The sequence below is a fragment of the Phalacrocorax aristotelis genome, chromosome 2, assembly GCF_949628215.1.
Source record: "Phalacrocorax aristotelis chromosome 2, bGulAri2.1, whole genome shotgun sequence".
NCBI lineage: Eukaryota > Metazoa > Chordata > Aves > Suliformes > Phalacrocoracidae > Phalacrocorax > Phalacrocorax aristotelis.
This window is the reverse complement of record NC_134277.1, coordinates 46,472,998-46,533,945: the sequence shown is the minus strand read 5'-3', so window position 1 is coordinate 46,533,945 and position 60,948 is coordinate 46,472,998. Positions and strand designations below refer to the sequence as shown.

Genomic DNA, 60,948 nt, shown 5'->3' with positions numbered 1-60,948 from the left:
TAGAACTTATGCGAACATAATGCCTTTTATGTTACTCAGTACTGGGGTGGGTGGAGGCTCTACACAAAGATGACAGATGAAGGCTTCTCTCTTCTGTGTAGGGCCATGCACTGGAGGTGCACAGCCTGGCCATATCGGGCTAGGGGGCAAGAACATGCTGCCCCAGGAGTCATGTAAGGTAGGCAGGGCCCCTGGGCAGGGACACACAATGGAGTGGACCAGCCGTGCAGGCAGAGACATACCTTTCTTGGCTCTTAGACACAGCCACCACTTTTTCCCAGGCATGTGGGACTGAAGGCTCCGAGAGAAGCCACAGTGCTATTACTAATAGCACCAGTTCCCTGTATGTCCTGGTTTCGGCTGGGATAGAGTTCATTTTCTTCCTGGTAGCTGGTGTGGTGCTGTGTTTTGGGTTTAGTATGAGAGTAATGTTAATAACACACTGATGTTTTAGTTGTTGCTAAGTAGTGCTTACACTAGTCAAGGACTTTTTCAGCTTCCCGTGCTCTGCCGACTGAGAAGGCTGGAGGTGCGCAAGAAGCTGGGAGGAGGCACCGCCAGGACAGCTGACCCCAACTGGCCAAGGGGATATTCCATATGATGTCATGCTCAGTATATAAACTAGGGGAAAACTGGGGGGGGGGGCTGCTGCTCAAGAACTGGCTGGGCATCGGTCAGCAGGTGGAGAGCAATTGCACTGTGCATCATGTGTCTTGTATATTCTTTTATCATCATCATTATCATGACTATGATTATTCTTTTCCCTTCCTTTTCTGTCCTATTAAACCATCTTTACCTCAACCCATGAATCTTACTTTTTTCCCCCCCCAAGTCTCTGCCGCAGCCCACTGAGGCAGAGAGCAAGTGAACGGCTGTGTGGTGTTTAGCTGCTTGCCAGGTTAAATCATGACACTGTACTGCAGCAGGGAACTAGGTGGTGAAGGCTAATGTCGAGGTGTAGGAGGATTAAACCCTCTATTGCTTTATTAAATCCACACCTGCAACAGCAACTATGATTCGTTCTCACTTAACCGTGTGAAGAACTTGTCTGCTCTTCTGGACACTCTGGATATGCCGGGAAATACTGGGTGACTGACAACACTTATGCATGTTGTCACTCTAAAGCTGGCAGCTTACTAACAAAAGTGAGAGTAAGAATCAGGGCTGGTCCTGTGTCCCAGCTGAGCCAGCTTGTCTGAATTGAAATCCCACCTCCAGACTAAGCAAGATGATTTCAGGTGTACACAAATAGTCACCACGCCCGTGTAAGTAACAACACACACGGTCAAGACACTCCCTCAGGCACTTACTCACAGAAGTCTGGTGGTAAGGGCTGAAAGGCTGCCCTCAGTGGTATGTGGCAACCGTGTTTAGAGAGATGGTTCTCCACGTGCCAGATAGGTAGGACCTGCTGGAAATCAGGATCTTTGTGTGTCTGGAAATAGGGATCTATGCAACAACTGGTAGAACAGGCTGTTCTGGGCCTGTTCCTGCTTAATATGGTTGTGTACTCTGAAACCATCGAGAACGTGTGCAGCTACAGAGCTTTATCAATTCAGAGAAGTTTGAAACTCACACTGAGGTTTGAAACACTCCAATCTAAAACGTTCTGGGCATTTAACATTCTTAAAAGCAGGGAGATTTGTAAATGGCACAATTAGGATAAGTGCTGGCAATATTAGATGATGCAATTACAGTACCTGACACTGAAGGTAATGATCCGCTTGGCAACACTGGCATAGCATGCTGTAAGACTATAGACAGGAGCATCGTCTAGCCAGAAGAAAGACGTGTTGTGAATATACTTACGTTTTCTATATCCCTTGCTCAGGCAATTCTTAATATGAAGCAATATTGAGTTATCAGATACATTGGATTTTTCCCTTAATCATTAGAAAAGTAATCAAATACTCATCCCTTTCTGATATTTTTAAAGAGGACTTTAGGATTCAAGGGTGAAAGGCATTTTGCCTTCAACAGACAACATTTCTGCCTCATTTAGTTAAATGGTCTTTTAGGAGGTCTCGGTATACTCTTGGGATTTTGCTGTATGACCAAAGTAATGTTGTGTGATAAGTACTACGATAAACAACATGGTAAGTTTGCCAAAAATGTTAACATTGATTTAAAAAATGCAAAGCTCTTATGTTAAGATGTAATATTATTTGTGTGAAATTATTTTAAAGATTTTTTGATTGATGGATATTTTACAGATTATTCTAGATATGAATATCTTCCTGGATTTTGTTATCTAAATCTGTAATGGTTGTTTTGTTAATTTTTTTTTATTTGCTTGTCATGGGGTAGTTACATTCAATTGTTGGTTTTTTCACTATGTGTCATTATTCAACTCTCCGAGGGATGCAGCAGATAATAAAGCTAGTGCACCAATTTGGTTTTTTAATTTCAAAAGCCATATGCATTTATTTGCCATTTTAAGTGTACATGTTTGGTACAGGACAATTTCAACAGCATCTGAACATGTTTGAATAAGGAGGAAAATGGTAAAGAAATTACAGTTCCTTAAACCACCAGAAGAAAAAATACCTTAACATTTAACTGACCTTTATTAAAGTTTCTTCCACACTAGATACCAAAATCAAGTAAAAATTTAATCAAAATAATGTACCCAGTACTGTATACAGTGTGGAATCTGCTCTTGCATAACTCACAGATAAATGATTTTTTAACGTGATTTATTTGTATTGACTCCACCAAGTTCAGCCCATGTAACTGAAGTATAAACTTTTCTATTTTGGGGGCCGTATGTCAGTGCTCTGACACATCTAGGTGAGGAATTGGTTCCCCAGATAGATTCCTCCACACTTCTGTTACCTGAAGGATTGTCAGCGTGGGCCCCCTGGGTGACCTTTCAGCTGCCACTCACAGAGATCATCTGCATTATCTAGTGCCACTTGACAGACCCTTGGGTATCACAGATATCTGCAGAGGGCTGGCAGATACACCACAAGACTGATGATAGATCCGCAGCTTTCTGAAGCAACAGCTGGAGGAGAGACATACCACATAGCAACTTAAATGGTACTAGACAGCTATGTTTAAGCAGCTTGCTTAGCTTTTTGCTTCTTTAGTTAGGTGGCCACTTTATTCTTTTTCTTGAAAGAGCAGTGTTCTGCATCAGCCTCAAAAGCCAACAGTTCTTTACACAAGAAGTTACCCATCAAGAACATGATTATATATGTTATTTGCTGTCAGGGCATGAGAAGCCAAGAAGTCCTTGACTAGTATTAAGCACTACTTAGCAACACCTAAAACATCGGTGTGCATTATTCTCATACTAAATCCAACACACAGCACCATACCAGCTACTAGGAAGAAAATGAACTCTATCCCAGCCAAAACCAGGACAGATTTTTACCAAGCATATGCATTAATTTTCTTTCATACAGCTTACAGTAACATCTTCATACCAATAACCTTTGGTAATACAGCTAATAAATGGAATGTCCAAGTACTTAACGCATTTCAGGCATGTGCTTCCACAACACATCACCATCAACTACTGCTCTCCTCACAGAATTCTAGATCCTTGATTTCTATTATTTCTCCAGCAGTACAAACCATAATGAAACTTTGGGTGCGCCTACAAAGAAAATACACAGTATTACACGCTCACGTCAGTGTGATTACTTAGCCACGTATCAGTACGCATATGGAATGTTTTGACAAGAATAAGCTTTAAAAGTTTCCCCTTTCTTCTCAGAATTGCAATACATGTCCAAAACACCCCACACGGCAAAACCAAGATGTGCCTGTAGCATAGGGAGGTATATGTGTGCTATCTTTAATCCCGTTAGCATAGTTACAAGTAGCAGTGAAGATGCAGCAGCATAAGCCAGACAGCACATTATTATATAAATCAGAATACAACCCATACAAAAATCTAGCAACACACTCTGAACCTTCTTGTTGTACATTTTTTCAGCTTCCAGCAATCAGTGACCAAAGGATTGAGACAGGGTTTGTATTTGGCCGCTATCTTCAACGGCAACCAACAGATACCTTCCATTACCCTACCAACTCCTTCTTTTATAGTACTGGCTCCTCAGTCTCCAACGGCATCACATTCCACTATTTCTGTCACATGAAAAGGTACTTCCTTCTGGTTTTTTTTCATGTTATATGATCCACAGGATGCTCCTAATTCTTGTAAGATTATGTGAATGCTTGCTTCTTCTTTACCTTTCCACACCATCCATTGCTTTAAGGATTTTTCTTGTGCTGCTTTCCATCGTCACACTTCTAGGCCAAGAATTCTAACCTGTTTAACTTCTCCACACATGGTAGCTATTCTCTGCCTCTGAAAGTCTCTGCCACCCTTCCTTCAACTTTTTCTTGTTCTAATCTACTAGAACTTTTTTGAAATGGTATAAGCAAAACTCCATACAGGAGTAAGAATACTTAAGTCCAAATTAAAATGCTTCAGTTTATTCCTGTTGGATACTTCTACTAGCCCAGGACTAAAGCAAAAAGATTAATTCATGTAAGGTGCTCCAGGAATTACCTTGCAGCTACAGTACACATACAAAAAGGAAATTGAATGTCTCCCTGTTTATCTCTAAATATTAATATTCACATAAGTTATGTAGTGATTGGCCTTTACTCAGCATAATGGTACCACTTTTTAACCGACTGTAAAGAAAAGCAAGAATTGCAAGCTATGCAATGTTACACAGGATATACTACACATAAACCATGGATCTGCAAAGACAAAAGTTCTGCTGAAACCAAGGTGCCAGACAAACCAAAGACATTTAAAAACCTGAAAAAATATTCAATAACAATCCATTTGTAACCCCCAAAGCACAGAAAAAAGCAAGATGAAACCAAGTACCTCACTTAGAAGAGAGAAGCGTATCCAAGCAACAGCATTAAGACTCAAAAGAAATAGGTCATGTGAAGAGAAGCACTAAATTTAGTAATCAAATGTATATTCGGCAGCAAAAATAAAGAAGGGTTAGTGAAATAACTTCAGCATCAAGAAAAATTAAAGAACTTAAAAAGATTCCCGATTGGACCATCTTCTGAAGCTGGGAGACATTTGAGGCAAAAGCTCTGCACTTGGTTGCAACAGTGGAACTGAAAAGAAATTCTAGGACAATTAATGGAGTTAAATTTGTATGAAACGTAAAATAACTCAAAGCAGATTTTCGTCCAGTATTTTATTTTTGGTCAGCTTTATCCCAGAAGCTTGATAAGCGCTCTGGTTGGTTGGGTCTCTGTGCACATGCAGATGGAAGTCATGATGTGTTAAGAAGTTGGTACAAAAGCACAACCACAAAACCATTACTGACATCACAGGGTCTTGCACGCAGCCATTAGGATTTGCTTTTGATCCTAATAAGGTCAATGACAAAACTCCCCTACATCACACAGAATCATATGCTTGATTTAATGAAAAGGTGTGACCACAGCTGCTCTTGCCATCCCATCTGGATCTAGCCAGTTCAGCTGAAGAACTTGTTCACCAAGGAGCTTACCTGGAGGTGAGTGACAGCTAGCTGTCTTGAGGCACAGGTGTGGTAACACTGAAAGAATAACTCTGTTCCACGACCAGTTAGGAAAAAAATTACACTCTCTTCCTCCTGTCATGCACTGTTCCCAGATCGTTATCCGCAGCAAGACAGATTCTGTCTGTTAACACGCTCCACTGACAAGATGCCAGGTGGTTAACTTATACCACAATTTTATTAAGTTTTCCACTGTCCTTAAGCAAGTTATTTTAACCTATTATAGTAAGCCCAATACATAATAAGACAGAATTTGTAAAGCAAGATACATTAAATCAGGGGAGGGGGGATATAACTGGTGTTCCAGTAGTCCACAGCACGGTCAAAGGTGGTGGGGGTCTCAGACCAGCTGAGATGGAGCTCCACCGAGTTACTCCCATCTCCAATTTTATAGCTGGTGTGAAGCCCCTAGTCCTCACATATCTTTGTACCCAGAGTCTTAATCGCCGCAGCACACCCTGCTACAACTCTTGGAGCTGAACAAGGGCTGTTCGGGTAACTAAATGAGGGGTGAGGAGGGAGGAAGGCCTCATGGTTCAGCAAAAATGTTCACACTTCTATAATTTAAAGGAGCCACACAACTAAACCCTCAACCACAAGTTGTGCTTTTGATTAGTGTTTAACTGAGAGTGGGCGACAGCTTCTTGATTTGGTTTAAATACTTCCCCCAGGGTGTTCTGTTAGAAACTGTCTAGGCTCTTGGCATAAGTTTAGGCCTGACTTTCTGGCAGCTGATAAGCAATGTAGGGAGCGGCAGAGGCGTGTTATCGGAGGCTGCACAGTTGGGGCTGTGGGCTAAGCAAGGGGTGACCACCAAGCCTTCACCTAATTCCACCCCTCTCCTTGGTCTCATCATGGCGTCCCCCTCTTCAGCAGACCTCTGACATTAGTCCTGTCCCAGGGTCGGGACCCCACACCTCCCAAAAAGATTTTCAGTCCATTTCAGGGACTGTCTTGTTAAATCCTTGAATGCTCACGGATGGCATTTGTTGTAATAGCAGTTTCTGCCACTTCAGATGCACCAACTCTGCCATTCACAGGAGCCGTTTCTTCCACTGCTGAACTGCAGGTTTTCCCACCTTTGGACAAGCTCTGAACTCCGTGAGCACTCCCTGCCCAACACAGAGGCAAGATCACGCAGCCATTACAGATAGCAGCTGCGGGATAGCAGGATTAGGATCTCAGCTGGAACTAGGAGACTCACAGCACCCGGGAAAGGAAAGGTCTGCCTCCATGAGCAGTGGGGTCTCTCGTCCTTTCCTCCTAGTTAACTCAAGACTCAGCAGGAGCTGTGCTCTGGGGGTCCCTGCCTCTCACAGCAACAGTTCAGCACCATACTGTTGGTGTGGGAAGCAGCAGTTGCAAAGCCAGCCCTCTCCTGAAGTCCTGTGGGAAATAGCACTGGGAGAAAGAGCCCTTTTCCCTCAGGAGTGATAGCATATTTTCATCCAGAAGGAAAAGACACAAGTGCAGCATACATGCTGCTGTATACTGCAGCACCTTGAACACTAAGATTACATAAATACATATTTAATTTTTAATATAAGCTCATTCCATAGATTTGCTGTCTCTGGGAGTAGCCATTGACTTTGCTCTGTGGGTAGTGCTGAAAATAGTGGGCAGAACAGAATTATCTGATCATGCTATTTGCCTTTATTTATCAATAACCGACCAGTAAAAAATACTGACTGAATTCTGCACAAGCATGACAAGGCTGGGGTAGAAACTAAGATATGTGGTATAACGGGTACCACTGTGGTTTGAATGTGAATGCAAAGGTTGAGTATTGTTTGGAATGACAGTGTGTACCCGTGTGTCATCAGCACCCAGAAAGCAGACAGAAAAAAAAGCCACAGAGAGCAAGAGAAGCAACAGTTGGATATCACGAAGAGGAAATCAAAGGAACAAACTGTAAGCAGACAATCTGTCTCATGTTGTTTGATACTTCTTCCTCTTTTCAGGGCAATAGGACTTTGTGTACATTTCTTGTAAATAAAAATAGTGCATCGAGACATAACTCGGTTCTCTGTCACTGTGTTCCCTAATTTAAAAAAAAGCTTGCAAGGCTGAATCCAGGCAGTGACAGAGGCTACAACGTAGGGGGGAAACAGTATTTGTAAACTGAGTTTAAGCAGTTATTTATCTTGACATTGCCTTACAAAAGTGATCTTGATGCTGAAAGGGCCAAACTCCAAGGAGAAAAGTACTTTCCACCATACTACTACTTCCTGCTATTTTCTACTAGCTAGAATCAGTACAGTACAAATATTTCTTTTTGCCTTATCAAGCCCTAAAGATTTATTATCAAAAGCACAACGAAAAATTTCTCTCAAAAGAAACAATTAAAAAATTGTAACCAGACATGTTTACTGACTTTAAATATTGCTTTCTATTTTTTATTCACACATATAAAGCAAAATATTTTACCTAGTAAAGGTAATTACTCTTTACTCATGTTGTATACATAAATAACAGGGACGGGAAAACTATCAGTTATTTTTATGAATCTGGTTGAAAGCATTAAGTATTATTTCGAGTATAGAGAAGTATTTAAAAACTAATATTATTTTTTAACAAAAAAAGCCTGCAGTATGAAATTATTTCTCAAGAGTAATGACTGGAAATTCTCAGGTTTGGAGTTTACCAGATATGAGGTACAATACCCACAAGACACTTCCTATATTTACCCATGGGAGATGTTTGAAGATTGTTGACCAGCTGTATATTACAACATAAATTTTAAGGTTAAAAAAAAAGAGATGTAGTTTTATGTAAAAAGAAAACTCCAAACCATTGCACAAGTTTTTATTTACAACCAACAGGGTTAGGATGAGATTAGGATTACACCAGAGAAGTTGTGCTGTGTTTCACAGGTAAATTAACTTAACTAGGAGCAGGATTATAAGGAAGACTTTTTTGGGTGGAAACCTCCAACTAGTATCAAGTGGAGAGGCATGGATTCCAGGACATGAGATGGGACCGTGTGTGTACTGACAGACAGGATCCACTTTTTACCAAGGCCTGTAGTGATAGGACAAGGGGCAATGATTTAAAACTGAAAAGGTGGTAAATCTACTGAAGGTAGATTTATATTGGATATAAGAATTTTTTTTATGATGAAGGTGGTGAGACACTGGAACAGGCTGCCCAGAGAAGTTGTGGATGCCCCATCATTGGAAGTGTGCAAGGTCAGGTTGGACGGGGCTTTGAGCAACCTATCTAGTGAAAGATGTCTCTGCCCATGGCAGAGGGGGTGGAACTGGATGATCTCTGAAGGTCCTTTCCAACCCAAACCATTCTATGATTCTATGATCCCTGCCAATCCTGGTCATTCTGCAGCCACAGCTGGCCTTGATGACATTAGCAACAATAGAAACACAAAGCTTAAGTGTCCTCAGGAGGTCATATTCACAGTCTCCCTTCCTCCAGGCAGTTTCCCTACACCTACTAAATTTCTATTTATGTAGGACAAGATATGCACATAGCCTTTTCTTAAAGACCCCAATGACAGACCCTGACCATACCATTGGCAACCTTTTTTTAACGTTACCTCTACCCTTGAAGCACATTTGTCCTAATGCTTAACCTAAAATACCCTGGTTGCAATTTCTGCCCACCGTGGACATAGAAAACAGGTTGTTTCCAACTCATCAGTAACTTCTCACAAATTTGTGGACTGCTGTCATTCTTCTCATCATCTTATTCTTCCCTAACTAACCAATCTGAAATAATTCAGTATTTTGTCTAGGCCCCTTGACATTCTGGTTGCTCTCCTGGTGGTCCACAGCCTTCTTCACGTACAACTTCCAAAACTAGCTTTACAACCACTGAGCAAAGCAGAATTCCTTGCCAAGTCTTGCAAACTCTAATCCTCATAATAAATCCCAGCAGGATGCTTATCTTTTTTTGCAATAACAAGACATGGTTGACTCACACCCAGTCTGTGACCACTCAAAGCCTGAATTACTATTGTACAGAACTGCCACCTAACCAGTTTTTCGTACCAGCTGATTATTCCTGCCTAGGTCTGCAGCTGTTTTTGTTGACTAGCTTCCCATTTTTTTTTCATATTTCTAATAGAAGATCATTTTTCATTCTGTCCCTGTCCTCCAGCATACTTACTCCTTCCCAGTCTGATATATACATAAATTCAATAAGCATTTTCTCTTTTATAAGATTTCCTCAGGTCACCAGATTCTGCATGTGTGCAATTCAACTTGATACACATTTCCATTTTTGATACTCGGGGTTTCCAACAAGCTTTGCACGCACCCAGCTGTAGATCATTGTAGAACACACTTTATTAATTTGCTTATGAGAATCACAGGAAGTTACCTGAAAAATCAAGACATATCACATCTATAGCTCTTCTCTATATGCAAGATATGTCATCCTGTTGTAAAGGCAATCAGTTTTTTGAGACATGATGTCTTGCTGATGGTTACTCATCCCTATGTTATTTTTCAGGAATGTACAAATATATTTATTTGTTTCACTGTTTTTCTAGAAATTTTAATTAATTTGCTTAATCCATAATTTCATTCCTCCTCTTTTTCTCCCCCTCCCCTGCACCATGCTTGTCACTTCACAGCCTCCCTCTATCCTACCTCACATCCATAACTTCTCAAAGACATTGATTATTGACACTGAGATGCTGTTAGCAAGATCTTTAAAAATGCTAGGATGAAGTTAAAGAGAGATCTGAGGTCAGTGTGAAAATACCTGACTTAAGTACTCTACCCTTTTCTTAACTGAGGCTAAAGCATTAGTTTCCTTATTTTACTGATCTTTTTTAGTGAAGTCTAGAAGATATTGCCTTCCTGACACTTTTTAGTTTTCTCAGTTCACCATTAGAGAACCCTTTCTACCTCATACAATTAGTGGGCTTCTAGCATGATGTGTGTGGTTTGTTTTTTTTTTATTTTGCTTGCTAGTTGCCTTTCATTTCATGCCTGTGTCTTTTCGATGTTGTTTCTACATGCCTCTGTTATACTGTTATTCTCAGTCCTAATAGTCCAACCTGTTTTCTCCTTCCCTATAGGTTTGTTTCTTGAGTTCGAGTGATTTAGCCAAGCTGGTTTCCTAACTACAGTTGCTGACTTCACTTCACAATGAAAACCTGTGTTTGTGCTCTTAATAGTAGCAACTGCTGTGAATTCACTCTTTCTTTTCCATTTACCTGTTATACAAGCTTCCCAGGTGACCCCTGCCTTCCTCTTCCTCTTGAAGGCTGCCTTCCTGAATTTCATAGAGTTCATGTTGACCCTAGTCCTCGTTCCAGTCCTGCAGATCACTATCTAATTCTGATATTTCATGGGCAGTCTCATCTAATGTTTACCCTGACCTTTTCAGCTAGTTGTTTCTTATTGGTTGTAATCAAAACTAGAATAGCCTCATTGCTCTGCGTGGGCTTCTCCAGGAAGCCTGGAAGGCTCATCTGTCTCCAGCTTGTGAGTTCATGAAGTATTCACATTCACAGCTGAGAAAGGGAGAACAGAAGGTTGTGGCACAGGGACACCGCATAGATGACGAGCCCTGTCTCATGCAGCTGAGCATCTCATCGACGTGGGTTCTCACAGCTGGTACGTATGACCCAGGCAGACAGACTCACAGTACCCTTGGTGGGAGCAACCTTCCACCCACCTGAAAACAGGAGACCTTGTCTCTCCCCAGCTACTCCTGTACCCAGGAGGGAATTTCAGGTTAATCACGTGTGAGTCATGTACTCTGGAACATCCAAGTATGACGAGATGGAAGTTCTGGCTAACAACACAGCCTGTCATGGCCTCAGCTGTTGCTGATATTGTTATATCAATAAAGACGTATGCAGGCAGCCCGCTTTGCAGTTCACTCGCTTCCTGGAGCACTTAAACTTCTCTTGGCCTCCCTATAGCCAACTCTTGCACAGAGTTACACAACTTCCTACCACAACTGCTGTGGGCACGGTTTCCAAATGGTGCTACAGGGGCTCTGAATGCAAACCCACTCTGAGATGTTGTAAACAGCAACTCAGTCAAGACTTCTATTTATTTTGCTTAGGTGACATGACCCTGGTGAAGTAACCAGCAAAACTTTTCTTGCAACTCTCCTCAGCTGCACCTCTTTTGCTCACGTGCCAGACTCAGACTCATTTGCCTCACCCATTCATTTGAAGACCATTCCCTCACAGTCATAGCCACAGTCTCGGAAGTTTCCCAGTCCACAGACAGCCTGCTCCCAGAGCAGGATCAGACATGAGTCTTGGAAGGGGCACAAGAAAGCTTGCCCTCCTGCCCAGCAAGAATGTGAAAGGACAAGAGGCTGAGACAGATTGTTTCCCTATGCAGGGCAGGCCTCAGGCACAAGGACCACAGCAGAACACTAGCCTTGGTTCAAGAAGTGTCTCCTGTATCACCAACATCCCTCACAGCTTCCAGGACTTTGGGTATCTGTAGAAATAGCCTCCCTATGCTCACCAGAGGCAAAAACATGTTTGTTGGAAGATGTTGGCAAAATTCACATGAAGGAGAACCTCCAAGTAGTCGAATGCTTCCTAGTCAACCTATACGGATTTTAAACATCTTTCCCACACCCAGATATGTCCAGGAAACAGGATGACATGGAAGAGTCACACTAGAAACAAAGTGAGCTGCCATTGGTCTCAAACTTCCACTCCAGTCTGTGACAGAGTCTACAAAGCAGTAAGACAGGTAAAGCGTTGAACAAGCTGCTTGTGGGCTGCAGTGTCCCTGTAGACCACTGAGGTCGAAGAGTGCCCAGCAACATGAATCTCCAGACTCTACCAAAGACTGACATGGTTATTATTTTCCTTTTTTCACTGACTTGTCCAGGGCTGAATCATCTGGCTGCCAGTCTGCCACCATACTGAGGTCCAAAACCAGGCAGCAGAGGCTCGGCTGATGTGAGAATGCCTCTCCCACCTCAGCAACGCCAAGAGCTCTTCCCAGATAAACACAGACGACAGGACTCTGGACAGAATTCCTCAATTACACATCCTGATTGCTGTGTAAATCTTCAGTCCTCCAGCCCTATTTGGGCTTCTACTCAGGCTTAGCCAGAGCTAGCTCCAACACCTGCATCATTAGCCCCTGGGGGCAGCTGACAAACATAAGGCTTCTACCCTGAAGAAGCATGGCAGATAAGCTAAGTCCTCCAGGAACAGCAAGGCACAGACAGGAGCTCCCAGGGACATCCTGTGATAGCTTCAAGGTTCTCTTACCATCATGAACAGGTTAATTTGCAGAAACCACTCAGTTTTATTCTGCTTTTCCCTTGTTATCCTGAATCCCTGCAAAATGTCAAAATAAGGTGGTTCTCCTTTTCAACCTGGGCTACAAGGCTCCAATTTTCAGCTGGAAGTTATGCCTGAACTATAACAAGAACACGTAGAACAGACACTCAGAGTTAAAAGGATCTGTGGGAGCAAGAACCAAAGGGCCTTCAGAGGCTATATGGTAGTCAGCTACATGCTTGCTGAAGCACCACAAGGATGCAACTGATGTGAGCCCCTTAATTCCTGAGCTGGGGCGCCATCTTAGCTTTTGCTACCAAATCAGGATAGGCATAGTATAGAATGTTCTTTTCATCAAGCTGTGGTTTTATCACTTTCATATAAATAGCAAGCATAAACAACCTTTTCCCCTCAGTCTGTATGTACTTGGACTGATCAGTCTTCTCCATGGTTTTTGCTCAGACTGATTTTAGCAAGCTATTTGTGATGCAGTTTGGAGAAGCAGCTAAGATGGTTGTTATAAAAAATGCTGGTGATAAACACTATTGCTCTCCAAACTGCATCACAAGCTCTAGCTGACAAGTAGCTACTTCTGTTGGATCGAAAGTAGGGTCACAAGCGTAACACATATAATAGAGAGATTCTGCGTATTTGAAGAACACTGACACAGACAATAGTACAACCCCAAATCTTAAACAGTTAAGAACAATGATACTTACTGTGAACTGACCTCTAACACAGTCTCAAAGTTATTATGTGAAATTCAGAGTAAGCAAGATGGCTTGGACACTCAGACTTCTGTAATGTCATCTGGAATCTTTTCTCTAGCATGGAGATTGATTTAATTTTTTTAATCTCAGTGCAGGACAAGAAGGATTTGTGAGGTCAGCTGGATTGCTTTCTTTCTCACAGCAAAGGGAACTTGTTTTTATTTCTGATGCTAGCAGGAAAAGATGTTTGCCCTGAAAAAAACAGCATAACAAAGGAAGCCATAAGGATAACAACAAAGTGAGAAGGTATCTGATTTTTTTTTTTTAATTTTTATTTTATCAACATAGATAAGCGAGAGACTAAACAGCAGCAGGGGCCATATCCTTAGAGTCAGAGACATTTTCAGTGTCCAGAAAGTTCTCTGAAATAGAAAAATGATAGAACGCATCTGAACTATTTGCTTCTCATTATGACACAGCTGTCCTTCATTCATTTACACTGCAACATCAGCCAACTGATGCATGACCCTCTTTTTTCTGACTACCAGTATTACTGCAGTAATTTCTTCATGCACAGAAATACAGCCGATTTATCCACATAATAAAATCAGCTCTAAAGAAATGGAATAATTTCTATCAAAGGCTGAGAAAGTAAGAAAACGAAGGGCTGCTAAGTAGGAGTGAGCTACTTGTACACATACATTCTTAAACAAGTGTAACCAGCTAGCGCTTGTGTGAGCACCACTGAATTAAAATCACAGAGATAATTGTGTCTGAACACTTGCATGTTCCAGGAGTAGGGTGTAAATCTTGCTTATGATGTTCTAAACTTACCATTCAACTGAAATTCAGAAGAAAAAAAGATCCCAGTGTTCAGAGCTATTGTTTCAGGCTGTTCTCAAATTCTAGAGAGCATCATTGCAAGTGTGTGCCAGTGATTGTATACTTCTGCACTCACAGTCGTATTTTTGGTAAATAAAAACTTTCAGAGAAATAATAAAAAATAAATGTGCTCTCCAGAGAAAAATTACAGTTTGCCAAACCATTTGAGACACAGCCAAACAAACTTTAGCTGAGATTAGGTAACCTCAATCACTGTTGTTAAAATTGAAGAATGGTTTTAGCTGAGAATATTTTCAGCTATTACAAAGGTACCCGTATGCCTTTTATCAAAGGATTTCAGAAACCAAAAGAAACAGTAATCATACTTGCATCTGTTTTTTCTAAAGTGCTTTACCTCAGCAGCAAAATTCAGAAGAAAAGCAAGACTTAAAAACCTCTTGGCACTCCTTCCACTCACTGCACTTTGCAGCTTTATTTCAATTAGGGTTTGTTGATTGTTCAGTATGAATGCAGCTCCTGAGCAGCTGAGGAATAACACAACCTGTATCGTTAGGCTAAATGCTGCGTGACACGAGCACATCTCTTTCCCCGGCATTCTCCTCCCCATAGGCAAGGCTGCACTTCAACCTTTCAGAGCACTTGAAAATTAAAATTGCAATAGGTGTTGCACTCTTAATCGCCTTAGGGACGGATCATATTTAAGTTACACCCAGAGCTCCTAATTTGCTTCTTACATGTAAAAACAAACTATCCACCCAAAAACCTCGCGCTGACCGCCGCGGCTGCTACCGCCCCTGTGGGCCCTGCTAAGCGAGCCGGCAGATGCTCTCCCTTTGCAGAGGGGCTAAGACTTTAAGCTTGACTCCTGCCTCGCTCATTAGCCGGTGCGCCGGCCCGGCGGCTTTGCTGCCGCTCCCCTGCAGCTGCCTGAGGCTCAGCCCCCCCCCGCCCCGTTACGCTGGGAGGCGCCCGGGACCCCCTTCCCCTGTCAGTGGACAGGACCCCGACCCGCGCCCACACGGCGTCGTGGCAGGCGGCCACCCTCCCCCCACCTTCTTTCCCGCCCATCCCCAGCCGCCCCGCGGCCGGCCGCTAGCACTGGGGCGGCGCTCTACCCGCCCCGCTCTGTGACGTGATGGCCGCCCCGGGAATGACGCAGCCGACGGGCGGGCGCGAGGGAGGGAGAAGGAGGAGCCCGCGATGGCTGGTGCCGCCGCCGTCGCGCTCTCCGTCGCCGCACTGCCCGCCGCCGCCGCTCCGCCGCTGCCAGCTCCCGGCCGCCCCGCCGCCGTCGCCATGGCCGAGGAGGAGACCTCCAGCGAAGGGTGAGTGGAGCGGGCCCGGGGCCGCCCTCCCCCCCCGCCATGGGTGTCCTCGGTGCCGGGAGGAAGCCCCGGGGCGCCCCGGCCGTACCTTGCCGCTGCAGGCTTTGCTCGCCTGCCTGCCTGCCTGCCTGCCGCCGCCGGGCTGTCCTGCCGCAGCCCCGACGAGCAGGCGTGCTGCCGGGAGGAGGCTCCCGCCTCCCCGGGCGGCCCCGGCCCCGCAGCGCCCTGCCGTGCGGCTGCCCGCCGCCCCTGCGCGCCCCTGCACCGCCCCGCCGCGCCCCCCGGCGCCCTGTCGGCCGTCTTCCCCGCCGCACAGGCCGCCTTCCAGCTATGGCTTCCTCCGGCGCCTGTAGGCGCGTCCTCTCAGGGGCGGGCGCCCGGGAGGTGTTGCCACCAGCTCCCGCGTCGCTGCTGCTTCACCTTGCGCACGCTTCGTGGTTCCCGGCCCAGCTGTTGTTATTGCCCACCCGCCCGGACGTGTACGTACGCGTTTCGCTGTCGTCTTTGTTTTGGCGTACGTACGCGCTCTTACTGTTATCTGCCCTTTGCACCACGGAGCCCAGTATGCACACGCCTGTATACGCTGCTGCCCTGTGCTTTTGTGTGCCTCTGCACCTTCACCTGTACGTACACATATCGGGTCTTCTCATTCCACCTGTTTATACGCTCACTTAGATGTAGAGCGGGCAGTAAGGCTTGTCAGCCTCTCTGCAACTCTGTCATCGTTATTCTGTGTAATCCTTGATGCAAAGCAGATGACAGCACATCTTTAAATTGTAAACCTGTACGCTGTTGCTCTACCTTCTCCCTTTTCTAGTACTGTATGCCTACCTCATTTCCAGCTATCTTTACTAACCTTTTCTTTCCTTTTGCTATCACAAGGAATTCACATCCACCAAAATAACTCCTCAGGCATAAATTATCCTGCCCCTGTTCTTAATATATATCCCTAATACTTGTTTGTAACAACTCACACCCTCAATATATGACTTCATTATAGCTATCAATCATTATTCTACCTGAAATTACATAGTTCCACACTATGTCTTTTGCCTATGTACACTCAAATGGTTCCATAATAACCAAGTTACTAACCAGTGGTATGCTTTTCTTCCATTTGCATGTTCTTTACCTGGGTATGCCTTCTCATACCTTCTCTTTCAGTGTATGTTTTATTTCTTGTACACTTCAGCTTCCAGTACAGACCCTTCCATTGCCCCCAAATATATTGTCTGCACTCCTTTATTCCACTATAGAATAATACAGTCATCTTGTCTCTGAGTCTGTTCACCAAACATACTTCATAGGTTTGCTGGTCACTTACCTCCTAGTTTTTTCCATCATATTTTCTGGTTCTAGTCCCAAAAAATACTCTATCAGAAAATATCTAGCTGTGCTGTAGTCACACCAGTGCTCTATCCCTTCTGCCGTGTGTAAATGTGCATTGTATGCATTGTTTACGTGAATTTTTCTTATTTCTCCATCCTTTAAATATCAGGTGGTGTTTCTCATTGCTGATTGCTTTGGCCCTCAAAAGCTAATTTCATGCATTCTCTTCATCTCACTTCACTCATATTTAAATCTTGTGTTATTTTGAGAAATTTCACTTAAAATTCTTTAGCTACATGCATGAAAATCAAGCTGTGCATTCATAACTTCATATCAAGGATGCTGCTGTTTGCATGTTGTCATGTGTCTGTTCTGTTATCTTTCAAAACTATCTGCATTCTTAGTCTTTTTCTCTTTTTAGTCCTTTTTCTGACTTCTGGCATTGGTATTTCTTCTTGCATATTTTGCGACTCTGCCAGCTCAATCTGACCAGAACTGGACTATCCATCTTTTCCAAACTTTCCAAACTTCCTGTTATACCTTATATATACACACACACACAGAGGTGTGTGTATATGTATACCATATATACGCAGCGTTCTCTTACCAAGCCATATAAACTTCAAAGGCTTCCCTTTCAAAGCACTATGCAGTTTTGTCTATTCTGTAACCCTGTGCTCTCCTACTTTCCTCAAACATAAAATAGCTTTTAAAAATAATCTTCCCCCTCACCCCACCTTCTGCAACATTACCTGTTTGTAACTACAGTCCCCTCCTTGGTTCTGTGTTCTTGCTGACCCATTCGCATACCTAACATATGCATCATTTGTAAAGCCTCTTGTTGATGGTTTATGGGTTTTCTAAGAGTCTTAAAATAGCTCTGCCTCAGCCTGATTTTTTTTTTTTTTGTATGTTCATTCAGCGCATTAGCCTGAACTGTATTAACTGGCTGGTTTGGTCACATGGAGTGCTGAGTGCTGCCCAGACAGTGCCAAGTGCCCTCAGCTTCAGTAGCCTGTTAGGGTTGCAGGGTTGTAACTCTAGGTGATCTGGACATAGGGTTGGTAATCGCAGGCGGAATTTTCAAAAGGATTATGAGAAGTTCCTCATCGTGGTTTACTCAGCTGGATAGCTTTTAGTGGGGTTTGATTTTTCAGGATGTTGGCAGTGAGTGTCCTCCTTCTGAACCTCAGGCCATTTGATGTGAAGTCTTTCAGAGTAAGTCCTCCCAGTTCACTCAAGACTTCTAAGAACAAAATCTCGTTGTTCTTTTCCATGAATTCAGAAAGTGCATTAGCTTTGGTGAAATCTTAGTGCTGCAGGTTCTTAGTGCTTTTATTGGTCTAACGCTAGTCAAAATTAGCATTTCTTCATCTTTTCAAGTCGAGCCAAGGTAGGTACCCAGGAGAAGTTTTTAAATGAGTGAAATATGTTAAAAGTATTTTTGGATTTCAAACTCCATGGCAGTGAGAGGAAGAGTTATGAAATACCATCAAAACCCTGGATTAAATTGTTAGTGACAGGTGTATATACAAAGAATAAATATGAAGTTTACTTGATATTGAAAAAAAAAGTGTGACTCAACTTGTTATGCAACGTGCTCAGTTTGTTGAAATCTGGTAACTCTAAGCGTGGTGAAAACAATAGCAGTGGCTCAGTTACTTTCTAGAAGATCTCAGCTGAAAGATACTCGTGACATTGTCCTAACTTTGAATGAGAAGATGAAGACCAAAACATTTGTTTAGTTAATCATGGAAGAGATTGCTTGGTTAACGTGTCACCTGCTAATGATATCCAAACCTCTCCACAGCCTTGGACCTTCTCCGTATGAGTTTTAGATGTAGACTTCTGCCTGTGAGGCAGACAGCCTAGCCTTTTGCCAGTATTGAATTCACTTATACTTATTCTGGACTCAGTAGGACTGCTTATGGCTTGTAATATAACTAGTAAGAGCAGCTACTAAATGTATGTGTGTATATATATGGGAAGAAAACCCCAAAACAGAATTCTGGGTTTTTTCCCCTCTGAGATAAGTGGAATAGCTTTCTTTAAAACAAAAATTTTAAGAGATATGCATTTATGAGCCCACATCAAATTGCTTGTAAGTGTCCTGTAGTCTCACAGAATAATGGGTTGGAGTAATAGGTAAGAAATTACACTGCAACAACAGCAATCACAATTACTTTTGTATTGTCCTTCAAGCTTGTTTGTATTACAGAATTCTTAGTATAATCAAACAGCTAACTTCAAAATTAATGAAAGAGGAATAGTTTATTAGGCTTAATAGAGTCTATGCCTGCCTGTTAGTAGGATAGTTCACAGGTGTGTCATAGTGGTATGTTAAAGTGTAATATTACAGCATGAAGGGACACTTTCAGCTCAGAATTTTTGCTTCATTTTTGCTCATTACATCATCTGGGTTTTACAGCAAGCTGAGTGGGTAGGCTGCTGAAAGCAGGGATCTGCTTGGTTTTCTTTATGAAACGAGGCTATTTCTAAGTGCCTTTCCTATAGCACAAGTGACTGACAGCGGGTCTGGGACGTACAACTTGCATTTTTTACAGAGCAAGAGAGACAAAGTACAGTGTGGTAAGCATGTGTGGGAAAATATTAAATGACATTTCCTTCCTCTTTTCTGATTTTGTCTTTTTCACTGGCAGAGTTGTGTCAGTCATAGCTTCAGTGCTTAATGCCTTTTGCATTGCATTTGTGCACTCGTCTAAAAGTATACGTATGAGCGGGTTTTCAGGCATTTATAGGATTGCTTCAAACAATTTTCCTGTCCTTGTATAAATTGCAGAAGGGAAAGTCAGTGGTGATCAGGAAGATCTCTCTTCTCTCCCCCAACATATAGTCAAGGGAGAGAAGAGGGCAAAATATAATAGGGCTATCTTCTCGTTCCAGTGGCAGAAGATAGATGGTCATGGCGGTGTGGTCGTGGCCTTGTGCCTGGACTGGGAAGAATCTTGTCTAAATGTTCCCGTGAGAAGCTTGATTAAACACTATAAGAGATAGGACAGTAATGTTCAGCTTCTCCCAGCTGGCAACCATAGGCAAACATTATGGAAAAAGGTTAAAAAAATGCAGTGTGTGTATAGAAGTAGATGATCTGTTCATCTCTTTTTACTTGGTTTTGACTACTCTTTGGATTCTCTTGCTTGTGGGTATTCTTTGACTTAAGCTTAGGACAGAGATTCAGAGGAGAGTTTCCTATTTAATTTCTTTTTATTTGCTTCACCCATTTCACACTGGTCCTCCGTGATTATATGTGATGTATTTACCTTTGTGAAGGGCATTTTTTAGATTTCAGGTAGACCCATTTATACATTTTCAAGCTTCCTCAGCTTAGCAGGAAATTAGATGGCAGAATTGATGGCAAGATGTCACTGAAGAACTTGATCAAGATCTGTTCATGAGGTGACAGTGAGGCCCCCGGACTTCCTTTCACAGTTTAAAAACAAACCAAGTAAAACTAGGGTGTCCCATACATTTCATTCATTTAAGTCAGCAAATACATTTGTGATTCTTCAGATAATTCTTGAGTTCTTTGTAGTTCTTTACAGTTCCTAAGGGAGACTGCTTTAGGAAACATCATCTAGAGGTTTGAATGCCACCGGTGAGACATGGGTAAGCTGAGAGGTTTTCTCCTCCATTCTTTCTGAAACTTGTTCTTATGTTAGATGGTAGGAGGAAAGGCCATACTGACGTCCTCGAGGGAAGTGTGGAAGGTGTCCCCCTCTCTTCGAGCAGCAGGACATCCTCTCAGTTGCTCCTTTCCAGTGGCCTGTGGAAATGCTGGTTGCCGCCATCGGTGAAGCACCATTCGAGTGCATGGTTTCTGCTGCTGCAGCTGGGCATGCAGGTGATCCCATGCTATGTGTGCTTCACGCTTTGTGTATGCAGTAGATGGACATAAATTTTTATGGATACCGTCACTAGAGAACAGACGCTTTCAGTGTCTGACCTGAAGGTTTCCACTGCCTCCCGTAGAAGATCCTGCTCTCCTTCAGTGATTACCTGGCCAAGCCATCTGCTATGACAGGAATCCCCCATTAAAAAAAAAATCGTCTGACAACTTATAAGCGATGCAGCTCAAGTCTTTAAAGTAAAATACGAGAAGTGGAGGGATGAAGATAGTAATTACCTAGTAGCTTTTAATTTACATTTAATATGTTACTGGGTGGGGAGCGGTAAGGCAGGTTAAAGAGACAGCATTAGAAAATTTGCTACTAATTGTGTGGGTCAAGTGGAAGCTTTCCCAGTATCAAGCAAAGACTCTACTACAGAAGTTGTCAGAGTAGGATTAGGGTACCTGTGAGTGAGGGTGGTTGTAGCCCCAGTGGAAATTGGAGTCATAAATCCAAAGGGGCAACTAGCTGTAGGGTTGCCATCATGTTGATGACTATGGGTCATTGGAGAACACAAGCTTTAGTCAGTATTGCATGCATTTGGGTATATTCAAAGCCTTTTAGAGCCTGTTAGGGGACTGGTAGGCCCACTTAGAGACCTACCCCTCCGAAAGGGACCAGTGTCTGTGCCAGGAGGATCTCTGACTTTTCTAGGAGAATCTGAACAACTTTTTCAAATGTTAAATTATTAAAGCATCTTTTCTCTTCCCTCTTATATAGTGGTTTATTAAGATTGCTTGTTGAGAAAATTTTGATTCTCATGTTTCATAACTTTTGAGTATGTATTTGCAACTCTACATTCTTTCAGGATAGGTTTTTGTACATGATTTGTATTGTGACAGCCAGAGAGAAGAGGGCATGGGAGGAAAGGTGAGCATCTGTGTTTGCATTGGCTCTGAAAGATCCATATGAGAAGCTGAACAGCAGGAGAGAGGTCAGTGGAGAACAGAGATTTGTGAGTCAGTGAAGCTGTGTAAGGGAATGAGGTCAGTCTGGAATAAGGTTAAGAGGGTGAAAGAGGAGGATTTTAAGTGACACCAAGAAAACATGGTGAGGAATGGCAGAGGAGGAGGGTGCTCTGAATGAGTTGTAAGAGAAAACGCAGGATCATAGGAGACTACAGAAAGGAGGGGAAGATACAGGCATAAAAATGCATTCTGTAACAAAAGATGCAAGAGTGCTTATTACCATTGAGCAAGTCCACTAATATGTTGAAGTAAGAAAGAGAAGGGTATTGCAGTGAAGAAAAAAAAAAAAAAGAAACAGGGTGGGTAAGTGCTAGCAGACCACTGTATAATATTTTTTCTTGATTACATTTAGTAAGTGTCATACTGACACTAAAGGCTTATTAATTATACCGTACCTTTCTGTAAGGGGATGCAAGGGCTTTCTAGACCCATTTAACTTCTTAACTATTTTTAAGACTACTTATGCTTCCTCGGCATCTAAAGCATTTGTAGTGTAGGCATGTACACAAAACAGTCTGTTAGGAAAAGGGTTGTGCACTTCTTAGGTTTTCCAGGAAGTGGAAATGAGGCTAAACAGGTCAAAACATTGAATACCAGTTCTTGAAGCTTGACACAGGTAACTGTTGGTCACCGTAGGTGACTATGATAATGGAATACAACATAAAAGCTGTTCTGATGATCTGGAGTGAACCACCCCATCTTCAGTGTGTATTCACACTGAAGTATGAGTGGGGCTTTTTTATAGCATGTTTGGAACCAAGGGAAATAATCAAGTGCATTACATAGTCTTTTATCTGTGTTCTTATATGGCTCCTTATGGAAAAATGAGAACATCCATCTCCTATTTAAGTTGGGATCTGAATTATGTATAATACACTATGGAATATAAACAAGAGATAAGTGGGGTAGAGCCTGCGGCAATAGTGCAGATTTATGAGAGGTGCCTGTTGCATGTGCGTTCTGTTTTTGTCCTGTTTGGTGGAACTTGGGGACAGTCTGAAATGCAGACCTCTGTCATGGTAGGTATGAGAAGGCCGACAAGGTTTAAACAAGGTTGAGGTTATGCAATACCTGAAGGGCAGCAGAAGTACATCAGTCAGTGAATAAAGAAAATGAAAGTAGTAGAAAGTTATGCAGCATCCGAAGGGCACCAAGAGGAAATTTTCATTTTCTTCATTTTAACTATGCTCTTCTTCAAAAGTCCTTAATGTAATGTGCAATGCATTGTTTGTAATAAAAAAAACCCCAAACACTTAACAGCTGTTGGAAAGCCGAGTTCTATCAGACATGAGTTACTGTGGAGGAGGCAGGGGGATTGTAGGTCCTCAGGTGTACCTAACCTGTGTTACACATGGGATCTCTGTGACAAGGTTGAGTAGTTTTAGTGGGACTGTGCAGCTCCCTCCTTTCCTCTGATTCTTTACCTTTGTATTCTGTTTTCTTCCATACCTGGTCTTTAGTTACCAATACAATTTTTCTCTTGATTGTGTTTGATTTTAGCTTTTAAATCAAAATATAAAATAATGGGTCCTTGGAAGAGATGGAAGGAAATAACCAAGGGCTTTCTTAGCTGGTTACTGTTAGGAGTTAGTGAACTGCAGAGTTTTTAAGGGGAAATGCCTGTATGTTAGATTTGTTGTAAGTTAGGGAGGAACAGTGTTTCTGAAAGCTTGTTAGAACTAATTAATTCCCTGCTCTGTAGCATATTTGTGGCCTGACTGTAACCTGACTGTAGAGAAGACTCTGTGACGTTTTGAAGGATGGTAGGACACTGCCCTTGTTTGTAGATTTGGAACCTATGTAGCAGCAAACTGTAATAGAAATAGGTAATAGCTGTATGACTACATGCATGGTTTCTCCATTATTGCACACGTGCTTAATGGTGTCTTGCATTAGGTGCTAACACAGGTACTTTGTAAGCAATGTGAGTGTTGCAGGTTAAGGTGGCAATCCACAGATAAACTTCATTCTTGTGGTACATACTAAAAAAGCACACGTCCTGAAATGGACACCTTTGGGTACAGCTAGAAAGGGGATTGAAGAAAGGACAAAAACCTATAAAAAGGCTATGTATGGATAAAAAAATAATGAAAGGCAATGGTAGGAGATGGAGAAGAAAATGAGGAGGGGGCCACAATGATGCAAGGTGTGCAGCAAGGCGTACCTGTGGCTGAGGTTTAGCATGGGAGGAAACAGAATTGTTGGTCCTCTCCACTGCCTGAATGCTCAGGTTGCTCAAATGAATTTAAGTAACACAGTAAACTTCAATATCACTAAAACAGCCAGGAAATGCTCATTGGTTATGGATTCACATTCATTATTTATATTCTCAGGTTAGTTTTGATAAGTGATAGTCCTGTGTAGCGCTGTTAATATAGACAGTAATAAAATTTGCTTCTGAATTTTTACATTAAATCTAACGTTGAATGATCTGAATACAGAGTTCAAGATGCAGTAAATACATGAGGAATGCATTGTTTTTACCTCTGACCTAGTGTAGCAATATTCTGCAATAACCTATCATGGGCTTTTTGTTGGAATGAGGCTGATGTACATTACACTTCCTAGAAATATTATGCAGAGGTTTTGAAAACATTCTGTTTTAATGTTACTGAAGTATCCAAGAGTTTCACAACATTTAATTGCATGGAATGTCTTGGCTTGAAACTCATCTAAACAGAACTTTATAGGAAGGATCATAATGTTATCTGGGGGGAAAATGGTTTCCTTTTTAACCTATTACAGCAATTTCATAGATTGTTTTTTCTTTGTCACCTCATGAAAATGATAAACAGAGACTTGTTAAAGGATTGAGTTTTTTTGTTCCCATAACATATTCCTAACTCTTGCTTCTGGGTCTTGCCTCTTTAGCGTGCTCCTCAAGGTCTTTCCCTGAGGATTACAACATTTTTAGTCTTTTCATGCAGTGATTATGAAGTGGAACATGGAATGTTTTTTTTCTTCTCCTGATGTTTGTCTGCAACTGCCAGAGCCCAATTTTTGTCCTAGGAACATCTCATTCAAATTGTTGTGGTTACTACATCTGACTTCTACTGTACATACAGAAGCTCTGCCCCGGACATACAGCCTTTGCAATAACAATTACTGTACATAGATTGTGTATGCTTGAATGATTCTGACTGTATTCATTATTCTCAGAAAACTGAAGCGCTAGAGAACGTGCTGCACTTTGGCAACAGGAATTAAGGACTACAAGGACTCCTAAAATTGGTTACGCTCTTAAAGTTCTCATGAAACTGTATCCTGAGCCTTGTTCCTGAGACATCCGTGCCCAGTTAAATCCAGACTGACTGAGGTCATGGTTATATGTTACTGTCTGTCAGTGGCAGCTCTGACTTAAAAGCTTGCCGTCCTCCACCTTGCCTCACTGGTGTATCTGCTGGTAGCAGGATGGCCTGAGATTCAGGCATTACATCACCCTGTTTACCGCATACTGACACCAGCAGGAATAAAAATGCAGAAGTAGGGTGCTTCTCAGAGTTGGCCTACACACAGATTTCTCTGTGTTTTATCTTTCTCGTTTTGAAAATTGTCTTTCCCTGACTTAACAGGCTAACACTGAATATCAACTGCAGTCAACTACTTCTGTCAAAGGTTTAAGTCTAATATGTACTTATTTGCTGCATCTTGTTCTGTTTCATGCAGAGCACATTGCTTCCACGTGAGAAACATATTTTTGTGTTTTCCTAAACTTTCCAAATTTGATCAGGAAATTTGAGTCCTCTTCCATGCTAATCAGTAATGTATTCTGTCATTTTCTAATGAAACGTGCTTTGCTTTATAGTTTTCACTTCATTTTATAATCAATAAGATCTCACTGTTATATTCGTATTTATTCTTTGAGCATTTAACTTGGTCTTAGAGAATGTATTTTATTTACTTCTTTACATTAAAACTTTCTCCACCCCAATTTTACCTCTCATAGCAAGATTTCTGCTTTAAACTAGTACCAAGCTTGAATGTGTAATTTTCTTGGATTTTACATTATTACAGTTGTTGAAATGCTAAAGAGACTGCTGGCTTGTCTGAAACCATATAGGAGAACTTGAACCTGTTAATAAAATTAAATCCACAAAGATTAAGTGGCATCCTGATTTTAGTGGTACTACTTTGTGTTTTAAACTTCTTATCACTATTAATCATTTAATGTTGTGTTACCAAACAGAAAAATGTTATCAAATTCGATTCAGAGATCTGCAGTTTCAATATATAATAACTTTAAAACTTTCTTGAGTTGAAAATAGTTGCTACTTCTAAATCTCTTCAAGTTTACTTTTCAATTTGTTGGAGTTTTAGAAACATGTTTTCTTGTTCTTTCGCTCACTAGTTTGAAATAGGTTTATTGCATTTTTCTCAAGTATTTTTTTTCCCAGTGGTTTGTTAAATAACCTACATTCAACAGAAATTCGCCTAGGAGTAAATAGAGAACAAGATGGAACTTAGGTATAGTGGATGCTGGAAAGAAAAATATTTTCTTTACTTAAGTAGTAGATTTTTTTGTAATAGTGTCGCTGGTGAATGTTAGACTCATTAATTCTTGCCATAATCAGTCATGTAAACAGCGCTCAGTATTCTGGTGTTGCAGGCCATTAAATTAATGAAATGGGAAAGGAAAAGTTTATTATAACTCATCTCTATCTTGGGCATAAATTAGCCAGATGTAAACCTTCTACTTTTCTCTGACATTTTGACACTCAGTCCTATTTGATTGTGTCATCCTTGACTGTTTCTTTTGCTTGGTATTGTTTCAGTTTATTACCTGTAAACTTGAAATTTAGTAACCAAAAATAGAACTTGCTCTGAAAACTTGGTGGTATTGACAATAGAAGAAGCCACATCCTACTTACCTCTAGGTTTTGTGTAGACTACTGCTGATGCTGAGGAACATGCAGAAAACATTCAGTAAACAGACTTATTTCCACTGTTCCTCTTAAAAAAAAAAAAAAAAAAAAATGAAGAACGTAAAAGGGTATCTCTAGTTATTTCACTTAAGCATCCATCCAAACAAAATCTTATGTTCATGAAAGAGTGTTCTTAGAGCATTATAGTAAAACAGTTTTACTTTTAAGATTGACACTTTGCTCTAAATTTGGTGTCTTGACCAATTGCCCCATTAGGAATACCTGATACTCCTTTTCACTCCTCCTATTTTGCCCATTATTAGTATTTCTATAACAATTGAAGGGCCTAGTGAGTCGCTTTTCCCTGCGGGTCGTTGCTTCATTCTTTTAATTATTGATCTCTTTTGAGTGTTGCTTATTAATACACAATAGTATTCAAGTATTTAGGGTTTCTTTTGATAAAATGCTGAGCACTCTAACCTCAATTCAGTAGAACACTTGTATATATGACTAGTTTCCTTGAAGTACAATGCTTAAGTGTTTTTACGTGATGGGGTTATGTGAGACCTTAGAAGAGTAGGACTTAGGATGCTTATCATATTTAGATTTCAACACATTGGCAGTTCTGAATTCCTTTGCTAGCCCACTACTTCAAAAATACTTTATGTGGAAACAAGATGGGAGAGTCTGAGCTGTCTTTCCATTAGCTTACCCTTGTTCTTCTGTTACAGTGCAAGATTCTTTTAATCTGGGGCTAGCTTGAATCGATGGATGTTTGTAACTGCCGTGCCTGCTGGATGGCCCTGAAAATCACAATGCCATTCCTCTTGGTGCTGGGCAGAGGAGGTACAACAAATCCTCTGCATTAATTTGATTTTGTTTCCTTCCTTATAAATAGCTGGAATTAATTCTGAGAGTCAGGAGAGGAGAGGGTTAGGGTTTTTGAAAGATCAGCTTGATTCTAATAAGATTTAAGGGTAAAGCTTGAAATGGTTTACCAGTGAGTTCTCTTAGTGTTTCAGCTTTTTAAGTTTTTGAGCATGTTCCCTGGCTAAAACCTTGCTGGTTTGCCACCTTGTCTTCACAAATTCGATTAAAAATATTAAATATGTTCATTTGCTGAGAGGAAGACAAAAACATATACGCAGCTCTGGTGTTTATGCATTCACTTACATTCCTGTAATCCTTTGCTTGTTTTTGTGTAGTTGTATACCCTGTGCTCTGACTTCCTAGTGATGTCATTTTTAAGTCCAAATAATCTTCATGACATGGAGGGTCTACTCTCCACACTTCTGTCACTGATATATGTTACAGCACGTGTGTCTTGGTCTATATTGGGAGTTTTGGTTACCTTACCAACTTCAAAATTCTTAGTGAAAAGCTGATTTTTATATTCAGTATTGTAGAAAAATCTCTGCATGTCCTGCCTCAGTGGGTCAGCAATTTTTGACAAATAATCATGTAGCAAATGGCATTGCTTTCATTTATGCTGATTTAGTGGAGTTCTGATGCTTACAGGTTTTTTTTTTTTTTTTGCTTTTTGGCCATGCAGGCCTTGCATAAATTATTACAGCTAGCTCTACAGTGGTGGTGTACATGGGGAAATAACCTCTGTTGAACGATTTTAAACTTAATACATCTTGTAAGCCATGTGTTCATATAACTCTAATGTGCGTAAGTCACTTCTCAAGCTCACAATTTAGAGAATAAGCTCCACATATGTACATGTATGTCTCCTAGATAGTTATAAGCAACTTCTGCTGAACATTCATTGAACGTGTTTATATGATAGAGCTTCATTTTTTAAATCCACATTACAAGCCAGAAGTCAGACTATTCAGCTGTTTTGAGCGCATACCTCAGTGTTACAATAGATGTTTTAAATTCTTCAGTGTTATCAAAGCTTTCATGAGCTTATTGTGGAGTGTGTCAAATTTGTAACTAGCTACAGATCCATCAGTTGTCTTGCACATAATGAATTCTCACCAAGCTAAATAGGATTGGTGTAGCTGACAGAATGGTAGCACCTGAATTATGTATTTGCCATGTTCTTCACCCAGTTTGACCTAATTAGTGGAGGTGGATGGGTGGGTCAGGTTCACTATACCTCTGCCTCTACTTGATCCTCAGTTCTTTTGAAAGTTACCCTCAGGCAACTTAAGCTGTGCTGTGACAGCAAGTTCTTGATTCAAATTAATGTGCAAGCAGCTAAGGTAAAGCAGTATTATCCTTAGTTACATTTTACACAATATTAAATTATTATTTACTCCTTAGATGTCTAAAGATAGTAATCATTATTTATTTTTAAATATTTATTTATGTTTATCCTTTCTTATGCTTGGACCCAGGGAGACAAGACACTTGCTCCAACCAGCCAACCTGTTAGGTCCTGGCTGGTGGCTTGGCCCCTGCGCGTAGTGGTCGCAGCTCCACATTGTCAGATGTCTGTGCCTGTGTCCCTTTTGTTTTCTTTATTTATTACTGTATTTGGTTGTCAGCATAGGCTACTGACGGTCTCGCTAATCTTCTAGCCTTACGCTAATCACCTTGACTTTCTCCATATCTAAGGCCGTTCAGTGGGCGTCTCTGGGGCTTTCCTTTATCTGGTCTCCTGGGCCAGACATCTTACAAGAAGTGTGGATGTCTGCTGGCAGAGACAGGGACTTCTCTGAATGCACTGCAGGTCAGCAGCCCCACACCCGCTGGCCTCTGATTTTTCTGGCCTTGAGTACTCCAGACTTTTTCAGGTGGCTGTGAAAAGTGTAACTGACCCCAAATAGGAGGTGCGAGGAAGTGCCTATGGCATCCTCTGCCCTGCTGATTATTGCTTATTTTGGCATGGATGTGCACACTGGCGCATGTTACTGCATGGCCACAGATGAATATACATGTTAAATTCCACTAGTTACATGCCTTGGTAATTTGACAAGTAATGCCCATGTGTACAATCAGTATAAAAATGATAGAAATTTGGTCTGTCAGTTGCCAGGTTTATTTCACAATTTTTGATATAGCAAGCAGCTAAGCCCAGTGGGTTTCATAACTCCTCAAAATACAAGATTCCACTGTTGAGTTTTCTTTTTGTAAAAAGGAAGATGGAAATGAGTGTCGGGGAAGTGGTGGGTGATGAGAGCAGAGTGGGGTCTGCCGCTTCTGGCAGTGGGCAGCTCGCTTAAAATGAAACTTACCCCTTTCATTACAGTGAAACTACTGCTGAAATCTTTAGTTTTCTTTCAGATCTTATCTCCATTGCTGGTGAGCATACTGTCTTGAAAGGTCCATTGCTTCTTTTCTGACAGAGCTCTTCTAACTTTATATCACAGAAATAAATATTATATGCCACGTAAGAAATCGACGTTCTTGTGTGCATTCAGAAGCCACATTTAGCACAGATGTACAAAAGAAATTATACAGCCATGCTATAGTCTTGCAAAGCTATCAGAGAAATGATGCAAACAGATTTAATATTTGATTGTTCTCCACATGCGGGAAACATCTAGCAATGTGGTAAATCATTTTTGGAAGAGGGGGGGGAACCAAATGATTAGGTCTTGAATACGGATAACTAGTATTTTCTTTCTAAGATAACTCTTCTAGAAAGTGATCACTTTTTTTTTTGTCAGAAAGACTTCTTCACTTGTTCTTTTAGTTCAGCAAGTACAGGACGACTGAATTGTGAACATAATTTTTATTTTAAGCATTGCAGCTTGCTGTGACTGTATTTGTCAGACTGTACCTGTATGTGATTCCTCTTCTGAATTAAAATCTCAGTATTTATAAACAGTACTGATAACTAATAAAAGAAAGAGCGGACATCTACGTTACAACTTTCCCATTCTGATACAAGTCTCTACATGGTTTCCTGAGTATCCAGGTGTCTCCCTAAGACTGGAAAATGTAATTCTGGTATTGTGAACTGTAGATCTAATTTTTATTTCATTGCGGTCATACCTCTGCACTGTCTTCAAGTTGACATGTTGCAGCTATATATTTCTATTAAAAAAAAAAAAAAGAAACAAACCAACTTTAAAGAAGTTTCTTTGCTAAATCAGTGGTTTTGCCAAGAAGAAACACTGCATATAATTTTGGCTTGGGGGAAATAGTGACTGGGTTTTGTGCTTCTGACCTAAGAGTTATGAATGAAAGTGCCTAGTTCAGCATATAACTTAGCAGAAAGTTAGCTCAGAAGGGTGGTGACATACGTATTGTTTAATAATTTACCAGAGTAATTAATAACATTGAACACAATTAGTGATACTGTTAAACTCAATTTCACAGTTATTTGCTGGCGAAATTGCTTTTGGTTGGTGCCAGCTTTTACCTCTTAAAAAAAACCTTACTTTTAAATAAATGTGTGTAGATTAACGTGGAAGCAAAACATCTGGATGCCTGTTCTTGTAAGATGCTGAGTTCCTTAATTTCTTAGGTTGTATGAGGACATGGCACAGAAGGACATACAACTGCCCCCTCCCAGTCCCTCAGTACAGCATTATAACGATTTCCATGGTCTGGTGTTTTAGGAAGGTTATTTACAGAACAACCAGACATCCATGTGTTTCTTAGAGGAGTAAATAATACTGAATAGCAATGGGCATGGGTGACTGGATGATTAATCCTTTTTGATCAGGTATGGTTTGGGTGTTTTTTTTCCTTCGTAACCCCTAATGTGTTTCTATGAATCCTAATAAAGCTGCTTGTGATTGCATTGTGCATCCCCAGAAAACCTTCCATGTTGTATCATAAACTTAAGTAGTTATGCAGCTGGAGTAGCTCAGCCCCTTAAAAAGGTGGGGAGAAGGTCCTTTGGATAAAGAACTTGGGGGGGCAGATCTGTAATTTGTTGTGGATACTCTGAAAAATTGGACATTAGTAACCTTACAGTCTTTTAACATTAATTGTTGTACAACTAATACTCACAGTGTTCAGTCTTGTCAATACTGTAACTAACTGGAAAGCAGTTCAGTGGAGGAAAAAAGTGCTAAAGACACTATGTCAATTGTGAATTTGGTGGCCAAATCCTCTTCCCTGTGAGGCATGGTCTGGGGTCCTACAGTAGCAGCCTTTTCACTGGTAGTCTGAGCCACTGCAGAACAGGTGAGAGAGTGGAAAAGAGGATTCCGTCTCGAAAACAAGGGATAAATTGGCACCCAGGAAGAGCTGTATGCAATTGCTGTGTCCTTTGAAGCACTGTCGGTGAAGCAATGCTGCTAGCTGAGTCATTCCCCCTGCTCAAGCTAGGTCAAGCTAGTGCTACCAAGATAGTAACTGACAGCTGGAAAAGCAGCTTCTGTTGGGGCAATTGAAATTGCTGTTTTGTTTTCCTCTGGGACTTTGTTTCCAAGTTGGTAATGAAGGCCCTAGCTTTTTGCTTTGCTAGTATAAACCTGCTTGTTTTTCACTTTTTAAATTCATCTAGTGTGTCAGTCAGTTTGGGTTAGGCTGGCGAGTGCACTGTTTATTGCTTTTTTGGAAACAGTAGGTTCATGCAAGGTAATGTGTGTGCAGGCAGACTTCCAAGGGAACTTGAGAGGAGGCTGGAAACCCCAATGATTATGTTATATACCCTGCCAGGTTTGTCTGGTTGATGTGAGGGCTGACGTCTCCAGGTTCTTAGAAGCCTGCTCTGACGGAGATAGATCAGTACACTCTGATAAGGAACACGCCGTGGAGAAACAGCACGCTATTTGAAGAATGCCCCTGATGGTGACACCACTTTATAAAAGTCAGGAGGAAGTTAATTCCCTCCCACTGCACACTCCTGCGCTGCATGGCGTGTAATTTACATGGGTTCTTTTATGAAGAGCAGCAAAAGAAATGTCTTCAAAGCATCAAATGGTGCTAAAAATTACCATCTTGCTCAAGAGATTTTCATTCTGTATTGCTGTTGCAGGTTAGGATGGTTATTCAGCTGGCTTCCTGCTTGGTGTCCCACGTCACTGCTGCACCTTAAAGAGGCTGAGGACAGAATGCTAAAATGTAAGTCTTTGGTTTTTAATAAGATTTATAGATATAACTACATTTTCTATAAATATACATTGAATATAATCAAAGAATTTTAAAACACGGCTTTACACTGTGATGCATTAAACAGGTTTAGAATTGGATTTTCATTGTTCCCTTATTTAGATATTTGGTTGTAGGCTCTCCTTTGAAAGGGAGCTTCTATATAAAACAGTGGTTTCCATAGAATGTACTTGATATTTTTATAAGACATGTCTAGCAACATCATTTTTTCCCACTATTTCTTCAGGTATTGCAAGCACATATAATAAACAATATGTGTATATATCTAATGGAAATAAAATATGGACACTGACATTCTCTCCGGACCTTTCACATAAAACTCCGCTTGTTCTCCTGCATGGGTTTGGAGGAGGTGTTGGACTGTGGGCTCTGAATTTTGAAGATCTCTGTGAGAACAGGACCGTTCATGCTTTTGACATCTTGGGATTTGGACGTAGCAGTAGACCACACTTTGACACTGATGCTCGAGAAGCAGAAAATCAGTTTGTGGAATCCATAGAAGAATGGAGAAAGGAGTTGGGGCTAGAAAAAATGATTTTACTTGGACATAACCTAGGTGGATTCCTGGCTGCTGCTTACTCATTAAAATACCCATCAAGGTATGTGAAAATAAAGGAATGAAGGAATTCCTTTTCCGTATTTGACTACTGATTTTAACACAGATTTTATTTCATCAGGCTCTTTAAAGATTATCTTTAAGTAAACGACTGTGCTGATTTAAAGAAACTTGATACTGAATTTTAAGCCTAAAGTATTAATTGTATGGTTTGTTTCCAGGTGAATTAGAAATAAGTAGAGATGGTAAACATGCTTTTCTGTGTACCTTTCTGTACCTCTGTTTTTGTTCAGTACCCCCTAGCCATGTTACAAGGTGAAATAGTAAAGGTCATATTTATAGGTGAATGGTTTGTGACATCTCTGATCAAACATAGGATTGTGAAGGGAAAATAGGCCTGTTTCTGCCAAGCTTCCCATTATAATGCATAACATTGAAACTTCTGCATATAATTCCCCAAAGTAATTTATGCCTATATGCTAGCAGTCGGCCTGGTGTGAGCATGATGGTGTAAAAATTATTTTAGTGACTGTTTGATTTAAATTGTCTGTATGCCACTTCATATTTCTTCTTTGCACAACAACCCATTTGCAGCAGTCCTGTAATTGTATTTCATCATCATTTCCTGCACCACATTGTGGCCAACAGCTAATCCACTTTTTTCCCCTTAAACGAATAATTTATCTTTATTTATCTTTTTTTTTTTTTTTTTTAATAGTCTGGTTATATAGCGCTTGGTGAGCTGGGATCCCACCAACTTGAGGTCATTCTGTATCAAAAAAGGACATTGCTTTTGTTAAGATACACGTAGTGGACTCCTGTGAAAAACTGTGATATAAGTTTAGCTTTCCACACTATATGGTAGATTTGATATTACAAAACGTATCTTATTCTTTTATACTCACATCAATTTCTACCATATACATTTCTTTGTCTCTCATTTGGAGATTTTGAAATAAATTCATATATCGTTTTTTCCTGAAACACTTCGCCTCTTTCTTTCCAAGTGGAGGACAGCTGGCACGTGCTGCTGGAAATGATATGCGAAAGTAGGTGTGTGTCTAAATCCAGAATTGCAATGAAGAAATGCAATCCTTTGCTTTGGGGATGTGAACCTGTTAGACTTTGGGTATAAAGCAACTTTTAGCTAACTGTAGTTAGTTTCTTGTGGGGATCACTCACAAGTTCCTTACCCCTTTTTCTGAAGTATCTATAAATGGCGCTACCCCATCCCTGTGGGATGGGATATTGTTTCTGTCCCCTGCTTACTTAATCGAAAGTGATGCTTTGTTTTCATGCCTCACTGTGCTTAAATTGGGGTTAATTAATTTGGGGGTGTTTCAGTTTGTGCTCTCACGTTACTAATATTGCTCTGAAATTAAACTAACACCCATCAAACTAGCAAACTGACTGGCAGGGTCTTAAGACAGCATTGAATCAAGTGATAAATATAGCGCAGCTTTCGGCCAGATTATCTAACAATACATTAGAGGCTTAAGGGATTCTGGATACATATTGTGAGGAAAGTAGATCTGTTTCTCCAAGCTTAGATGATCTGTTAATTTACTATGTTGTACTGAAGTTGTTCATGGGGCATCTGAGGTTACTAATCCAAAAAGATTCCCATTTAGAGTATTCCCGGGTGGTGGTGGGTCATGACTCTCAAATACTGCAACTCCTGGACTATTACTTTTGGAATGATTCTCATGGTCAGCTTCCCGTTATCCTGGGTTATGCTTTAGGCTTGATTACCAAAAGGAGAAACACCAAATAGGGAGGAAAGTATTAAGAAAGGAAGCATGGAAAAAAGCTTACTCTATTCATGTAATAGCTCTGTTACGTTTAATGCCATAGTCTGTGCACAGAATGTGTGGCTGTCCTGAACAGCTCCTCATCGCTTGCGCTCCTTAGCCTCTAATCTCTCCTGCTTGGTTTGTATAGTTTTAAATTCTACCCTCTCTTCCCTTCCTGTTTGGTGTTTGCTGCTGTATGCAAATATGCTCGTGGCTGAGCTGACAGCCAAGAAACATCTTTGTGAGGTAAATCTTTTTCAACCCTGCATTTCAAGCACAGACTTCTGTTTTCCCAACTGGTTAAAGTCCAGAAATAACCTTTGGAATCACTTGTGAGATTGTTTTAGGCACGAAGACCTTTGCTGTGTTAAATATCTAATCTCATGGCTTTGAAAGAGAAGGAAGTCATGAAGAAGCAAGCTTGCACGGAAAATCACCTTAAATATGCAGAACTATAGTTAAGAGTCATTTTTTTTCAGAAGTGAGCAGTATCTAGGACAGTTAGAGTAGGTGTTGTTTAGGGATTAAACAGAAATAGATGATTCCAATCTACGAAGATGAAATAGGTTTTTTTTGCTTGAGGGGGACTCACAGCATGTAGTGATTGATAGTTGCATGTGCTGAAGACTCCTACGAAGCTCTCTGTACTGCGATTCCTCTGAGTAATAATTTTATAAATTGTGTCTCTGACATTTCTTTTCATGACCTAAAATCAATAAACTTAGAAAACATCTGCTAATTTTGCTCTGCATCTCTCAGTTCAAATTTTGGTTTGATAAGATAATTTTTCAGATAAATTGGATTTCTTCTTAGAGATCTTAGGTGGCTTGGAAAAGAAAGACTTTTAGCAAGTTTACTTAAATGAAACAGATGCCATTATCTTCTTTTCTCTCAAGTTAAACTGCTCCTGCAAATAGTATTGACTGAGCATATAGATTAGGCTATCCTTAGAAATAGAAACAAGACTGGCCTTTTTCTCAAATGTGTGTGACAGTGGTTCTCTATTGAATACTGAGTTTCTCTTCACGATATGAGCCTCCAAGTTTCTGGTGCATACATATGGTTAGTTGCAATTCACTCTCTCGCCAGTTAGCAATTGAAAGCAAAACCATTGATGAATCAGAAATTAGGTGATAAACCACTATGATAGAGGTGACTAAAGCAGGGTGTATAGTCCACAGATAGCACATCTCCATTGTACTCCGTCAAAGAAAAAATACTGTACTTTAAACTTCTGAACCTTTTTTGCCAACAGGGTCAAACATCTTATCTTAGTGGAGCCATGGGGTTTTCCAGAGAGGCCTGACAATGCTGAACACGAAAGACCAATTCCAATCTGGATCAAAGCACTAGGAGCTATATTGAGTCCATTTAATCCGTTAGCTGGGCTGAGGATTGCAGGACCCTTTGGTGAGTTTTAGCTGCTCTTAAATACCGTTTCTGTTTTTGGTAAAGATAAACATGGGACAGATACCACACCAGGATAAGCTTTGTTGCAAGCCCATATCGCCCACAGAGAAAAGAGTTGGAGCAAGTGAAAGGGATTGACGAAGGATAAACTTTTTAGGACAGGAGGGCAAGAAATACTCTCTATTAGAAATACTAGTATGATAGTTTATAGCAAGCTACATTATATTATTGTAGGCTACAGTTATAGTCAGTTGGATTATGTGGGCATCTGTTGGGGAAGCCTGACACAGAGGCATGAATGTGAAAAGGCTTTTTTTTATTGGTTGCCTCCAGTGACAGTCCATTTAGTTTCCCTTGCAACTGCAGTTTGATGGATGTCGTGGTTTAGCCAGCAGCTTAGCCCCACACAGTCGCTCGCTCACTCCCCCACCGGTAGATGGGGGAGAGAATCAGAAGGGTAACGCTCGTGGGTTGGGATAAGAACAGTTTAATAATTAAAATTAAAAGAAACAACAACAGAAATACAATGTAAAGGAGAACAACGAGAGGCGCAAAGCCCCGGGGAGGGGTGGTTGATTGAACATGGAACGAACATGCCATTGGCCAGTCGGGGTCAGCCGCCCCCACCATGGCCCTGCCCCTCCCAGCCCCCCGCCACGCAGGAGAGCAAGGGAAACTGGAAAGGTAGCCGACCCCCACAGTGAGGAGAATTAACCCCTTCTCAGCCAAAACCAGCGCAATGGACAAACAGGATTTCCAAATTTGGTTAACATTAGAAGGCAGTTTCTCATAAACTCATTTGTCTTTGACCTGGGTTTAGAGAAGTTAAATTGAAACTGTGTTCTTTCCATTAGCCATTCTCTTATTACTCTAGCAAATTTTGTGGGTCTTGCTGGTGTCCCGCATTACAGCGGCAGTCTATCCTTCACATTTCTACGTTTCTTTAATGGCACTGATGAGAAGTTAGGTAAAGTCTATATACCCTAATACTAGGACTAGGTAGGGATGACAAAAAATACTATGGTTTTAGTTTATGTGGGGAATGGGGCGAAGGGTGTTATAAAATCGTGAGTTCATTGTATGTCTTCCTTCTAGAGGGGAAAGAGGTTGTTGGTCTGTTACTCTTAGTACTGCAGGAGTATCTGCTGGAGAGGCTTGCAAAAAGATATCCTTCAGGCCCCTCACAAGTTACAATTAACTCACCTCTTCATGATTTTTACACTTGTTTACATTTAAACCACATCTGTTTCCTAAATCTCTTTCTACAGAATATACATTTTAATATGCTGCTCTATTTGATTGGTTTTGGGAGTGTGACAAAATTAGCTTTTCAGAGAAGCAACATGTTTTGTATAGACAGATTTTTTTTTTAAGTAAAATGCTAATTCAATGAACAAAACAACCTGAATTATATTGAATGGTAAGCAGTGTTTTAATGCCTTTTATCCAATAACAAATGCATGCATAAATCAATCCATGTGGAAGAGTTCAAAACTAAAGTTGTCTCCCTTAGCAAGTAAGTGCAGTCAAAACCGTGCTGTAGAAAGAGACCCTGTCTTGGCAAGGTATCCCCAGCCTAGCCTCACTGTTGTGGTTTAGCGGCAGCTCAGCCCCACACAGTCGCTCGCTCACTCCCCCACCGGTAGATGGGGGAGAGAATCAGAAAGGTAACGCTCGTGGGTTGGGATAAGAACAGTTTAATAATTAAAATTAAAAGAAACAACAGTAGAAATGCAATGTAAAGGAGAACAACGAGAGGCGCAAAGCCCCGGGGGAGGGGAGAGGGGGAACGAACCGCCGGAACTAACCGCACGCGCCGCAGCCACTTGCCGCCCGCCGACCCGACGCCGCGCCGCCCCCGCGCTGCCACTGCCCCCCCTCAATATATTGGCCATGGTGTCACATGGTATGGAATGAACCTGCCATTGGCCAGTCGGGGTCAGCCGCCCCCACCATGGCCCTGCCCCTCCCAGCCCGCCCTGCCACGCGGCAGAGCGCGGGAAGCTGGAAAGGTAGCCGACCCCCACAGTGAGGAGAATTAACCCCTTCTCAGCCAAAACCAGCACATTCTCCACCCCTTATTCCATACCATTTACACCATGCCCAGGTCCCTATGATGCAATACAACCGTACCAACCACCACCCCTCCCCTTCCCATCCTTTAACATAATACACAGACATCATTCCCTTAGTTCATGGACCTTCCCTGTAAAATGTCCATTAAAATGTCCATTGAGTTCACCCGGTCCATGACTCTGGGCTCCATCTGTTGTATCAGTCTTTCCGGGTGGGAGAGATGGTGTGTGGCGGTGGGTTGCTGCATACCGAGTCAGTCATCGTTCCATCACTGCTGCACGGCTTGTTTCATAGTTGATCTTCCATGGGTTGGGAGGCTCGTACTCTGATATCATTGATACAACACAGAGGTGACACACAGTATTATATAGCAGTTCACATTGTGCCATTCAGTTCATTGACTGTTTTCACCCAAAATCAAATCCCCTTGAGGCACACATCGGATTTCTCCATCCTCCTGCATCACCCACCAAGTGCACCCAGGTCCTTGAGCAAAAGCAATCCCACGAATGGGTTTGCCTTTGCCAGAGGCAGGAAGAACCCAGACTGTTTTGCCCAGCATACTTTTTGTGTGCACTACAGGGACTCTATCCCCTTCCACAGTATGTAGGATTTCTGACTGGGCAGGGCCAGCTCGGTTGGCAGATCCCCTCGTGTTGACTAACCACATGGCTTTTGCTAAATGTGTATCCCAGTGCTTGAATGTTCCACCCCCCATTGCTCTCAGTGTAGTTTTTAACAGTCCATTGTACCGTTCAATTGTCCCAGAGGCTGGTGCGTGATTGGGTGTATCACATCCCCTCTCAATGCCGTGCTCTTTGGCCCAGGTGTCTATGAGGCTATTTTGGAAATGAGTCCCGTTGTCTGACTCAATTCTCTCTGGGGTGCCATGTCGCCACAGGACTTGTTTCTCAAGACCCAGGATAGTGTTCCGGGCAGTGGCGTGGGGGACAGGATATGTTTCCAGCCAGCCAGTCGTCGTTTCTACCATTGTAAGCACATGGCGCTTGCCTTGGCGGGTCTGTGGGAGTGTGATACAGTCAATTTGCCAGGCCTCCCCATATTTATAGTTCAGCCATCGTCCCCCATACCACAGAGGCTTTACCCGCTTCGCTTGCTTGATTGCAGCGCATGTGTCACATTCGTGGATAACCTGTGCAATAATATCCATGGTCAAGTCCACCCCTCGATCACGAGCCCACCTGTATGTTGCATCTCTCCCTTGATGGCCTGAGGTGTCATGGGCCCACCGAGCTAGAAATAGTTCACCCTTATGCTGCCAGTCCAGATCCACCTCAGCCACTTCAATCTTGGCAGCCTGATCTACCTGCTGGTTGTTTCGATGTTCTTCAGTGGCCCGACTCTTGGGGACGTGAGCATCCACATGCCGTACCTTTACAACCAGTTTCTCTACCCGGGCAGCAATATCTTGCCACAATGTGGCAGCCCAGATGGGTTTGCCTCTGTGCTGCCAGTTGCTTTGCTTCCATTGCTGCAGCCAGCCCCACAAGGCATTTGCCACCATCCAGGAGTCAGTAGAGAGATAGAGCACTGGCCACTTTTCCCGTTCAGCGATGTCTAAGGCCAGCTGGATGGCCTTTACCTCTGCAAACTGGCTCGATTCACCTTCTCCTTCAGCAGTTTCTGCTACTTGTCGTGTAGGACTCCATACAGCAGCCTTCCATCTCCGGTGCTTTCCCACAAGGCGACAGGACCCATCAGTGAACAGGGCATATTGCTTCTCATCTTCTGGCAGTTTGTTATACAGTGGGGCTTCTTCAGCACGTCTCACCTCCTCCTCTGGTGATAATCCAAAATCTTTGCCTTCTGGCCAGTCCATAATCACTTCCAAGATTCCTGGGCGACTGGGGTTTCCTACTCGAGCCCGCTGGGTGATCAGTGCCACCCATTTACTCCACGTAGCATCAGTGGCATGGTGTGTAGAGGGGATGTTTCCTTTGAACATCCAGCCCAGCACCGGCAGTCGGGGTGCCAGGAGCAACTGTGCTTCAGTACCAACCACTTCTGAAGCAGCTCGAACCCCTTCATATGCTGCCAATATCTCTTTTTCAGTTGGAGTGTAGCGGGCTTCAGACCCTCTGTATCCCCGACTGCAAAACCCTAGGGGTCGACCCCGGGTCTCCCCATGTGCTTTCTGCCAGAGGCTCCAGGTAGGGCCATTCTCCCCGGCTGCAGTGTAGAGCACATTTTTTACATCTTGTCCTGCCCTGACTGGCCCAAGAGCTACTGCATGGACTATTTCTCGTTTAATCTGTTCAAAGGCTTGTCGTTGCTCAGGGCCCCATTTGAAATCATTCTTTTTCCGGGTCACTTGATAGAGAGGGCTCACGATCAGACTGTAATTTGGAATATGCATTCTCCAAAAACCCACAACGCCCAAGAAAGCTTGTGTTTCCTTTTTGCTAGTTGGTGGAGACATGGCTGCTATTTTGTTGATCACATCCATTGGAATCTGACGACGACCATCTTGCCATTTGATTCCTAAGAACTGGATTTCTCGTGCAGGTCCCTTCACCTTACTTTGTTTTATGGCAAAACCAGCTTTCAGAAGGATTTGGACTATTTTCTCACCTTTCTCAAACACTTCTTCCGCTGTGTTGCCCCACACAATGATGTCATCAATGTATTGAAGGTGTTCTGGAGCTTCTCCCTGTTCCAGTACAGTCTGAATCAGTCCATGGCAAATGGTAGGACTGTGTTTCCACCCCTGGGGCAGTCGATTCCAGGTGTACTGGACGCCCCTCCATGTGAAAGCAAACTGTGGCCTGCACTCTGCTGCCAGAGGGATTGAAAAGAATGCATTAGCACTATCAATTGTGGCATACCACTTGGCCGCCTTTGACTCCAGTTCATATTGAAGTTCTAGCATGTCTGGCACAGCAGCACTCAACGGTGGAGTGACTTCATTCAGGCCACGATAGTCTACTGTTAGTCTCTACTCTCCATTAGACTTCCGGACTGGCCATATGGGACTGTTAAAGGGTGAGTGGGTCTTACTGATGACTCCTTGGCTCCTCAGTTGGTGAATGAGTTTATGGATGGGGATCAGAGAGTCTCTGTTGGTGCGATATTGCCGCCGGTGCACTGTTGTGGTGGCGATTGGCACCTGTTGTTCTTTGACCTTCAGCAACCCCACCACAGAAGGGTCCTTTGAGAGACCGGGCAAGGTAGACAGCTGTTCAGTTTCCTCCGTCTCCAAGGCAGCTACACCAAAAGCCCACTTGTAACCTTTTGGGTCCTTGAAATACCCTCTCCTGAGGTAGTCTATGCCCAGGATGCACGGAGCCTCTGGGCCAGTCACAATGGGGTGCTTCTGCCACTCATTGCCAGTTAGGCTCACTTCGGCCTCCAATACAGTTAGCTCTTGAGATCCCCCTGTCACTCCAGCAATGCTGATGGGTTCTGCCCCTATATAGTTTGATGGCATTAAGGTGCACTGTGCGCCGGTGTCCACTAAAGCTTTATACTCCTGTGGGTCGGACGTGCCAGGCCATCGGATCCACACAGTCCAGTAAGCCCGGTTATCCCTTTCCTCCACCCGGCTGGAGGCAGGGCCCCTCTAGTCCTGATCACGGCAGTCACAACTCACTTCCTGTAAATGTGAATCAGGAGTCCCTCTATTACACTTAGAAATAAAATCTGCGCTTCTACTCCTCTGTCTGGGGACTTGCTCGCTGGAAACTGGAGCAGCAGCTTTCCTGGAAGAGCCTCCCTGAGTGACTGTTCTTCCTTGCAGTTCATGTACTCGTGCCTGTAGGGTCGAAGTAGGCTTGCCATCCCACCTCATCATGTCCTCTCCGTGGTCACGCAGGTAGAACCATAGGGTGGCCCGTGGTGTGTATCCCCTTCTTTGAGCCAAAGGACGCTTATTCCTAACAGCTGAGACACTGCTCTGTCGAGGTGGGGAGTAGGACAGATCTTCTTTGAGTTGCTGGACCTCTTGGGATAGTTTCTCCACAGCAGAGACAAGCGAGGAAGAGATATTTGTGTCGTAATCCCGGAGTCTATCTATCACCTCTGCCACCGTTGGTGTCTCGTCATCTTTCCAGGACATCACTGCCAATGAGTTTGCATGCGAAGATGGCGCGCTCCGTACAAACTTCCGCCACATGGGTCGTGTGCACTCGGCTTCATCTGGATCTTTGGATGACCGTTGATCGTCTAGGTCACCATAAATCACCTCAAACACAGCTAATTCCCTGAGATACTGGATGCCTTTCTCCATAGTTGTCCATTTTCCTGGGCGATATGTAACATCTTCTTTAAAGGGATACCTTTCCTTCACTCCAGACAGGAGTCGCCTCCAGAGGCTGAGGGCTTGTGTTTTTTTTCCAATTGCTTTGTCAACGCCCCCTTCCCCAGAAAGGGATCCCAATTGTTTGGCTTCTTTTCCCTCTAGTTCCAGGCTACTGGCCCCATTATCCCAGCATCGGAGCAGCCAGGTGACAATGTGCTCACCTGAACGACGGCTATAATCTTTTTGCATATCTCGCAACTCGCTTAAGGACAGGGATCGGGTGGTCTCTATTTCATTTATTACTTCTCCCTCCTCTCCCCGCGACGGCCCTGGTTCTTCATCATCCCGTTCTAAACGAGTTGATGTCCGCTTCCAATATTTCGTCTTGTGTATGGGGGCAACTGATACTGGTACGGGTTTATTTTCTGAGCTAGCTCCGGTACTTGTTGTGGGGGTTTGAGTGGCTGCAGTGCCTGTTGTCAGGGCTGGATTGTCTACAGTGCCAGTCACTTTGCATTTCAATCCAGAGACATTCTCTTCCCCCTGGGGGCACTGAATACTGTTGAGCAGGGCTCGGTATGCATGGGCCAGACCCCAGCACGTTGCAGTTATCTGTGTCTCTCTGGAGTTCCCAGCGTAACAACATACTTTCTCCAAATATTCTACTAGTTTTTTAGGATTCTGCACTTGTTCGGGGGTGAAACTCCAAAACACTGGGGGTGCCCACTGCCCTAGGTATTTGCCCATGCTATCCCACATGCCCTGCCACTCGTAACTATCAAGCCTCGGGGCAGATTTCTGGGTGATATTCTTAAGTTGCTTAGTCAAAACCAAAACAACATGCCCAAAAACTAACAATAAGTGCACCTTAACCACCCAAGGATGTTCAAGATACAAAAACGTTGTTGTAACAAAGGCACAGACATCGTAGAACAAAGTTGCAAAGGTACTATTCTGTATTTCCTCCATATAAAATCTCTCAGAGGAGGAGGTATAATTGCTAATCGCCTCAACAAGGTGGTATCCGAAGTACAGTAACGGTTTCAGCAAAAACCCCAAATACCAGATAATGCTGAAAACGAGTGTTTGTATAACAAATCTTGTAGGCAAAACATTACTAATCACAGCAGAACACAGCAGACTCAACAAACCAACACCGATCTTTAACACCAACTGCAAAAAGGACAACATGGTGCTGTGACCAGCAGCTGTTGTTATCTCCAACCCTTGAGCCCCACGTTGGGCGCCAAAAAGACTGTCGTGGTTTATCGGCAGCTCAGCCCCACACAGCCGCTCGCTCACTCCCCCACCGGTAGATGGGGGAGAGAATCAGAAGGGTAACGCTCGTGGGTTGGGATAAGAGCAGTTTAATAATTAAAATTAAAAGAAACAACAGTAGAAATGCAATGTAAAGGAGAACAACGAGAGGCGCAAAGCCCCGGGGGAGGGGGGAAGGGAGGGCAGAGGGGGAACGAACCGCCGGAACAAACCGCGCTCACCGCCCGCCGACCCGGCGCCGCGCCGCCTCCGCGCTGCCACTGCCCCCCCCCCCCCCCCCCCCCCCCCCCCCCATATACTGGTCATGGTGTCACATGGTATGGAATGAACCTGCCATTGGCCAGTCGGGGTCAGCCGCCCCCACCATGGCCCTGCCCCTCCCAGCCCCCCCCCGCCACGCGGCAGAGCGTGGGAAGCTGGAAAGGCAGCCGACCCCCACAGTGAGGAGAATTAACCCCTTCTCAGCCAAAACCAGCACACTCACTTATAGGTTGCTGTGGAGGGCAGTGCTTTTCAAATTTTTTCACCCATTTCTGACTCCACATGTTTAAGTTTTCAGTCATCAACTTAATGTGCAATTCTTAATAGGTGAAATATAGTTCTTAGAGAAGGGCAAGTTTAAACATTGTGCTGCGAGGTAGACTTCAAACCCAGCCTGATGAAGACACTGAACCAAAACCAATTCCCTTCTGCACACACATGTGCTTAAGCTGCTGGGCAGGCGTAGCTGTCTGATCCTTACTATAAAGCCAATTGCTCTCATTCAAAGCTATTAGTTAGGCCCTTAAATGTGAACCAGGTTCTTAGGGATATCACAACAGTATCACATGGATTTTTAATCAGACCGGCAGGCAGATACTAAAACATGGGAGAGACAGAATCCAGAGACATCTTTGAGTGGTTTCCAGTTAGTTGATTTACATATTTTCCTTCACTTAACTGGAACTGTCACCCAGGAGGCTCACATATAGGCATTTCAGTACTTAGATTGGATTTGTGAATTCAGTTCCTAGAGCTGAACACCTATAAATTCCTCAGGACAACAGTAATGTCACTGTGACCACACCCTTTTTGTGGAATTCGGACTCTTCCATGTTAGTATTTCTTTTAGCATTTCCATAGACACTATGGAAAACATCAGCCAGACAATTGATGGTGTCTTCAATAAATGTTAGAGAATGAACCAGTGTGATTTCATTCCAAAATTTATTCCAAGGTGCCTTGACTCCTTGTTTCATTCTCCCCTGTAAATTCCCAGGGAAGGAGAACGGTTTTGCAATTGGACCCACAGACAAAATACTTTTTTTATCAAAATGGAATGTGAATTCTAAAATTTGGTAATTTTTAGTCCCCTAGTTATTGGAAATGGGGATGTTGTGGCCTCTGTGCTGATAGCAGGGGAAGAATTAGTCCCTTCCAGGTACTCTTGTTCCAAGCCAGCCGTATTGTTTGTGTTAAAAAAAAAAATCCCAAACAGAAAAAGGCAGGAGTACAGCAATTGAACTCTATACAGCAGAGCAAATTGCAGAATGTTTGCATAATCTTCATCGCTTCAGGACTTAAATCACTGCTTCATAAGGGCATTATTTTCTCATGCACTGTATTAGTTTTTCTAAATTGATGTAAAGGATATGCTGCAATAGTTAATCTCAAGGTTATAAAGCACTGTGACAAGGTATACGTAAATAGTGACAGGCCTTTGGCCAGGGACAGGTGGGAAGAAGTGACATCATCATAATTGCACGGATGAACGACAGCATATTTCAGTTGATAAACCTAAGTGGTAAATTGCGAGCCTGTCCCTTCAGGGATGAATCATATTCTTAGACTAAGATCTGCCTTTGGTGATGCTCTCATCCCAAAATTCCATCTGGTCAACTAGAAGAAGCTTCTTCCTTAAAGAAGTGATTTAGAATAGGAGCTTGACTTTAGAAAGCCTGAACTGGCCCCTGAAGGGACCCGCTTCTCTATTTTGGCTGTTAAGGGAGCATGGGGACAATAGCTTTCCTAGGTTAAATCTCTTAATTTATACCAGTTCTTGTGTTTTATACTCATGTCAAGATTTCTACACCTGTTTTTCAGCATAGACTTCTGTTCTTTCAGCTAAACACTAGTTACATGAACTAGCTTCAGAAGAAGACTGTTCTGTAAAAGGAGAGCACAGACTTTTATCTAAGGGGAAGAAAAACCAAAACCCAAACAAACAAACACCCCAAAAACCAGCCCAATTTTTTCAATAGCACCTTCTGGTTCTGAAAGGTGGGATGCTTTTGGCCCACCAAGGGCTGCCAGAGCAAGGAGAGAGTGTTCATATCACGTGAGACTAAATTGGTGACAAAAAGATACTCCACCTAGGTCTTTTTCCAGTCCCCTTGGCATGTTTCTTCTGTTGCTGCAGTCCCCCTTCTCAAACATTGCCTGTGTGTATTCAGCAGGGATTGAATTGCCCCTCTTCTGGTGCAGCATAAAATCCTTTAGAAGATTTATGTTTCATTCCTGTTTGGTGTAATGCCATCATGTTTTCCTAAGACATGCAAGTGGTGAAACAAAACATTGGTTTAGAAGTCATCAAGCCCAGCCACGAGTTTCAAGGGAACGTGTTTGGAGAGTTGTAATGAAAAGCGTTAGGCAATCTAATAGAGTTGTCTGCACTAATTCCTCCTCTAATAGTGTTTTCTGTTTTAACAGGATTAAGCCTTGTTCAGCGTTTAAGACCAGATTTCAAGAGAAAATATTCATCCATGTTTAGTGATAACACTGTGGCTGAATATATCTATCACTGCAATGTACAGTCACCCAGGTGAGTATGAGTTTCCCAGTGTATGTTCTGAAATCTGTCTTTGATTTGCTGAGTGCCTGCTTCTTGCTCTGATGGCTGTGGCAACAGTGTGCATGCCTTTTTTTTTTTAATTGTAATGTTTATTGTATTAATTGAAGAAAAAAAAAGCATTGCACTTCTTGAATTCCAGAAGCTGATAAATGTAAAAGCTATCCTAATTCTCTATTTCTTTTAAACTACCTGCATGTTAATTCTGAGAGAGTTTGGGCTGTAATTTTTAATGTAAAAATTGTTACAGTGGCTTAATTTGTAAAGAATTTCTTAAAAAAAAACTTTAAAGATAAGGCATTTCATTCTTTTAAGTATTATCACTCAGTACTGTAAAAACATAAGCTCTTTCTGTGGAAAGTTACATACAAACCTTGAATTACTTGATAGTAAAAAATCCCAGCCTCATGTACTATTGCACTCTGTGTTACCAAAAGGCACAGTGACTCCAATTTAGAGAAAAGGCAAATCCAATGGAAATTTAATTGTTTTCACCCTTTTGAATGACTTGAAGTGGTGAAACAGCTTTCAAGAACATGACTATTCCTTATGGATGGGCAAAAAGGCCAATGCTGCAACGGATTCCACAAATGGATCAAGACATTCCTATCACTGTGGTCTATGGAGCACGTTCATGTATAGATGGCAATTCTGGCAGCACTATCCAGTCTCTGAGACCAAGTTCGTATGTGAAGACAATAGTAAGTTGACTTTTAAAGCAATTGTTTGTTTATTGTCTGGATTTATTTAAATCCTATCTATGTTTTTGGTTTTTGTATCTACTGTGGAAATGCTAGCCCTTTGATTTAAAGCCTGGGGTAATAATTTGATTTCTGTAACAGAGAGAGAGAAAAGTGTTAGATCAGAGAAAACCTAGACAAAAGAGTATTGAGTTCCCAGAGTAAGAAGGAAACTTTTTGGAGCACTAGAAGCTGAATTAGGTCTTTGAGCAAGGTCATTCTTCTGCTCTACAAAATATTTTGCTCTACAATGTGCTAATGCAAGTAGTTTTTGTGGTCACTGGTAAGTATCTGGGGTTTTGTCAGTTTTAAACCACACCAGTCCTAATATCGGAGTGTATGTACAACGTAGTAAGGAGGCTCTCAAACTGTTCTAATCTGTCTGTATTTATGCTTTTGTTTCTCTGATGAGAGAGTGGTTTGTACCTGGTGCTTAGGTTCTTGTAAGCACCTGTCTTTAAGTAATTAAAAAATACTTAGTGTTGTCTTCCTAGCTAATGCATTCCTGTTCAGTGGTATGGCATTAGGTTTTAAAATGTGTGTACTTGCAACTTGCTGCGAATGTGCACACTGCATTTTTTTTTGTTGATTTCTGTAAAAACAAGCTAATTTAAAAGTATTCTTCACGCATTGTCACATAAGTGAGCCGTGATAATTGAATACATGTATATGTTACAATGCTGTGAGGTGATAAAATGTTTGAATACACCAGCTGTCATCTTACTGATGTCTAGATCTGTCTGGACAGAAGTGTACAATATGTGATGTCGATAGTGTACTATGACATGCCATTCAAGTAAAATTTTATAATCTTGGTATAGCTGGCTTCAGAGCTGGAACTCAGAGAAAATACATTGTTATTGAACTGTTAACATGTGTTAAAGAGCACAAATACGTTTCATAAATGTTGACATCCAGACTGAAAGTGTCACTTAACTGCTTAACCAGACAGAAAGTTGTTAGAAAAAGTCACTGTTGAGAAGTATACAGCAGATTGCTAGGATAACCAGGCAGATTTTTCCAGTCTGGTCAATGGCTTTTAAACGGGACTGTAGAAAACTTTATTGTGTTTCAGGTTAAAGTTATGTCAAGCCAAATAGAGATTCTAAAAGGTAAATTGGAGTGGTAGAAATTATAGGGACATTCAAAAAAACCATAGGAGGGAAAGGGTTCTCACGAGGCTGAGACATGGACTAGCAGTGCCAGCCTTGGTAAATTGCACAGAGGTTCTGGGGTTTTAGTATGTGTGTTTACTTCTAACTAATTTTTACTTTGAGTTTGTGGGGTTTTTCAACACAATAACATAGCTATACTTTTATGGGCTTCTGTTAGAGACTTAAGAGGGAGTGTTTTAATGGAGGGAGGGGAAAAGTAGATTTAAATACCAATTAATCTTGGACTGATTATAACATGGAAAGAAAATAGGTTGAGTACCATTGCTTTTATTATGGTGATGGCTTGCTTTGTACCAGTTTTGGCAGCCAATGATAAGTTATAGAAATAGGGCGTGGTTACTTAAACGCTTAATTTTCTTACATAGCTGCTGTGAAATCTAGGTCACAAATGTGGGGTTTTCCCCCCATATATTATGTCATTTGGATTTTACTTGTTCCAGTTTAACTTAGTAGTTGTTAATTCAAAGTGTTGAAATCTGCTTCCACCAGTCTAGAAAATCCCTAGAAATTTAAGCTTCTGAGTTCTTAATCATTTATCCTAGTACCTTCTTTAGTCTCTTTCATATCATTTTTATAAAAATAAATTTGAAGCTTCCTCTAATGGGAACAGAGAAACCTGGCAGAACTATTTCAGTGGAGAATGAAGGGGATGAAGATGAAGCAGAAGTTTGATACGTAAAGCACGTTCTCCTGAGTTTGTTTTGCAGTGACTTGTGTCCGCTTAAATGGTGGGGTTTTTTTTTCGACAAGGTGTGCAGCTGAATAAGCGGTAGATTTACCTTTTCCTGTGTAGCAAAGTTCCTCCGACATGTGAAACAAGCTTTCGTTTTTCCTTATGTTTTAGAGTCCTTTTTAAGCTGTATGATCCCACCTCCTTGCAAGGTGCAAGAGATCAGTTCCAGTTTTGACATTTGTCTTTTCAAGTAATGATGTATCAAGTAGGTAATGTGTAAAAGTCAGGGTCTTCACATTACCCCAGTATTTATTTATTCGTTTATCACATTCTTGTGATTTTGACCTGTTTCTTCACCTTTATCCTCTAGGCTATCCTTGGTGCAGGTCATTATGTGTACGCTGATCAGCCTGAAGACTTCAATCAGAGAGTGAAAGATATCTGTGATTCTGTGGACTGACTGTCTTAGGAAGTCATACCATAGATAGCATTTAATAGCAATACTCTCTAGGAAATGTGGAGCTAATGGAACAGGCTCTGTTTGCACACTGTTTCTTCTAAGAAGCCATTTGCACACTTAAACCACTTAGTGCCTTTTGGCGCGGGTATAGGGAGATTTGAAGCAAACTTCGTACAGCTTTGTTTGAGATTGGTCTTTAGATAATTGGCCTGTCATATATGAAATTACATATAACTTTTAAACTGGAATTTTCTTCAAAATGTGATTAAATTTTGCACATGTTGAACTTCTAAAGATGCTGAGTTATCCACTAACACAGGCAACTGTATCGATATAGATACAAAGTATAAAATGCAATTTGGTTTCTTTATAAACGTTCAGATTTTTAAATTGCTGTTTCATAGGAAGAATATGAAATTGCTTATACATTTTAAGAGGGTGTATTTTTTTTTAACTGGAGTAATAACAGCTTATGAAGCTGATTTGGGGAGAGGGACAGGGTCAAGATGATGAGCAGTGTCTGACACTGAAATATGTTTGTTAGTCTGTAAGGAATTGGGGCTCAATATTAGGAAATCTTCGGCTGGATTTTATTTCCATTTATTTGAAGACATCTTTTTCCATCTGTGCAACTTTTACGGAAGGCTCAGTTTGTAAGAGTCAATGATGTCACCAGCACTCATACTTCCATAATTTTTTTGATACGTAGATTTCCGTGATTTAAAATACAGAAGATGGCTTGTTTGTTACTCCATCTATTTTTAACACTGTACTGTCAGATCTGTTACTAGCCTAAACCTAACAATGGTAGATAAGATTTTGATTAGGGCTAGGGAACGGCCATCTGGATGGTGAGCGTAATTCCCTTTTTCTTTAGGTAGAAAACCTAGTCTGCTTTTTAGTAAGTTTGGGGTGGAGGAGAGGCAGAGGAAGAATATTGATGTTCTCTAATTGGGAACTACAACGGGTTAGCATATTTTAGTTAACATGTAGCCTCCTTATAGGAAGGATTATTACTGGAATGAACAATACCACTGTAACAAATTATAATTCTATTTCTTGGAGATTCTTTATGTAATTATCAATATCAGAGATAATACAGTCTCTGCATCTTTTTGAAATAGTAGTTTGGCATTAGTTCTTCACAGGCTTGGTAAATTATATTAAGCAAAATACTTTGTCACTTTAAAGCCAAATTATGTGGTGGTTTGTTTTTTAACAAGCTTACGTAAAACTATTGATCTGCTTTTGAATATTAAATTGACTACTGAATAGTTCTTGATACTTTTATACATAAAGAATTTAAATTAATGATAGCACCGTCTTAAAGCTTGAGTGGAATTAAGTGCATTTTTTTTCCTCAAATTAAGGAATTGTTGCATGTATTTATGATGTGGGAGGTAAAGATATCTAAAATATTCAGGAAATACTCTAATTATATTCCCAGCCCAACATTATCTTTCTTTCTGAAGGAGGTATTTATCTATATGGTGCTATGTAAACATCAAACAGTCTTTGTGACTGCCTTGTCTGGCAGTATTTAATATCTAATAAGCTAAAGATTTTAATTAAAATTAACTATTGAATTAAATTACTTTTTCAGTTAGCAGATGCCAGATTTTTTTTAAACAAAATTTTGGGTTATTTGCTAAAATATTGAGGTCAAAATGGAAAATCAGAATATCAATTACTTTTTTTAATATAAGCTAGTAATTATCAGTCATGCCACCATGTAGGTGGATGCCTTCAATATGTATTTTTTCACCCTTTTCATTGTCTAATTTGTATTTATCAACTTAAACAGATGTTGTAATTGTGTGTAAAAACCTAATGCAAAAATATATTCTGGGTCTCCTCCAAATAGCAAAAAATGAAACAAACCATTGATATTTTCAGATAGCACTTACTGATGGGAATTCTAGATTCCACATCAAAAGATGGAAGTAGGGATAAAAATTGCACGCTGAATGTGAATACTGTTTTAAATATCCCTTGCTTTTTCAGCTTATTGTTGTACTAATATGACTTATTGCTTAAGTTTTGCACAATAAAAAAAAAAATCTTAAATGTTGTGTTTGATTAATGTTAAGACATAACGTTGCTTTTGTAAAAATTGTGTGTAAATAAGGCCTGGAAATCAAGAGTAATTAGTAAGTTGAGCTAAACCATCCAAAAATACATTAAAGATACAGTAATGCTTATTTTGATATGTCTCAGTGTTCTTAGGTGTTCTTGTATTTAACTGAAACCAGTAAGCATTTGTCAATGAGTAGCTGCAAGCTGAGAATGCTGATTGTATATACAAGGGAAATGTTTGTTGGTTATCTTCCAGGCAGTATTAGATACTGTTGTGAAGGTCGAGATGGAATTTTGAACATCCTCTTGTGTGCAACATAACCCAATAAAGTTACTTTAATAAACATCGTAAGAGATGCTGAACAGAAAATGAATGGCACATACTGGGAAGACTTGGGAGCTAGACCTTTTGTGAGCAATTACTGTCCAGGAATAAGCTCAGCTTCTCCAGCTCTGTTTCAGTGCAGCGACCAGTTGCTTAGACGTACTGTGGCAAGCACTGAACACCGATGGTGCTATTTATCTTACAGCACTATAAAAGAAGAAAAGAATCACAGGCATAAATGCACCTAAAGATCTATCCCATTCTAGCATAAAAATGAAGACAGCTGTGTACCAGAGGCTAGGGCGTAACAAAAATAATTCAAAATATTAATAAAATCCAAGATTAACTGTCTAAGTCTCCAGGACACGCTCTTCTTCCTGAGTTTGTTGTGATAAAATTTTATTAAAGTAACTTAGTAATATTTTGTTTGCATGGCTGAGTTCATCTTGTTACTTATTGAACCTTGCCAGATTAGATTTTAGTTCTGAAAAACTGATTTTCAGAGAAGTAATTTATTGATAAGAGTCTATAATAAAACATTCACAAACATCACAAAAAAGTCCCTGTTTGTATCTGGTTGTGAAATAGAAATGGAGAATGTGAATTTGTAGGCGTTGAGCTTGGAAAAAGGGGTCCAAACAGGAGAAATGCCATCATCTGGTCTCACTCAAATTAAACCAACGCTGGCATTTCTTTTTAAGCCTTTATCTTTTTAAGGTTGCTACAACTGTGTTTGCTGAACCGATGTGACAGTCTGTGTCTGAAACACTCTCTGTGGTCCGCTGTGGTTCCTCACATTCCCAGCCCTTCCAGATCACAGTTATTCAGCTTTTTGACTGAGAGTAAGACAAGATTAAACACAATAAAACCATCTGGAATCAACTTATTGGCAAATGTATTCAGGATTGCCTGTTTTGCTAGCATTTGTTAAAATGTGAGCCTCCAGCAGCCCAGAGCTATTAGTCAATTGCTGTTTAAGTGGGTAATTTCTCGGGGCTCCTCCAGCTATCTCTCATTTCATTGGGTTCTGTTGCTTTGGCCAGTTCTCTGTCGGCCCATCCTGCAGTGTTTAAGCATGGCAGCACGTGCAAGTTGCCAGAAGCCTTCATCTGGGGATTTATTTTGTAGGAAACACAAGTGAAACTTGTCAAAGGGTGAGTTGCTGGAGGTAGCTGGAGAGAAGACACATTTTAGTGGGACTGGTGAGACCAGATTAGGGCACAGATGTGTGCAGCAACTGCTTTCTGGTAATAGTGGCAGTAGATGAAAATGGTTGGAGACTTCAGGTTTTCATGCAGGTGGTGGATGGGCAAGTGCATAGAGCAGAGGCACATAACTGGAATGACAACATACACCACAAGGAAGAGTAAGAGGTAGAAATGAATGATGCAGCTGAAAACAGCAAGATTGAGCTGAAGAGGGGTGCGTGTGTGAATGTTTGCTTCAAGAGCTGGTTCAGCTCTGGGTGAGGATAAGAGGAATGGTGAGGGAAAGGCTCATGGGTGCCTAGAGCGCAGACAGAGCGAGGGCCAGCAAACGAGAGATAAGAACCTGGCTGATGCGCTTGGGGTAGGTGTGAATTTCTGGACTAGAGTAGAAGGTAGCCTGCTGCCAAAGGAGCACGTGCAAGGAGATGACAAAGCGCCAGGCGGCCAGCATCTGTAATCCAGTTAAGTGCTAAACTGAAGTATCTCCTCGTATAATTAATTCCTCATTGCCTCCCTAAAACACTGAATCTTTCTTAGCTACAGCTTTCTCTCTGGGTGCTGGAGCTAGGCAGCAAGGTAGTGTTTACTGTTTACATCTCCAAGCTCCATTCTGCTCGTTTTTATTTGGCCTAGCTAAGGCTGCCCCACAGTAACGTGGCTTACCGAGGTAAGGAGGATGCCTGCAGCACCAGCTAGAAGGAATATTGTCTGGTAAGCTTGGGTCTACAGTATGCGTGGCACTGTAAAGTTTTGGTGTGCCTACTTTGACTAAAGCTTGTCCTCTGAATGCAAGCGCTGTTTCACAAGCTGGCTGCCGTTGCCTCAGACTGGTACTTGGATGGGAAATATTTAAAGAATGGCTGTCTCCCTCCTGCAGTGCTCAAGAAATGAAAAACAGCATTTTCACAAGTCAAAAATGAGCTGATGGCGAAGCATGAGGTAGGGGCGATGCTGGACTACCTGAGGTAAGATGGAAGATCAAGATGTACGATAAGACTTATCACTAAAGATCATAAATCCATCTTTTACAAGAGGAGTGGGGGGCCTTGGCTATATTCCATTTTGCCTGTGTTTTGGTCACAGGAATATCCTACCTTAAGATTTGGATGTGGTCAGTAGAATGTAGAAATATAAAATCTGGACATATATGTCATGTGTATTAAAAATAAGAAACACAAGTAGGAAGAACATAGTGTGCTGAAATTTAGGCATTTTTGGATATGTACATAATTTGCAATAGTAATTAGCAGCAAGTTGAAAGTGGTGACAACACCAAATTTAGGTATTTACTTGTATTTTATGCTTCACTTGTAGAGGAAAGCTAGCAAGCTGAAACAGCCTGTTTGGGAAGGCAGGGTGAGGCTGTGAGGTGGAGTGTGACCCGAATGTATGCTAAGAAGTAGATGTGCTTTGAAAATAGAACTACTGCAAAAGCAGAATCTCCATATATTTACAGGTCTATTTCTGCACTCTTGAATTCACCTACTTGATGTGTAAATGACTGGAGCTGTATGTGGAGCAAGGTGAGGCTATCACTTCCTTTGTAGCTTTGTGATATTTAAATGCTTGCCTGATATCCAGCAGCTTTTCTGCTTTGACTTTATTTAAAGGCATTTGCATTCACTCAAAGCTCAAACCTCAAACGGTGGCCAAACAGCATAGTGGATGCAAATCCCCCAGCTAGAGCACCCCTCTGAAAAGGGGATTATTGCTCACGTTTAACTAAGGTTCATGTTCTCCTTGGTGCCTGCCAGGAGCGAGGCTGATCTCCCTCGGCTCATCCTGCTGAACACTGAGCCCCTGTGTTTGACCACACACCGGTGGCCAGTTTTGCCTCGTGAGTGGCCCCAGTAGATGCTTTGATAAATACAAGGTTAAGGAAAATAACTGTTCTGCAAGCACTCTGCTTAGCGAGGGTGTGCAAGTGGAAGGAAGGCTCCAGTAGTGGGGTCGTGCATGGAGGAGAAGGACCAGCGCATGATGATTCCTGAGAGCGGTGGGATAGTAAGCCCCATTTAGCCCTTGGATCTGGCTTGTTTCCAGGCTTGCAGGGCCTGAGCACTGTGCTGCTGTCATCCCTGCTTGCTGCACGCCCTGACTCACAATTTAATTCCCTGCGTCCAGCTGCCTCAACTGCAGGATGAAACCTTTGAGTGTCTTGGGCATCTTAAACGCCTCTGTCCAAGCAATCCACAATCCACCAGCAGTTAGCCTGCTCGCAGCTGAAGTCTTCAGGAGTACCCAGCAGTTTCTACAGAGAAACTTTGCAGGGTAATAGTGGGTGCAGGTAAGGTGCAGAGAAAGCCGAGGAGATAACCTGCCGGCCAGCTCGTGGCCCCGCATCATCTGCCCAGCTTTCAGCCCCTCTCCATGCCCTGCAAGAGGACCGGCATGCAGCGGGTCCCCTAGTCAGGGATGCCTCTCCCAGGCTACAGATCCTCACGCTTTCCTTCACGGAGATATCCCATGCTTCAACCCCCGTGCCAGTGGGTAACTCTCTTCTGCACAGGCAGGATCAGGCCGTGCTGGGACTTTGTGCATCGCCCTGAAGCAGCTTCCAGGCTGTGTGGCACCTCCCACAGTTCCTGCCAGCAAATACCCAAGTCCATGCCTGCCATGAGTTAGGGTCATGCCTTGTTCATAGAAAACAAGAATTCAGGTGTGCCACAGAGGCAGTTGTCACCAAAATGTTGCATAAACTTTTTTTAAAATACTGGCAGATTTCAGTGGTAGTTCTGGGGCAACAACTAACCACACAGCAGTGTTTGCCTGTTGTAAAACGGCCATAGACTTGTTTTTAAAAGGGCTCTAAAAATGTTTTTTACTAAAATGCTGAAGGGTTAGTGAGAAGCTGCATTTATTTTTTGTCCTGGTGATATCCAGAAACAGATGAAAATCCAGCCAGGTGAATGAATCCAGCCTCTCACTGAGTCACATTTTTAATTAGTAGGCAAATGATTACAGAAGTATTTTGCCTGGCTCCTTCAGTGCAAGCCAGCTCCTAGCTGGGGATGTGTGTCCCCACCACCCCAATATCCCCACGCGTGCACTGTTGGCCGTCCAGGAGGACAGCAGGAGCAGGGAGGGAAGGGGAGGCTCTCACCTCCTTTCCTCTATCAGCTGGGAAGCAGAGGCTCTCGCCTCCTTTCCTCCATCAATTCTGCACAGACCCCACTAGAGGGGAGATGGTGCTCCCAAACCACCCAGCACCTCCTCCCGGCTCCTGCTTCTGCACAGCGCTGCCTTGAAGGAAAGAGCTGCACTGCAATTTCTTCTTCCACACCCGACAGATTGATACCTATAGGTGTGGACAGGGCTGAAACAGGGATTTCATCTATTTGATTCACCGCTTTCATATGGGAAAGGGAGGATTGTGGAAGGGGTGAGTGCAGTGTGGTCCCATTAACATAGACCTCTGTAGTACTGCATCATTGTTTTATTTATCCTAATGTCTCTCACAAGGCAGAAATGAAACCCACATAGAAAGACTAGACATTGGGAAGAGGAGGGGGAGCACAAATGAACCTCCTCCGTTATTACAGACTGGCCCCAGAATGAGAATAAATGGTGATAAGAGGAAAAATAACTGCGACAGAATTATTAAATAAGGGGCAACTTTTAAAGTGGCTCCAGTCTGGCTTCTAATTTTGTTCCTGTAATTTGATTGTGGGTTTAAATGGGACTGCTTGGACATTAGCTACTTGATCTGCAAGCAGCAGCAGGTAAGCAGTGCAGAAGTATGCGCTGGGCACATTCTGCCAGGTCTGAACGGGCACTGCATCCAGCAAACCTGCTGAGGTGGAGGGCTGCTACTGCCCTTGGCTGTAGGGCAGGGGAGAAGCTCCCTTTGCTTCATTGAATCTGTCACCAGCAGGTGTTGAAACCCCCTGAAATGGGGAGGTAGTGGGGGCTGTGTGGAGCACAGGGTATGGGTGAGGCAGCCGGGATCCCCCAGCCTGTGCCAGCCTTGCCTCTCGATACACCCTACTTGCTCCGGGAGACGCAGCAGCATCACAGCATCGATGCAGATGCATTGCTGGCCCTGCCCTAGGAAAAGGGGTAGCAGCTCTACTGCTGCTTACCTGCACCCCTGCGGAAAATTTTGTAGTAGGCTTACATATGTGCATGCATGGGTGTAACAAAAAGAAGCTTAAAGAAAATAATGCTGTACAAAACAAGAGCAAAGTTCATTATGGAGGTAATATTGATCCATTAGTAAAAAAAAATAAAGATAGATGTGGCTACAGAAACCTGTTAGGTGCTGTAACTGGCACCAGCAGCTCAGGCCGAGTGCAAGGGTATCTCCAGCCTCCGTTGCAGCGTGCTGCCACTGCATGTCACTGTTAGGACAGAGTGACACAGGAAGGGTGGGCTGAGGATGTGCAGCTCTGGTGGGGACAGACCCCACTGTCCCCAAGGTAGGGACCACCCCTGTGGAGATGGACTGTGGGAACCAAACAAGGCCTGTAGCCCTGTGGGGGCAAAGCAGCCAAAAGGCTTAGCGTGCCCTGCAAAAATAGGTTGTCCCCAAAATGACAGAAAAGCACAGTCTGAGCTACAGGTTTAATTAAAAGGGTGAAAGGGTGGGTTTTTTTTCTGAGAGGCACTGAATTGGCACCTGGTGTTGGTAATTGGAGACAGGGGTGTAGGAAGTGTCCGCCCCAGCCATTCCACCAGCGCAGTCCCTCAATGGGGCAACTGGTGCTGCATCAGCTGCTGCTGAGGGGAAGGGGCAGGTCACTACACCATACTGGTGGGACTAGTAATGGTGGGAGCTGGGGCAAGGTGAGGCTGCTTCCCTCACCTTGGCTCCCCCACCCGGGATGGTCACCAGCCCACGGCAGGAAGCAGGATCTGGCTCCACGTGGCTGGAGCATGGGGCTGACTGGGATGCTGAAGGGTGTTGGGGCAAGCCTGTGAGGCTGAGAGCTCATCCTGTGGTTCAGAGGATTGTTGCCATGGCCAAGCCCACGTGAGCGTTGTGCTGCTGGATGTGGCTGGTGGGCCACCCACCTTCCTCGTCTGGGTGCTGATGGTCCCAGAAGAGGTGACACCCTGGCCCAAGCTCACACTATCCCCTACGCCCCTTCTTCCAATCAGAGGTGGGAGCACGGTGACAGACCACACAAGGGATAACTTGTCTGCCGCAAAAGCACTTGTTACAGAAACAGGGTGCGATTCACAGTTCAAGGGGAAAATTGAAATGCTACTATGTACTCAGCATCACTCATCAGGAGGCAGGGTGTAAGTGAAAGAGAAGCTCTTGCTCTTCTACCTCCATGTGCTGCTGGACACCTAAAGCCACCCTCCAGAAACAGATTTGTGCAGAGGCGGGGAGAAGTACATCAGTCCAGAGAAGTGACGTTGCTGCAGCCAGGAGCATTTTAAGGACACATACTCGTGGTGGCCAGCAGTGTCGTCACACATGAAGCAATGTTTTGCCTACCCAATGCCTGTGTATGTGCATGCCAGCTCCAGCTAAACAAAAGCTTTATAGTTCCAAGGTGGCATTCGAAAAGGTCATGTGGGAGATGTCCGTGTCATTCTATCTGTCCTTGGACTATCTCAGCACCTGTAACATCATGCACCTGTAACATCATCTCTCTGTTCCACTGCAGTCCTTGTCCTCCGCAGTCTGTCACCACTGAACCGAAGTGCCCAACCTAGACCCTGTGGCCATGTCACGTCTCTCTGCAGGAGCAGAGGTCAGGACAGGAGCGGTCTGGCAGCCCAGCATTTGATGCAATATTGAATTTCTTAGAGCACTGCACCCTGAAAGATGCTCCCCAATGGGAACATCCGAGCATTTTTCAGGCCGAGATGCTCTAAGATGCTCAGCTGCTTGGCAGGTCCCCCCAGCACATGTGCCTAGGCTGTTTCAACAGGATATTAAAAAGAAGAGGTTATAAAAGCAAGGCACATTATGAGGCAAGGCTTAGCTTGCAGTGCCGACATTTATCTCCTCTCCGCAGCTCACGTTCAACATGCAGGAAACATTTGCAGCCCCCTCTGCCCCCGGCCTCATGTTCCCCCCGCAGGGCTGCCACGCTCCCCCTCGTGGCTCTGGTGTTGCGATGGGGGACAAGTACCCTGTTCCCACCAGGTCGTCTTCTCATGGGGGACCAGGAGACCCATTTCAGCTCTGGCTGGGGCACCTGGTCCTGCCTGCAGTACACTGCCTGCCTCTGGTCCTGCCTCCAACATGGACTGTGGCCCTGTGCTGCAGGTGCCTTCTCCCCAGCACGGATGCTTGTCTCATATGTTGTCACTTGTTTCCATTCCCATCTCCTTTTGCTCTTAGCTGGATTTCCTGTTGGCACCCTGGAGCTGGCTCACTGTGCCAGGGGCTGTCAATGATCCCCAGGTCCAACCCTGCTACACCAAATCCCCATCACTACCTGAGCTGTGTTTACTCAGTTTCCCAAAAGTTCTGAAAAAAAAAAAAACCCTATTTGCTGTTTGATTCCTGCCAGCTGCACATCTGGTTCGGTACCCAGGGCAAATGGCATTTCCTACCACTTTATCAGGGAAAAAAAAAAAAAAGAAAAAGAAAGCCCACTGGGCTACGGGCACTGGTGATGCCCCTGGCACCAGGGTGAGGTGTAGAGGGCGAAGCAGTGGGCAGTCATGCAGGGCTACCCACTGCGACATGAAATAGCATCTCTCAATTTTAATACCAAAATAGCTGGTCATATTTTCTCAGTGCGTGCAGGGACAAGTTAAGATAGCTTGCTGTCTGGCTTCTGATCCCAGCGATCGGGCACATATGCGCTCAAGATTTCTCTCTGTCATGGCTGCCCCCTCTAATAATTGTTTATTCCTACTTCCTCCCACCCGCCAGTCATTTTTTCTCCTTTATCCTCCCTTCTGGTTGCACAGTCACTGGATAGACAGGCTCACAGGCTATTTTTAGGTCTCTGAATTACTTTTCAGATCTATTCTAAATTTATCTCCCAATCATCTGAAGTCTTGAAATTGCAGGAGTGGGAACCATGTCTGCAAAAGAAGGAAAAAGTTTAAAGCCTGGCTTACTGGGCAGGACCCCTTCACTATGGCAGCCTCTTAGTCTTCCTCCTCCCCAGCCCTCGCCTCTCCCGCTACATGTCCCCTGTCCTGGCCAGCCTCTGCCAGGGGCAAAGGGTGGTTATTCCCACCCAAGCAGTGGCAGGGGGCAAGGGATGCCCCAGGGAGGTGCGGGGTGCAGAGGAGCCCACAGGCAGAGGGGGAGGGAGGGAGCACCCCAGGGTCCCCCATTAACTGGGTGCAAACCAGGGAGCCAGGTGGGTAGCTGGTATTGCAGTTGCAGTGCACTGAACCCCAGTGTTTTTCGTACCTGCAAAGCTTCTGGGGGGGGGGAAGTAG

General features: G+C 42.7%; 1 protein-coding gene and 1 long non-coding RNA gene across 3 annotated transcripts; one reads left to right on the top strand and one right to left on the bottom strand.

The window, feature by feature from the left end:
• Positions 1–2,402: 2,402 nt before the first annotated feature.
• On the bottom strand, positions 2,403–14,844 carry LOC142052757 (uncharacterized). The gene is made up of 3 exons (XR_012658968.1): positions 14,710–14,844; positions 13,482–13,724; positions 2,403–3,604 (listed from the first exon to the last, which is right to left on the bottom strand). It is a non-coding gene; the product is annotated as an uncharacterized LOC142052757 (long non-coding RNA).
• A 627-nt stretch (positions 14,845–15,471) lies between these two features.
• Positions 15,472–52,405, top strand: ABHD5 (abhydrolase domain containing 5, lysophosphatidic acid acyltransferase). Of its 2 annotated transcripts, none has more exons than XM_075083319.1 (7): positions 15,472–15,640; positions 32,598–32,683; positions 32,958–33,330; positions 36,336–36,490; positions 46,791–46,902; positions 47,444–47,630; positions 49,888–52,405. In XM_075083319.1, the coding sequence occupies exons 1-7, from the start codon at positions 15,516–15,518 to the stop codon at positions 49,975–49,977; spliced, it is 1,128 nt and encodes a 375-aa protein (XP_074939420.1). In that variant the 5' UTR covers positions 15,472–15,515; the 3' UTR covers positions 49,978–52,405. The 2 variants fall into 2 exon arrangements, with proteins under 2 accessions (XP_074939420.1, XP_074939421.1); XM_075083320.1 differs by lacking the exon at positions 15,472–15,640 and adding an exon at positions 20,775–20,831.
• Positions 52,406–60,948: the final 8,543 nt, after the last annotated feature.

Excerpts from the sequence above, each read along its gene's own strand:
- ABHD5 (XM_075083319.1), top strand. The coding sequence starts at position 15,516 with ATGGCTGGTGCCGCCGCCGTCGCGCTCTCCGTCGCCGCACTGCCCGCC. Across the intron at positions 46,903-47,443 it reads TGCAATGTACAGTCACCCAG|TGGTGAAACAGCTTTCAAGA; the intron begins GTGAGTATGAGT and ends AATGACTTGAAG. Across the intron at positions 47,631-49,887 it reads GTTCGTATGTGAAGACAATA|GCTATCCTTGGTGCAGGTCA; the intron begins GTAAGTTGACTT and ends TTTATCCTCTAG.